The sequence below is a fragment of the Ambystoma mexicanum genome, chromosome 10 (assembly GCF_040938575.1).
Source record: "Ambystoma mexicanum isolate Mex_15411 chromosome 10, UKY_AmexF1_1, whole genome shotgun sequence".
NCBI lineage: Eukaryota > Metazoa > Chordata > Amphibia > Caudata > Ambystomatidae > Ambystoma > Ambystoma mexicanum.
The window spans coordinates 162,922,303-162,994,391 of NC_090932.1; positions in this window are offsets into that span (position 1 = coordinate 162,922,303).

Below are 72,089 nucleotides of genomic sequence, written 5' to 3' on the forward strand. Positions count from 1 at the left end.
CCACTCCAGGGTGCTTGCTTTTGTTATACACATAAACCCTCTATTGAGAAATAGGGTGTGCTCATTGCCATATGTCAATACTCTTGGCCCCTCATCTGTTGCGGCTTTACTCCTAGTACAGGAATCCCTTTTAAGATTGTATCATAATGTGAAGGATGCCGTTTCACAGAAAACTTCTTGAAGAGAATTTGGGACGGATTGGAAAACACAAGTTAAGTCCCTTCTATGATAACCCTCTTTCTGGGACACCTATAAGGGTCCTGGACCTTGAAACTACAGCAGATGAATGCTACACGCTTGAGTGTCTCAACTGACTTATTTCAGTCGTCCTCAGCTGAATGTCAACAGATCTGAGCTTGCAAGGTAAGCCTAAGAGTCCAATTATCATCAAAAACCTCGAACATAGAGCATAAGAGCCCAATTGTCATCATGGAGACTCAGTTTGACACCCAAAATAAGACAAAAAGAACAGGGTGTGAGCAGAAGACAAAAAACTAACAAAAATAAAAGGGTCTAGAAAAAGGTCTTTGAGAAAATTCTTGAGAGGATAGGCTACAATCGCTAAGAATATGGAGGATATCGAATCGATTTCCACCTCTGAAAAAGCAAAATAAATTGACCAAAGCCAAAAATAAAATTGCCAAATTGCGAGTTCAGCCAAAAATCACAAACATTATCCCAATGGCTTGAGAAATACACTTACCAGTACTAACCAATTCAACCAAAGGAGATGTGAATGGGCCAGAAGGTACACGAGCGATTCTCTAATTTAGCACACGGGAGAATTGTGTCACCTTCCCTTGAGGGGCATAATGTCTACTCCTCTAACCATTCTGATTAGACAACAACAAGGAACTGTGTGATTGAGGGGAATCAGACTGAGGAGTTTGGCATAAAGAATTCAAACAAACTACCAGACCATGATACTCGTATCTTTGGACTGGAGAACCTGATACAGTTAAATTGCTCATAAAAACGGTCTATTTTTGCATTGTGATCCCTGACTCTGGTTTAAATAGATTAATTGCATACTTCTCCAGCATGGGGTCTGGCATGGATCACATGCTCATGAATATTCCCCGTCGTCAGGCTGGGAATCCTCGGTAAAGAAAAAATCAGTATCGGTTTCGTTTCTGATCCGTCTTTCTTAGCAGTAACCAATCACTGATCTCTGGGTCATACTGCCCCCAGCAAATGACTGCCCTCTCCCTAAGCCCCGCCTCTGGCAGCCATCCTCAGATTTTTACCGCACGCTCAAGTGTTGGGAGTCCTCGTGTTTAGCTCTCGAGTTTTTTTACTGTGTTTTCACGCTTTTTCAGGAGATTTTCTCATTTTTTCTGTTTAATCGAGCCTGAAGCTCCACCGTTTCTACTTCCGATAACGGGGACCCGTTTGGGAATCCTCTACGCCTCTCAAGGGTAAAGTTTTCGTCGAGTTTATACTTCTTGGAGGATACCTCAACGGACATGGCCCAGGACAAGGGAAGCTCGACGCCCGGATCCAAGCTGTTCAGGTGCTGCCCTGGATGCGGATTACAGAAGGTTTTCAAGGAGGACGAGCATTCGCAATGTCTCTACTGCCTCCATGAGGACAAGACGCACGTGGAGAAAGACTGTGCGTTTTGCAAGAACCTTTCGGAACGGACCAAACAAGATCGTTGTTCCCGCCTCGCCGCTTGGCTGGAGAAGGGCACGGCAGGTGAGAAGGCGAAGAAGAAATCTGAGTGGGCTTCTAAGTCCTGTGAGGGCCCCCGGCGACGGGGGCCCAACAGAAGGCTAAGCACCGCGAGTCTGCGGGCACCGGAGCGCCGAAAGGTCGGGCTCTTCGGTTGCCAAGCAGGGCGCTACTTCCCCGGCATGTTCGACCACGAGCTAGCGCTCTGGTTCGGGGAAGAGGAAGTCCGAGAACCCGGGTAGGCCGCTGGAGCGGACCCGGTCGATCTCGAAGGGGGAGCGAGGCGCTGACCCTCCCCCAAGGCGAAGGCCCAGGACGCACCTAAGGTGGTGAGGGCTTTGATCCACCCGGCAAAGGCCTCTACCGAAGTGGTCGCTGCGACCCTGGTGAAGCCGGCTGAGACTATGCCTGTGGAAACGCCTGCCGGGCCCAGAGTATCCCTGCCACCGCGGAGGGATTCCTCTTTCCAGCACATCGCTAAGACCCCCGTGAAGCCCCCGGCTGAAAAAGAGGGTGGACATTACAGACTCTGAATCAGCCTCTGAGAAGGAACTGGTGGAAACTGAGAAGGGCCTCAACGAAAGGTCATAGGCCTCAACAAGAGGTCCTTAGGCCTCAACGAGAGGTTCATAGGCCTCAACGAGAGGTTCGAGAAGGTTCGATCCCAGGGGGCGGTCCCTGCTGACGTGATCGAAGATAGCGACGACGACGATGAACAGGGCCCAGTGGAACTGCCATCCCGTCGGTCGCAGCCATTGCCCGAGTCCCAGGATAGCTCGGCGGCCATTTTGTTGTCAATCCACTCCTTATGCACCGAGATAAGGACGAGATTACCACGGACCCCGACGGAGGATCCAGAGCCAGGCCCGTCGGGAAGCCCTCCGAACATGCGGAGGAGAGTCCACCCCGCTCCGCCCTTCGTGCCTGCGAGGCCGGTGGACCCCTCATCCCCCTCGCCGGACCCTAGAGAGGATACAGCGACAGATACAGCGACGGGGACGGACGATGACGGCGGCGATGACACACCAGACATCCCGTCGTCACCCCCTCCCCCCCGCGGGCGTCTCCAGCCGACGAAATTGGCTATTTCCACGCCATGATAACCAGGGCATCCGAGCTCTTCCAACTCTGCCCTGAAGAACAGAAAAAGGAGGGGTTTCTGTACCAACGACGAGAGGCCAAGAGGAAGACAGTCCTTGCGGTGCCTTTACTCAACGACATCTGGGAGGAGGGGCTTGCTGTCCTCAAGAACCCTTCCACGACACCAGCCAAGAGGGACAGGTACGAGAAGAAGTACCGAGTCCCCGATGCCGCCCCCTTGTGCCTCAGGGCTCTGCCCACGCCGGACTCTGTCGTCTCTGCAGCGGCTAAGAAGAAGGCAGCAGGTGCGGCAGTTTCAACTTCCACCTCCCCGCCGGACAGCGAGGGCAAGAAGTTGGACTCTATGGGACGACGAGTCATCTCCTCGGCGGCGACGACGATTAAGGCGGCCAATGCCTTAGCGATCGTGACCCGCTACGATAGGGAGCGCTGGTTCAAGATAGCTCCCCTGCTAGACTTCCTGCCTGATGACAAAAGGGCAGAGGCCCTAGAAATTCTGCAGGAAGGCGAGGTGGCGTTGGATCACGCCATAACGGTGGCAACGGACATTGCCGATACCGGATTTCGCCAACTGGGCAACGGAGTTTGCCTCCGACGACGAGGATGGCTCAAGGCGACAGACTTTCGCCAGGACGTCCAGACCAGGGTGTTGGACATGCCGTTCGACGGCAACAACCTTTTTGGCAAGGCGGAGGATGAGTCCCTACAGGCCATCAAGACCGACTCGGAGACGGCTCGGGCCCTGGGGGTGCTTCAACAGATGCAGCGCTTTCGGAGCTCCGGAGGCAGACAGCGTGCCTCCGAAGGATCCAGCGGTGGCTCCTCCACTTACTGCCAGGCGGCCCGCTCCTCTTCTCAGGAGGCCTACAGAGGTCGCGGCAAGCAAGGGGGTTGCCGCCGCCGCCGTCGCCAAGGAGGCCAAGGCGGCAAAGCCGCCTCCAAGCAAGACTGACCCGGCCGGGTTGTCGGGCCCCCACCAAAGCACGCCGGTGGGAGGCCGGCTGACGAAGTTCGTCAGCGTGTGGGAGTCCATCTCCACCGACCGTTGGGTGTTGGACAACCTGGCCAACGGGCACTTGTTGGAATTCCAAAAGAAGTGCCCTTGCATTCCTCCCGTGGCAAGGAAGGAGAATCACGTCCCTCAACTACTGTCGGAGGTAAAGGCGATGCTCAAGAAAGGTGCCATCGAGCTCATCCCCAGAGGGCTCCGGGGCTCTGGAGTGTACTCAAGGTACTTCCTCGTCAAGAAGAAGACAGGCGGTTGGCGCCCCATCCTGGACCTGCGTCGCTTAAACAAGTACATCAAGGCACAGAAATTCAGGATGGTCACCCTCCAGCACGTGCTGGGACAGCTGGAGGAAGGCGACTTCCTATCGTCTTTGGACCTGGAGGATGCTTACTTCCACTACCCTTTTTTAAAAAGGCACAGGAAGTTCCTCAGGTTCGTGGTTCAGGGACGCCACTACCAATTCAGGGCCCTACCCTTCGGATTAAAGTCGGCACCCAGGGTTTTCACCAAGTGCCTGGCACCAGTGGCGGTGTGGCTGCGTCTGCAGGGGATCCACGTTTACCCCTACCTGGACGACTGGCTAATCCGGGCAAGAACAAATGGAAATCCCCGTCGAACACATGGCGAGGACCGTCCAGTTGCTCATGGAGCTGGGGTTCGCCATCAACTAGCCCAAATCCCACCTGATTCCATCGCAGATAGCACTGTTTCTGGGAGCGAAGTTCGATACAGTGGGGAAATTGGCCTCCCCTTCAGAGGAGAGGACCAAGACCATCCTGGGCAAGGTGCGGCGCGTGCTAGCCACGGACGTGGCCAGGGTGAGGTCCATCAAGTCCCTCCTCGGGATGATGTCCTCATGCATCTACCTTGTACCCCTTTGCAGACTTCGGATGCGTCCGCTACAGGAGTTTCTCGACACCCGATGGCTCCAAGCGAGGGGCTGTTTCGAGGACAGGATCCCACTCGACGAGGAGTTCTGTCGGGCGATCTTATGGTGGGGCATCCGTGCTCACCTCACGACAGGCACGGAATTTCAAATCCCAGCGTTTCACGAGACGGTGACAACGGATGCCTCTCTGGAGGGTTGGGGGGCCCACACCGGAGACCTCCACGCAAGAGGCCTTTGGCTCCCGGAGGAGAGGTCTCTCCACATCAACATTTTGGAGCTCTGAGCAGTGTTCTGGGCTCTCAATTTGTTCCCTCCGTCCCTCAAGGGCAAAGTGGTGAGGATCTTCACCGACAACACCACCACAATGTTCTATATACGGAAGCAAGGAGGCACCAGATCCCCAGCCCTATCCAAGGAGGCCCAGGATCTGTGGCACTGGGCGGTCGCCCAGGGGATGTTTCTGGTTCCCTTCCACCTGGCAGGAATAAAAACCACCATCGTGGATTCACTCAGCAGGGAGCTGCGCTCCTGCCACGAGTGGGAACTGCGCCAGGACCAAGTGGATCGACTCTTCCAACGATGGGGCAAACCCCGGATCGACCTGTTCGCGATGGCGACGAACTCCAAGTGCCAGAGGTTCGCCAGCAGGTTCCCACAGCCGAGGAGCATGGGCGATGCTTTCTCGTTCCCTTGGGACGGCCTGTTTCTATACGCGTTCCCTCCGTTGCCGTTGCTGCTCCGCCTCATCAACCAGCTCAAGAAGTCCAGTTGCAGCATGATCCTCGTCGCACCGGCGTGGCCGAGGCAGATCTGGTTCCTGGACCTTCTGGACTTGTCAACGTCCCCACCAGTCAAGCTGCCGGCGGACGCGGATTTTCTCTCCAGAGAAGGAGGCGCCATTCTCCATCACGACCCACAGTCGCTGAACTTGCAGGCCTGGCTCCTGCAGCACTAGAGTTCGGAGGGTACGATATCCCGGCTGATTGCAGAGAAGTTCTTACAAAGGCCAGGGCGTCCTCGACTCTCAAGTGTTACGGTCATAAGTGGAAGAGGTTCTCTGTCTGGTGCCGTGCACAGAATATTAACCCTCTGCGGATTACGGCCCCTGAAGTGCTGTCGTATCTACTGTCGCTGGCCAAAGCTGGACTGGCTCACGCCTCCATAAAAATACATCTGGCTGCCATCTCCGGATACACCAGGACTACGGGACGGGCGTCCTTGTGGTCTCATCGCCTGGTAAAGGAATTAATGAAGGGACTATTCCGATCATTCCCGCCGGTGAAGTCCCCTGCCCTGGCGTGGGAGCTTAATGTGGTGCTGACCAGGCTCATGGTAGCCCCATTCGAGCCTATGCATTTGGCGCCTTTGAAGTTCCTGTCATGGAAGACAGCATTCCTCGTGGCCATCACCTCTGTACGACGAGTGGGAGAGATTCAGGCCCTATCTTGCAAGCCTCCATACTTGACTTTTCATGACACAAGGGTAGTGCTGAGGACGCACCCCTCCTTCATGCCCAAGGTGCCTTCGGACTTCCACCTCAGCGAGCCCTTGGTGTTAACAGTTTTCTTCCCGTCGCCTTCGACGCCGGCCGGGAGGACTTTGCACTCGCTGGATGTAGCTAGAGCGCTGAAGTTCTACGTGGACCGCACAAAGAGTTTTCGGAAGACGTCACAACTGTTTGTGAACTTTGGGTCTGTGAATCAAGGGAAGGCTCTTTCGAAGACTTCCATTTCCAGATGGCTCTCCGGCTGCATCATGCATTGTCACCGGTTGGCAAACCGACCGCTACGCCCGGCTGTTAGAGAGCCCATTTGACCAGAGCGATCGCTGCTACCACGGCGTTCCTGTCTGGTGTGCCCCTGCTGGACATCTGCAGGGCTGCTACGTGGAGGTCGACGCACACCTTCACAAGATTCTACTGCGTCGATGGGGACTCCAGGGAGGAGTCCAGGTTCGGCCAAGCAGTGCTGCGCAACCCCTTCGCTTAAGGTGAGCCTGGTGAGGAGGTAAGAGATGCTTAATGTTGAGTTGTTGCCACCTCCCGTGGTTGTGCATATGTATACTGCTATGTATTCTTTTATTCATGAGCATGTGAATCCATGCCAGACCCCATGCTGGAGAAGGAACAAGTTACTTACCTGTAACTGTTGTTCTCCAGCATGGGTCTGGTATGGATTCACATGCGAACCCTCCCACCTACCCCTCTGCGGCTCTTCACTTGGTCATACTGCCACTTGGCGTGCTACCAAATCTGAGGATGGCTGCCAGAGGCGGGGCTTAGGGAGAGGGCAGTCATTGGCTGGGGGCAGTATGACCCAGAGATTAGTGATTGGTTACTGCTAAGAAAGACAGATCAGAAAGGAAAATGATACTGATTTTTTCTTTACCGAGGATTCACAGCCTGACGACGGGGAATATTCATGAGCATGTGAATCCATGCCAGACCCATGCTGGAGAACAACAGTTACAGGTAAGTAACTTGTTCTTTTCATTCATGATTGGTGGTAAAATTGGCAAAATTGGTGTGGGAACAATCTGATATCATGAGAAGTATAGGTTTTGATGTGATTTGTTTTGCTAATCAAGAACAGATTGACAGTTTCATGCTAAACTGCAATGAGAGTATGGGACATGATATACACAACTCTTGTGGGGGGTTCCTTGAGTAAGGCCTTACCGGTTCAGTAAGGCCTTACCGGTTAACACAGCAATTAATTCTGTCAGGGGCATCCACTACTTAAAGGGTATAATAACTAATTGGGCATGGCTCTTAGAGGCTATATGTAAGCATGGTTATGCCAATAGAAGCTCAGCTGCCAAATGTTTAGCAGTGATTCCCTTAGTTTCCTTTCTTGGAACTGCTGTGGCTTTAGCAACTTGTCAGAACTGATAAATCGAGGATCCTCTGTGGGAGACTAGGATATAGCTATGTTTCAAGTAACCATGTGTTCTTCTACCTTATCTATGAATGATTTTCAGGTCTTTTCACATGCTGCAGACAGGACACCCTTGGGGAGACCGAGCGGAGGACTGGAAATAGACATTGAGAAGAGGGTAAAGTCTGAAGTTTTTATGTTTGACAACAGCTCCTTGGGAATATTTGTGATTGGCCTCAAGCTGCCGGACAATACCTGGGATATACTGGTATTAAATCTATACTGCAATCCAGCTAAAATCCAACTTAGTGCATTCTAAGAGGTGGTGGGTAAAGTTCTGGAAACATGGCTGGGAACCGGCCGTGCAGCCAATATTGAGGTAGGGGGCGATTTTAATTCTAATTGTGCGGCTGATTTTCAATGTTTAAACTAAAGACCCCCAAGTTAATACCAAATCCAGGGCTAAGCTATGGGGTCTAGTGTGGGGTGGTTAAGATGTGGTGTCCTTCCATCTTCTTGCCTGCGGACCTAGAGAGAGAGGAGCTGTTTTTTCCATTTTCCCGGCAACAAGCCTTCTTGTGGATCGATCATATTTTTCTTTCTACTTCTTTATCACCATAGGGCTCCCCAGTAACTATACAGAAGCTCAATATGACTGATCACTTTCCACTAACCTTTTCTGTGATGCTTCCTCTTACCACACTAGTAACCTGTAGATGGCTTCCTCTCCTAGAATCCTGTGACAAGTGATTCAGGGTCAGATGGAATCCTCTCTCCTGAATACATTTACTAACTTGATTAGGGAGTTGCCATTGCAGACTTATAAGGTACATCTTTTTTCTTGTGGGAGGTTCAAAGCCACTGTGGCAGAGTGTCTTAAATGAATCATGCAACGGGTGTTCTTTTTAAGCAGGCAAGCTATCCGCATAGGTTTAACCCTGGAGTGGCGGTTGCAAAGAAAATAAAAGACCTCCATCTCTGTAATTTGCAGATACAAAATGTACTTGAAAAAGAACACAATCAACATAAAATTTAAATTAAACAGAACTATCTAAATAACATCAAAGGGGTGAAGCTGAGTCTTCTTTCTAAAGACAGCTAATTGTCTGTAGAGTACTTAATTAAACAAGATTATAGAGAGGGAGATGGTTGTGGAACCCTGTATAATTAATGAAGAAACATGGGAAACATATTACGCTAGGGTTTTCAGGGAACCTGAAGAAAACGGGATGCTTGATCTTTCAAAAGACTTATCTGATGCAGTGTCTTGGTCCTGCTTTGAACCAGAAGACATTAGTCCTATGATTCTGAAAAGCAGGGGGTCGAGGGCCCCTGGTCCCGATGGTTTGGCACCTATAACCCTGAAGCATGATCCTAATTTGTGGGCCTCCATATTATGCCATCTTTTTAGAGAGATCATGGATACAGGGGTAGGTCTTATCCAGTAAACTATAGACCCATCACCCTTTTAGATGCCACAAGCAAAATCTTTGCTGCCATGGTTTAGCAGGAGCTGGAGTTGTGGGTAAATATGTTTAACATTCTAGCATGTAGCCAAATTGGCTTTCGTAATCAAGTGAATACCACTCTCAATGCAACCATCCTATCCCACATTAGGGCTTTGGTTACTAAGGTTATTCTTGGCACTGTCTATATGGCCTTGTTGGACCTAACAAGCGCATTTAACAGAGGCAATCGATAGAAACTATGGCAGAAACCTCTGGCTGGAGGGATGCCCCCTGTACTAGTAAAGTTGATCTCCTCATTTCATCTTAATACTCGGGTAATGATCAGGATCTCGAACAATGGCTCTCTTTCCAGGCCAATTAAAACATCTGTGGGATTTAGACAGGGATGTCTGGTTGTCTTGTGGCCTCCCTTCTTTTTAACATATATCTTCCAGATCTTGAGCGCATGTGAGACTCCATAAGTTCCTTCCCTATTAGGCTGGGCTCAGCCAAAATGAACTGGTTGGCCTTTGCTGATGATCTATTGTTCTTTGACTTGACTCCTGTGGGACTACAATGAAAAATGACAGCATTTGCGTCATATGCTGATGATAACAACGTTATGGTCAACAGGAGCAAGTCAAGAATTGTCATCTTTTCTCAGAAAAGGAAGCCGAGGGTCATGGGATGGGGAATCGGTAGAGTATGCCTAGAACTTGGCCAATCTATCAGATATCTAGGCTTTAATCTTACTTAGAAGGTCTTTTGAGACTCATGTCCAAAGCCTTTATCACTCAGTTAAAGAGATTACGGCTATCACTGAGTAATTTCACCACTTCCCTTTCAGACGTTTTATTTAGCCAAAATAGTCCCATGTTTGATATATGGGCTAAATGGTACCTGTATGATTCTAGCTCTTTCCTTATTTCCCTTGAGGCTTGTATTTGGAAATTGGGATTAAGTCTTACCCTCTCGATACCCACATTTTTTTATTCGCCACGAGTTTGGCTTTGTATCACTAGCAGTTTGTGTCATATGGCCCAAAATGCACCTATTTTATAAGTTGTTGGTCCCCACACCTCCAAGTCCCTCTTTGAGATGCTTCTGTTAGCGTGGAAAGAGAAATCAATTCCTTTGTTAAATGGGTTTGAGTCCAATATGGTAAATATACTCAAAACTGTGGGTTTAGATGAAAATAAACTTAAGTACAACCCAGAACCGGTTAAGCAGAAGCTGTTTGATCATGATTGGTGAATGACTGTTGATGGGCTAAGCTCTTGCTCCCTTTACAAGGAATATAGTTGCTTTCCAAGGAATATGCATATCATTGGTGCCTTGTTTTAGAGCGTGCTCTGTCTATTTTGAGATTTAAATTCAATCTACTCCCTCCCCTAAAATGTATGGGTCTCAGGACCATGCTGGAGGAGAATGAGAGGACGTGTCAGCTTTGTAAAACAATCAGCATAAGGAGACTATTAAGCATTTGATACTCTGCCGTGAAGCCACACAATATATTAAGTATCATCACTTTAGACAGATTGGAGACTTTGGTTCCTTTGAGAGCAACTTGGTCCTTTGGTCTCACTTAATGGTTGGCAATAGTACTTCAAAATTGATCCACTTGTATTGGATGCTTTTAAAATGCTGTCTATTCATATCTGAATACGAGATAATGAGAGATTTATTTATGAATGAGAGTAAAATTAATTTTTGGTGGATTCAGTGGCATTATGATGATGTATTTCTTTCTTTTCTTTTGTGAATTATGTACTTGTCTGCTTGTACATAATGGAATACATAATGGAAAGGTTTTGTAATTAAAGCAAGTCACTGATAAAAAAGAAATACAAAAAATACTTAGGAACATGGTTAGTGTAGATGACAAACTATGAACAACCCCATTTAATTTAAAATGAAATGGCAAATAATGTGTATGGTGCCTTAATGCCTTTAAGTCTCCCCACATTGACATGATCAAGGTGCAAGTTTACATAAACGCTATATCAGAGACCGAAGTCTTTACTTTGGTTCCGGCTGTGCCCAGTTCCAGAATGTAATGGAGGATAGAATGCATGAAGTTCAAATATCTGTGGACCATTGCAGGGAACACTCTCCAAGCTACAGACTTTGTGGATAACCTTAGGGTGTGTGTTTATAGCATCAAGAGTTGCCAAAACACAGAGGATGGTCACTCATTGTGATTTTGCTGGGTATTTGACTGCTCAGTGGGTCTAGGTTGGTTTATGACCTTGACCGAATGCTCATAAGTGAAAGAAAACTTTATGTGTGACTCTATCTTCATAACTCACATCTTGCATTCTGTAGTGTGATGAATCTGGCGATGTCGTCACTACTTTCCTGGGAAAAATCTCCCCTCGTGTGGCCATTGTGAGGCAGTCGCTTCCTGATCCTCGCCGTGGGGGTGGCTATATGAAGGAGACTTATTCTTCGCTTATGACCAAGAATCCTCCTCCTTCTGCTATTCCTATATACTTTCTGAGTGAGCAGAGTGTTTGGTGTGTTGGAAACTCTGCAACATTCTTTTACTGCAAAAGCAGCTATATGAGCTGAGGATTACTGATTCTGCAGCAGCAAACTCACATTGCGGGGGGAGTCCTTCCTCGCTGCTGCCACCTGGATTCTTTCCACGCTGCTGGCCTTTGGAGGAGGGGCCACCGGCCAGCCTGCCCAGCACACCACTATTAAGACTCACTCCATAAGGAGTGAGCAGAGTGTTTGGTGTTCGGCGTTCAGAGCTTGTGGCGAGCCGGGACATTGTCTGGATTACACCAGCTGCACCGAGCTACCAACATGCAGTAAGGACCTCCTTTCCCCCCTTTACCAGACTTTGACAAATTGTGTTGTTGCTAAATCCAAATCACGACACTAAAACAAAGGTTTCACTGCACATAACTATGACAGGGGTGAGCCTTGCTACAAATCCCATGGGGACCAGAAGTAATACCACAGCTCTTTAAAAATGTATTTTTGATGCTACATTTGCAGAGCATTCAGAACATAGATCCTTTACTCCACGGACTAGCGAAGCAGTCAAGTCTGACAGTCATTAATATCTTCATGCAAAGTGATAAGGAGCCACATTCTCAGATTCTCTCAGCAAACAGTGATTGCAGACCAACAATTCCGGGGCCCCTGCTGATAGGAAATCCATGTGGGGGTGAAAATGTCAAGCACCACTTTCAACGGCGCTCCGAAATCTTGCCCTCGTAAAACAGTGCAATTAGGCAAGAAGAAAGGTGTTTTGCACTCACAATCACAAACTAAATTCACAGACTTCAACCTATCTGGTAAAGAAATTATTCCCTCTAACACTTCCCCGGAAAAGGATCTAACTCAGCCTGGCTTCAATTTCCAATTAATGGCTGAACTATCAGCCTCCATCCCTTGTATTGGCTCGAACTTACTCGAGACTCTCACTTCTTCACTAAACCCGGCCTGGGTCCCGAGCAGGAGGGCGCACCCCTTCCTGCTGTTATCAACACGAACATTCTGGGACGGGCAGGGAGTACGGTTGAAGGACTTTCCTCCACAGACATTAGGGCGCCTGACCAAGTGCACACTGGGGTCGTAATACTGGCCTAGGACTAGTCTCTCTTGCCAGCTGCCGACTGCATTGATGCGCAACACCCACATACTGTGGCTGTCACTGTGGAGATCCACCGAGCCACTTTGCTGGACTGATTGGATTTGTCTATTCACTCAGGAGCCTCTCTGGGAACTAATGCTGACATTAGTGACTCAGTTGCAGGGGGCGGTCTCTGAAACTCCCCGAATCTGTCGAACATTTCGCAGCAGAGCATCCAAAGTGTCCAGAGTGATGACTTGGCAACCATTTTTGGAGTTTTGGAGGACTCCAGAACTGTGACATTATAAAACATCTGAGACAGCAGGACCTGATTCTGAGTAAACACTCTGAGCTCTTTAACCTATTGCAGTCTACATTAAATGAACGCTCTGGCTGCCTGCAGAACATTGTTGTAAACACTGCTGCGACTACCTTATTAACCTCCTCTGTTGAGAAGACTGCCATTCCGACGTCTACTATCAACATAGAGAAAATGGTACTGCCAGAGCGAAAAAAAAGCGAAGTCATTTGTCAAGCTAAGAAGTACCCAGAGAAGGCTTGCCCCATTAAGAAACCTGCGACTATTGCCAACCCGGTCAAGTGTGAGAACACTTCAGATCCTACTGTCGTTGCTAAGGAAATAGATCTAAGCAAAGGGACTAACATAACATGTTTCTTTGGGTCTCAGCCTCTGGCTGTATCCAAGCATATGATTGAAACTAGACAAATTGGGGCAGAAGTGGATGAGAGAAAGGCAATCCTTCATCCCAACTTAAAAGATCCTGTCATCTTGCTTGCAAAGCATGCCCGGGACAGTCGTCAAAAACCATGAACAACTGCGTTGTGCATAAATTGCTGCTTATCGAAACCAAGACGGATGGCTGCCCAACCACGGCCAGCATGAATTTGTCTTTTGACCGTCCTCCAGTCCTCCAGTACTGAACTCCATGATAAACATCCCATTGTAGGGACGCAAGGTGAGGGTTCTATATCAATCAAACAAAAGGATGCACTGTCTGAGCATGCAAGACAGCGGGAGTCAATCCCTGTTTGCAATCTGAGCTAGCTGTTGCATCTTCCATCCGTCACTACTGAGCCTCCTCTGGGGACCAAAGAACGCTGGAACTGTTTGTTAGGCAGAAACCTGTGCAGTTCCCTCCCTTAGGGACCACTGCAAAAGGCTTAAGACAACAGGTGTTGGCAGTAAACCCAATTGGTAGCAGTCTGTACCACCCAGATTTACCTGGTAGCTGTGGCTGAGCAGTCAGACTTCTCTCAAGAAGATTTAGACAGTATATAGAGTATACAAGATAGGTACCAAAATACAGTAGCACAAGCAAACACTGACCAGAGCTTTGGTATCAAGTATATAATTATTTATTTAAAGACACACTTAGAAACAATCTAGCACTATTATTGTACGCAAGTTAAAAAACACAGTCACTATTAATATATATACATCCCTTATTCCTTATTAGACAAGTCTTAGTTAACACCACTTATTTCCAGACAGAGGTGAGCGCTTAACTAAAGATGGCACTCCAATAAGTTAAGAAAAAGGGAGGGAAAAGGCAGAAATTAGGAACAGCACACAACACAATACTTTAGAAGCACTCAGCAAGGCAGGAAAGTCAAAGTCTACTTATGAGCAAAAAAGTTCAGCAGCCAGGCTCCCTCTTGGAGAGAGTAGAACACCAATGCGCCCAAGATCACACAGTTTAAAAGGCTTGGAAAGTCTTACAGAGAGTTTAAAAAGGAATCAGTTCAGCTCAGAAAAGTTCAGTTAGCCAGCCTAGGGCCAACCCAAGTGGTAAGATGAGGATTTACGAGACACCCCACACAGACTGTTGCGAGGGAGGCCAGGCGGACACAGTACCTTGAAAGTGGAGAGAATCCTCCAGCGGGGGCAGTTGTTCCTGGCAGTGGATGCAAGTCGCGGCGTCTTCCAGAGGAAGAGAAGATCTCGACGTGGAGGAAAGCTGAAGGTCGTTGCACTGCCAGGGAAGAAACCAGCCGCAGAGTTCGCTGGTTAAAAGGTACTACCCTTTTATTCGCAGTAGTGGTAAAACGTGGTATCCCGGTTGCCGGGGTGCTTGGCACAGGCAAGACGGCCACGAGATGATCCGGCAAGGCGAAAAGGCGGGCAAACTGGTTATCCCCACCTGTCAAAGGAAGAAGACTCTTCGGGATGAAGATCTCCTCTGTCGTTGGAAGAAGTGGTGAGTCGGTTCAGCAGGACTCCACCGGTGGTGTCGTCATTGCAGGTCGGCTCAGCTTCTCCCTCTTTGGATTCTTTGGTCCTGTGGCGACGTCTGAAGTCCCAGTCCCCAAAGCCCTGCTTTTATGCAGAAAACCCCCATTCATCAGTCCTAGCTGTCACTCAAACATGCTAAGTGGTGAGCCGGGCGGCTCACCACTGGGCCAATCACACAAGGGTGTGACTTGAGTTGCCGAGGCAACTCAGTCCAGGGTGCCTAAACCCCCCTCCCACACATCCTGTATACCCAGACAGAGTGGCACCACATTTGGAGGCTTCTGTGGAGAAGCCCGCCAAAAAGTGGAACAAAGGGCTCGACTTGGGTTGGAGTTACAGAGGGGAACACAAACACCATTTTAAAACCGAGTCCTGGCAAAAAGACCAACCGTGGAATAAATATTAAATAAATAACCCGGCGGTATATTTAACATTGCACCAAGAAGTGGTGCGTTTAAAATGAATGGGAAAATCCCATAGTAAATATTCTTAAGGAATATTTTGCGTTGTAACCACTGCCACCAGCCAGAAACTCGACGAGGGGGGACTGCACAGTGCCCCCTCGATAAACAGACCCAGGGGCAATCTAATTACCCCTACCACTACTTCCACAATATGATGGTTTGTACTGGTTCTGTTCCCAATTTAAGACTAGTAAAGTCAATGGTGACTTTACATGCCCTGGGAGACAATAGTCAGTCCCAGGGTATGGAGTCTATGTTTGGGGGTCACTATGACACCCCTGTGTTACTGCACTGAGGGTGCTGTGTAACACACTTACCAAAAACCACATGAAACCCTATGGAGTAAAAGAACCCATAGCCCATAAAACACATCACAAAGTCAAAGGATATCTCAAATCATGTCTAAGAGTGGGAGAAAAAGAGTCTCACTCTTAGCAGGAGAAAAAATAAACCCCAAAAATCCAGCAACGCTGCTGGGGGACTCACTAAGTTTGGGAAATTAGCCTTAACAGAGAATTCTCCCTAACACTGTTTCATTCCGTCTTTCAACTTCGCACTATCATGAGTAACGATATAAGAGCAGTCTTTCAAAGCGAAGAGGAAAAATATGCTACTTCTTTTATCTATTTATCTACTGAGGAGCTTTCAGAGTACGTAGCTACTTTTTCAGAATTCTTTTTTGAAATAAGATATGACTGCTTCGTTGTATCTCGTGGAAGGCTTCCCGGAATTCTTAACATGAGCAGCATTTCAGGGGGACGGATAAACAAATCTAAAGTCTCCTTTGAAGGAGACAGAGAGCTGCCCACACCTCCCTCTGTACCATCAGCCATAGTTGTCGTGCCTACCCCTGCCCAGAATGGTGGGCCCGGAAGGGGGCCTACTGTGGTAGATGAGGAAGTACATTGGGAATGGCTGGCTGGGCTGATTAAACGGAGGAACCAACAGAGCTCCTAGCTTGGACGTCCTATTCCTCAACTGGAACACCAAGGGGCACCAACACTGGTATGCCCATGACGGTCTTCTTGATCACATTAACTGTTTTTGTTTATTTGCACTACAAGAAACGTGGCTGTTTGAGACTTTGGTGCTGGATGGGTGGACTATTCAGATCATGGTGGTCAAAGGACCGAAGGTGGGAGCAAAAAAAACGTTCTCCCTCATAGAAATCCAAAGTGACACCACCAACATCTTGGAGGGCAAGATAACATAATATGATGGAACATGCCCTCATAATTTGACGTTGATAAATGTCTACGACCCGCCTTACATTGCACAACACAGGTCCGGCCATTCATCAGAACCTGGAGAACTGGCTGAATCCCACTGGCGATTTGAATGCCAGAATCCCACAGAATTGTAGCACCAACACTTTGGCCAATAGTACTCCCACCACAGGTCCGGTTCCTGAGTCTCGGCTAGACTGCTCATGCTCTCGGGAAATGAACTGGGCAACATTGCTCTACTCAAAGGGCTTTGTCAAGGTCAACGGAGCACGACCGTCAGACTGCCCGCCTCATTTTACTCGCTCCTCACAAAAAAGCTCCTGCATAATTGATTCGTTTTTGAAGCTAACATGCATTAACTAATAATAGATCTTTGTATATGCCAACGCACAGAGAGTGATCATCTGCCAATTGTTGTGACCCTCATGATTACAGAAGGAGCATTAGTTGAGCATGCCACAGGAACGATAACAGTGAATAAAACACTTAACCGTTTGTCGTGGACCCCAACCAAAATAGAAACTGTAACCATGGTTGCAACAAGGGTACTTGGAGACTTTATTCTTCATGCTTTTTCTCCCAGTGCCACCCTTGATTTGCAACAAGGATCTGAAGAAATTGAGAAATAGTAGCCATTATCAACGAGAGTATCTTTCCTATTAAGACTGGAAATAATTGCAAACCGAGCCGCCTTCTCTCTGTCCACAAAAATGGCTTTCATAAAATCATTAGGGACAAAATGAGACAGACACGTAAAGAATTGCGCATGCTTTCTAAAGGAGTGCCCAGTGAAGCCACCGAGAAGGATAGTAGGAGCTACGGACAAGGAAGACCCCACCAAAGAGTCGGAAAACTGCCCAGCCTGGCAAGTGTAGGGGTCCACTTGTCGAGCGAAGAAAGTGAACTACAGACCTCCCATTTTGCACTAACAGTGATCCTGATCGATCACCAACAACCATCGCGGATGCACGCAACAAGAGCGTGCATAGACAGTGGAGCTGTTGGGAATTACATAGACCAAGATCTCGCAGCAAAGATGGGACTTCCTTTATGTCCAAAGATAACCACAGACACTGTAACCACAGTCGATGGCACGGAAATAGCCTCCGGTCCAGTATCCCAATGCACTGCAACATTAACCCTTCTGTGCCAGGATGGGCATCAAGAATCTATCGCTTTCGACCTCATCAAGGAACCTCAGTTTCGACTGATCTTAGGGATGCCCTGGTTGGTAGCTCATAATCCTCGAATAGATTGGCGAGCAAAGGAGCTGGCCTTCTCCCAGACCTGTGCTCAAACGTGTTATCGTCAAGAGAAACAATCAATCGACGCCAGAATCTCTACGCTGGGAACAGTGGCGGCCGGGACCCTACCAAGAGAGTACCAGGATTTTCAAGACGTGTTTCAGAAGGAACAAGCTAATACCCTACCTCCACACAGACCATACGATTGCCAGATTGACCTGATGCCCGGCACCCAGATCCCTTGTGGACGAATCTACGCACTCACAGAACCAGAAAACCAGCTCCTGAAGTCCTATCTTGACCAATACCTGGCAAACGGTTAATCCGTCCCTCAAAGTCCCCGGCGGCCAGTCGTCTGTTCTTCGCACCGAAAAAGGAACGGGACCTAAGAACGTGCATCGACTATCGCGCATTGAGATTACCGTCAAAAACCGTTAACCCCTGCCATTGATTCCTGAACTGCTTGACCAAGTCAAAGACGCCCAAATCTACACAAAACTAGATCTAAGAGGAGCATATCACCTTGTCCGAGTTAAAAAGGGCGATGAATGGAAAACAGCCTTAGGTACCAAGTATGGCCTGTACGAATATTAAGTAATGCCCTTTGGCCTTTGCAACACGCCAGCTGCGTTTCAATATTTCATGAACAATGTTTTAAGGGAATTAATTGATGTCTGTGCTTTAGTATACATTGACGACATCCTAGTGTACTCCGCATCAAAACAAGACCACGTCAAACATGTTCGATCCGTACTGGCAAAACTCTGCCAGCATCAGCTCTATGCGAAGCTTGAAAAGTGTGCATTCCATGTTTCCGAGGTGGAGTTCCTTGGTTTCATTCTTAGTCCGAAGGGTATCCGTATGGATGTACACAAGGTAGATGCGATCCTAAACTGGCCATCACCAAACTCGTTCAAGGGAGTACAGAGCATGTTAGGTTTTGTAAGCTTCTCCCGCCGGTTCATCCCGGAATTCTCACAGATAGTACATCCCATCACATTGTTACTAAAAAAGAGCAATAAAAAATGTCAATGGACAGAGGAAGCAGAAAGAGCTTTCCAGGAACTTAAGGCTCGATTCACTTCGGCCCCAATTCAACGCCATCCTCGCCCAGAACTCCCATACGTGGTGGAAACGGACGCATCAAACATGGCCATGGGACCCGTCCTCTCGCAAAAGGATCCTGAAATGGGTCAGTTACACCCGGTTGCCTTCTGGTCATGTAAATTTACACCCCCCAAGCTCAATTACGCCATCACAGATAAAGCGCTTCTAGCCATCAAGTCTGCCTTTAAGACCTGGCGCCATTACCTTCTGGGTGCAAGAGACACCATCACTGTCATAACAGATCACCGAAATCTCCAGTATCTAAAAACTGCTAAAGGGCAATCTTCACGACAGTTATGTTGGGCCCTATTCTTCGCTGTATATGTGATTACATTTCGACTTGGAGTAAAAAACGGGAAGACCGATGCCCTTTCCCGTAGGGGTATTGAAGAACAGGACTACAAACCACCGGACCCGATACCTATTATCCCATGTGATAAACTCCTGGGAATTACAGCAACCATCACTCAGAAAGAACTGCACGAAAAAATCCAAAACTTGATGAGTCCTAAGCAATCACAAGAGTGGTGCACAGAAGGGGAACATTACACGATAAGGGACCAATTGCCCCACTTTAGAAATCGCTTGTTCTTACCAAATCAGGAACTACAAGAACAAGTCATGTCCAGCTATCATGATTCCTTAATCGAAGGCCACCCGGGGATCGCAAAAACTTAGCCAAAGTAAAACGGAATTATTGGTGGCCCACGTGGCGTAAAGACATTGGGCCTCATTCCGACCCAGGCGGTAAGTTACCGCCTGGGTCGTACCTTTACCACTATGGCGTAAACTACGTTTACGCCATGGTGGTTGGCGGACTTACCGCCCCATTCCGAGGTTGGCGGGGCGGTAAGTCCCCAATCCCCATTTACCCTTCCCCATTCCCATTTTTGCCCCATAGGGCATAATGGGAGTGGGGAAGGCGTTAATTACGCCACCGTAAATTACGGTGGCGTAATTAACAACAAGGTCCCTTAGCGCCATGGATTTTAACACCTGCCAAAAGCAGGTGTTAAATCCTCCATGGCGCTAAGGGACCTCGGAATCAGGCGGTAAGGGTCGGCGCTGTTTACGCTGCCGTAAACCCCTTACCGCCTGGGTCGGAATGAGGCCCATTGTTCAATTTATCCAATCTTGTGGAGTATGCCTCAAAACAAATCATCCAAACAGAAACCGGCAGGACTCTTGCAACCGTTGGATATCCCACCAGCACCCTGGCACACGTTATCCCTAGACTTTATTACTGACCTACCATCCAGTCAGGGATTTAATACCATTCTAGTAGTTGTGGACCTGTTTTCAAAAATGGCACACTTCATCCCTCTAAAGGGGCTCCCAAACGCTTCCACTCTAGCAAAAGTATTTCTGGAATGCATCGTACGGCTCCATGGTTTCCCCTCGGTACTGGTTTCGGATCGTGGTTCTCAGTCCGTGTCCAATTTCTGGAGGAAGTGCTGCTCTTTGGCTCACATTGACATCCTACTATCCACCAGTCACCATCCCCAAACGGATGTTCAAACTGAGCTAACGAATCAGACGCTCGAACAGTATCTACGCTGTATGCTCCATCAAGCTGAGGAGAGCTGGGCAGATATATTATGGATTGCTGAATATGCCTATAACAACTCCCTACACACCAGTACTGGGCAAACACCCTTCTACACCATATATGGTCGACACCCACGCTCTTCCGAGTTGGACACCCCTACGACCTTAGAAATGCCAGCAATTAAAACCTTACATACAACCATTTCACAAACCTTCAAAAGGGCAGCAGAACACCTACTCTGAGCTAAGGATCGTCAGAAGAAATTTGCAGACCAACACTGAATCAAAGCCCCTAACTACCAAGTGGGAGACAGTCTGGCTGGCTTCCAAGCATGTACCCATTAAAGGGACCCGAACCTTCCGTCCAAGATACCTAGGCCGATACTGTTAGGCAGAATCCTGTGCAGTGGTCCTGTGGCGACGTCTGAAGTCCCAGTCCCCAAAGCCCTGCTTTTATGCAGAAAACCCCCATTCATCAGTCCTAGCTGTCACTCAAACATGCTAAGTGGTGAGCCGGGCGGCTCACCACTGGGCCAATCACACAAGGGTGTGACTTGAGTTGCCGAGGCAACTCAGTCCAGGGTGCCTAAACCCCCCTCCCACACATCCTGTATACCCAGACAGAGTGGCACCACATTTGGAGGCTTCTGTGGAGAAGCCCGCCAAAAAGTGGAACAAAGGGCTCGACTTGGGTTGGAGTTACAGAGGGGAACACAAACACCATTTTAAAACCGAGTCCTGGCAAAAAGACCAACCGTGGAATAAATATTAAATAAATAACCCGGCGGTATATTTAACATTGCACCAAGAAGTGGTGCGTTTAAAATGAATGGGAAAATCCCATAGTAAATATTCTTAAGGAATATTTTGCGTTGTAACCACTGCCACCAGCCAGAAACTCGACGAGGGGGGACTGCACAGTGCCCCCTCGATAAACAGACCCAGGGGCAATCTAATTACCCCTACCACTACTTCCACAATATGATGGTTTGTACTGGTTCTGTTCCCAATTTAAGACTAGTAAAGTCAATGGTGACTTTACATGCCCTGGGAGACAATAGTCAGTCCCAGGGTATGGAGTCTATGTTTGGGGGTCACTATGACACCCCTGTGTTACTGCACTGAGGGTGCTGTGTAACACACTTACCAAAAACCACATGAAACCCTATGGAGTAAAAGAACCCATAGCCCATAAAACACATCACAAAGTCAAAGGATATCTCAAATCATGTCTAAGAGTGGGAGAAAAAGAGTCTCACTCTTAGCAGGAGAAAAAATAAACCCCAAAAATCCAGCAACGCTTCTGGGGGACTCACTAAGTTTGGGAAATTAGCCTTAACAGAGAATTCTCCCTAACACTGTTTCATTCCGTCTTTCAACTTCGCACTATCATGAGTAACGATATAAGAGCAGTCTTTCAAAGCGAAGAGGAAAAATATGCTACTTCTTTTATCTATTTATCTACTGAGGAGCTTTCAGAGTACGTAGCTACTTTTTCAGAATTCTTTTTTGAAATAAGATATGACTGCTTCGTTGTATCTCGTGGAAGGCTTCCCGGAATTCTTAACATGAGCAGCATTTCAGGGGGACGGATAAACAAATCTAAAGTCTCCTTTGAAGGAGACAGAGAGCTGCCCACACCTCCCTCTGTACCATCAGCCATAGTTGTCGTGCCTACCCCTGCCCAGAATGGTGGGCCCGGAAGGGGGCCTACTGTGGTAGATGAGGAAGTACATTGGGAATGGCTGGCTGGGCTGATTAAACGGAGGAACCAACAGAGCTCCTAGCTTGGACGTCCTATTCCTCAACTGGAACACCAAGGGGCACCAACACTGGTATGCCCATGACGGTCTTCTTGATCACATTAACTGTTTTTGTTTATTTGCACTACAAGAAACGTGGCTGTTTGAGACTTTGGTGCTGGATGGGTGGACTATTCAGATCATGGTGGTCAAAGGACCGAAGGTGGGAGCAAAAAAAACGTTCTCCCTCATAGAAATCCAAAGTGACACCACCAACATCTTGGAGGGCAAGATAACATAATATGATGGAACATGCCCTCATAATTTGACGTTGATAAATGTCTACGACCCGCCTTACATTGCACAACACAGGTCCGGCCATTCATCAGAACCTGGAGAACTGGCTGAATCCCACTGGCGATTTGAATGCCAGAATCCCACAGAATTGTAGCACCAACACTTTGGCCAATAGTACTCCCACCACAGGTCCGGTTCCTGAGTCTCGGCTAGACTGCTCATGCTCTCGGGAAATGAACTGGGCAACATTGCTCTACTCAAAGGGCTTTGTCAAGGTCAACGGAGCACGACCGTCAGACTGCCCGCCTCATTTTACTCGCTCCTCACAAAAAAGCTCCTGCATAATTGATTCGTTTTTGAAGCTAACATGCATTAACTAATAATAGATCTTTGTATATGCCAACGCACAGAGAGTGATCATCTGCCAATTGTTGTGACCCTCATGATTACAGAAGGAGCATTAGTTGAGCATGCCACAGGAACGATAACAGTGAATAAAACACTTAACCGTTTGTCGTGGACCCCAACCAAAATAGAAACTGTAACCATGGTTGCAACAAGGGTACTTGGAGACTTTATTCTTCATGCTTTTTCTCCCAGTGCCACCCTTGATTTGCAACAAGGATCTGAAGAAATTGAGAAATAGTAGCCATTATCAACGAGAGTATCTTTCCTATTAAGACTGGAAATAATTGCAAACCGAGCCGCCTTCTCTCTGTCCACAAAAATGGCTTTCATAAAATCATTAGGGACAAAATGAGACAGACACGTAAAGAATTGCGCATGCTTTCTAAAGGAGTGCCCAGTGAAGCCACCGAGAAGGATAGTAGGAGCTACGGACAAGGAAGACCCCACCAAAGAGTCGGAAAACTGCCCAGCCTGGCAAGTGTAGGGGTCCACTTGTCGAGCGAAGAAAGTGAACTACAGACCTCCCATTTTGCACTAACAGTGATCCTGATCGATCACCAACAACCATCGCGGATGCACGCAACAAGAGCGTGCATAGACAGTGGAGCTGTTGGGAATTACATAGACCAAGATCTCGCAGCAAAGATGGGACTTCCTTTATGTCCAAAGATAACCACAGACACTGTAACCACAGTCGATGGCACGGAAATAGCCTCCGGTCCAGTATCCCAATGCACTGCAACATTAACCCTTCTGTGCCAGGATGGGCATCAAGAATCTATCGCTTTCGACCTCATCAAGGAACCTCAGTTTCGACTGATCTTAGGGATGCCCTGGTTGGTAGCTCATAATCCTCGAATAGATTGGCGAGCAAAGGAGCTGGCCTTCTCCCAGACCTGTGCTCAAACGTGTTATCGTCAAGAGAAACAATCAATCGACGCCAGAATCTCTACGCTGGGAACAGTGGCGGCCGGGACCCTACCAAGAGAGTACCAGGATTTTCAAGACGTGTTTCAGAAGGAACAAGCTAATACCCTACCTCCACACAGACCATACGATTGCCAGATTGACCTGATGCCCGGCACCCAGATCCCTTGTGGACGAATCTACGCACTCACAGAACCAGAAAACCAGCTCCTGAAGTCCTATCTTGACCAATACCTGGCAAACGGTTAATCCGTCCCTCAAAGTCCCCGGCGGCCAGTCGTCTGTTCTTCGCACCGAAAAAGGAACGGGACCTAAGAACGTGCATCGACTATCGCGCATTGAGATTACCGTCAAAAACCGTTAACCCCTGCCATTGATTCCTGAACTGCTTGACCAAGTCAAAGACGCCCAAATCTACACAAAACTAGATCTAAGAGGAGCATATCACCTTGTCCGAGTTAAAAAGGGCGATGAATGGAAAACAGCCTTAGGTACCAAGTATGGCCTGTACGAATATTAAGTAATGCCCTTTGGCCTTTGCAACACGCCAGCTGCGTTTCAATATTTCATGAACAATGTTTTAAGGGAATTAATTGATGTCTGTGCTTTAGTATACATTGACGACATCCTAGTGTACTCCGCATCAAAACAAGACCACGTCAAACATGTTCGATGGGTACTGGCAAAACTCTGCCAGCATCAGCTCTATGCGAAGCTTGAAAAGTGTGCATTCCATGTTTCCGAGGTGGAGTTCCTTGGTTTCATTCTTAGTCCGAAGGGTATCCGTATGGATGTACACAAGGTAGATGCGATCCTAAACTGGCCATCACCAAACTCGTTCAAGGGAGTACAGAGCATGTTAGGTTTTGTAAGCTTCTCCCGCCGGTTCATCCCGGAATTCTCACAGATAGTACATCCCATCACATTGTTACTAAAAAAGAGCAATAAAAAATGTCAATGGACAGAGGAAGCAGAAAGAGCTTTCCAGGAACTTAAGGCTCGATTCACTTCGGCCCCAATTCAACGCCATCCTCGCCCAGAACTCCCATACGTGGTGGAAACGGACGCATCAAACATGGCCATGGGACCCGTCCTCTCGCAAAAGGATCCTGAAATGGGTCAGTTACACCCGGTTGCCTTCTGGTCATGTAAATTTACACCCCCCAAGCTCAATTACGCCATCACAGATAAAGCGCTTCTAGCCATCAAGTCTGCCTTTAAGACCTGGCGCCATTACCTTCTGGGTGCAAGAGACACCATCACTGTCATAACAGATCACCGAAATCTCCAGTATCTAAAAACTGCTAAAGGGCAATCTTCACGACAGTTATGTTGGGCCCTATTCTTCGCTGTATATGTGATTACATTTCGACTTGGAGTAAAAAACGGGAAGACCGATGCCCTTTCCCGTAGGGGTATTGAAGAACAGGACTACAAACCACCGGACCCGATACCTATTATCCCATGTGATAAACTCCTGGGAATTACAGCAACCATCACTCAGAAAGAACTGCACGAAAAAATCCAAAACTTGATGAGTCCTAAGCAATCACAAGAGTGGTGCACAGAAGGGGAACATTACACGATAAGGGACCAATTGCCCCACTTTAGAAATCGCTTGTTCTTACCAAATCAGGAACTACAAGAACAAGTCATGTCCAGCTATCATGATTCCTTAATCGAAGGCCACCCGGGGATCGCAAAAACTTAGCCAAAGTAAAACGGAATTATTGGTGGCCCACGTGGCGTAAAGACATTGGGCCTCATTCCGACCCAGGCGGTAAGTTACCGCCTGGGTCGTACCTTTACCACTATGGCGTAAACTACGTTTACGCCATGGTGGTTGGCGGACTTACCGCCCCATTCCGAGGTTGGCGGGGCGGTAAGTCCCCAATCCCCATTTACCCTTCCCCATTCCCATTTTTGCCCCATAGGGCATAATGGGAGTGGGGAAGGCGTTAATTACGCCACCGTAAATTACGGTGGCGTAATTAACAACAAGGTCCCTTAGCGCCATGGATTTTAACACCTGCCAAAAGCAGGTGTTAAATCCTCCATGGCGCTAAGGGACCTCGGAATCAGGCGGTAAGGGTCGGCGCTGTTTACGCTGCCGTAAACCCCTTACCGCCTGGGTCGGAATGAGGCCCATTGTTCAATTTATCCAATCTTGTGGAGTATGCCTCAAAACAAATCATCCAAACAGAAACCGGCAGGACTCTTGCAACCGTTGGATATCCCACCAGCACCCTGGCACACGTTATCCCTAGACTTTATTACTGACCTACCATCCAGTCAGGGATTTAATACCATTCTAGTAGTTGTGGACCTGTTTTCAAAAATGGCACACTTCATCCCTCTAAAGGGGCTCCCAAACGCTTCCACTCTAGCAAAAGTATTTCTGGAATGCATCGTACGGCTCCATGGTTTCCCCTCGGTACTGGTTTCGGATCGTGGTTCTCAGTCCGTGTCCAATTTCTGGAGGAAGTGCTGCTCTTTGGCTCACATTGACATCCTACTATCCACCAGTCACCATCCCCAAACGGATGTTCAAACTGAGCTAACGAATCAGACGCTCGAACAGTATCTACGCTGTATGCTCCATCAAGCTGAGGAGAGCTGGGCAGATATATTATGGATTGCTGAATATGCCTATAACAACTCCCTACACACCAGTACTGGGCAAACACCCTTCTACACCATATATGGTCGACACCCACGCTCTTCCGAGTTGGACACCCCTACGACCTTAGAAATGCCAGCAATTAAAACCTTACATACAACCATTTCACAAACCTTCAAAAGGGCAGCAGAACACCTACTCTGAGCTAAGGATCGTCAGAAGAAATTTGCAGACCAACACTGAATCAAAGCCCCTAACTACCAAGTGGGAGACAGTCTGGCTGGCTTCCAAGCATGTACCCATTAAAAGGACCCGAACCTTCCGTCCAAGATACCTAGGCCGATACTGTTAGGCAGAATCCTGTGCAGTGCCCTTAGGGACCACTACACACAATTAAGACTACAGGTGGCAATACAAGTTTTACCTTTTGTACAAGCCTGTACTACTAAATTATAGTGGTAGCAGTAGCAGAGCAGCCAGGCTTATCTCAAGAGTATATGAGCAGTAGCAGAGATTACACAAAGGGACCACAATTACTGTGACTCAGGGTTTCAGGTAAAAAATATAAGTACATTTATTTTTAAACCATTTGTTATAAACACAACACTTTTATTAAACTCAAAACCACACGTTAAATATACTACAACTAACCACTTCACTTTGTACAGTATGTCTCAAGGTAAGTACCCTGTGTTTAAATGAACCGGTGTTATGAACAAAACACGCTACAGCGGATACGGTTGCGATCACTTTTTGACAGTTCAGTCTACTCAATAAACGCGTAACTGTGACATGAAATGCTACCGGGGCAAAAACACACTTAGCACCTGAGATACCCAGAGGGAGTTGGAGGCAAAAATCACAGGCAATATTTAGGTTAGGCAGACAGTATCGAGAAACACTCAGAAACAGGAGTTCAAAAGTCAAAGGGTCAGAGCCAGGTTTAAGCGACACTGGAGACCTGTTGCCGAAGATCACACCGTTAGACAGTTCACGATTCAGCATAGCCCAAAGTACTTGAATATTGTCAATGTTCGGAAGCAAAAGTTATAAGACAGAGGGAAGACAAGGATGATCCTTGAGGATGAAGAAAAGGGATGCACCCAGTTTCCTCGAGTAGAACACATTACCTTGTTTCCACGATGCAGCTGGAGCCCTGGCAGTTGTTCCTGTTGGTTTCCCGCAGACCCACGATTTTTGCAGCTTTGTTGTGAAGGAGGACGTCTGAAGGGGGTCTGCACCACACAGGGATGAAGCAGGCAGCAGCGACAACGAATAAAAGATGCGCTCCTTAAAAACAGGAGAGGCTCCGCAGGTGGCTATCCGGACCACTACAACAGTGTGTAGCGATTTCGACCACGGCGGAGATCTCTGGCTAAAGATGATGAGCTGGTTATCCCCATCAGGCTCAAGGGAGGAAGACCCCGGACTGGATCTCCTCTTAGTCGTCGAAGGGTAGATAGCTCAGGACTGCAGCAGGGCTTCACCGGGATGGGGTAGTTGCAGCAGCTGTCGTTCTCTCCGCTTCTCTTTGGTTCCTTGTAGTTCCAGAGTCGACTCTTACTTCTAGCCCAAGAGACCTGCCTTTTATGCGCAAAACCCCCATTCACACAGCCTGGCTGTCAATCACACAGCAGGGGTTTTGTCCAGCCGGGACAACCACCTCAGCCAATCATGGCAAAGTGCGACTTGGGTTTCCTAGGATACCCTGTGCAGGGGGTGACTACACCCCTCCCTCACATTCAGCCCACCTAGACACCCAGGCGCCTTGAGGATGGCTTCTCTGCAGAAGCCTGCCAAAAAGACGGTGAACAAAGAAGGCGAACCTCGTTTGTTGTGCAAAGTAAAACACAAGAAGGACTTTAACAAAAAGAAATGGCGAATAAACCCAACCAGAGCCAAAAGAAAGACGATTTGGTCAAGCGGGTTTATGTTTGAGGCTAATATAATAGCCAAGAACAGTACCACGTTTATCTAATATAATCGCGGTAGAAAAGTTAGGGTAGATACCACTGCCACCAGCCAAGTCTAAATGTTAAAAGAGCGAAACAGTGCTCTAGGAGGTACAGACAGAAAAGGGGTACAGATTCGCCCTTTCCAGTACTCCATGTAAGATGGGGTGTACTGGGTCTGTGGTAAAAAATGACTGGCAACTTTACCTTTCTCTAGGGGGCAGTAGTCAGCCCCAGTGAAATGGAGTCAGGGGGAAGTCTTAAAGACATCCCTGGGTTACTACACTGAGGGTGCAGTGTAACCCATACAAGAACAGGGGCACCTGGAGTGGTGTGCTCCAGTGCCCAAGATCACACAATGAGTAAAAACACATAGGCCAAAACACATGTAAGAGTTGAAAAAGATGTACACTCTTACCAGGTAGAAAATAATAAACTCCAGAAATCCAGAAAAGCTGCTGGGGGACTCACTAGATGAGGGAAATTAGCCCTAGAAGGATAATTCTCCCTAACACATACACTATCACCTCCGTGATAAATCCAGTAGCTGTCAAACTAGCCTTACCAGCTAATATGCTAATTAATCCTGTGTTCCACGTGTCTCTCTTAAAGCCTGTTCAACCTGGGACCCGTGTGACACCAGCACCAAAGCCAATAGAGATCGCAGGAGAGCCAGAATTCGAGGTCAAGGACATCCTGGATTCCAAGTATTTCAGATCCAAACTATACTATCTAATGGACTGGAAAGGGTACGGTCCCCAGGACAGAACATGGGAACCCTGTGAATACATCCACGCACCTCGTCTGCTTAGGCGGTTCCGCCAAAACCACCCAAACAAGCCGGGACCTGAGGGGAAAGCCTCCTTGAGAGTTGCCTTGGGGGGGAGTGCTGTCACGATTCCCGCTCCCAGCCCCCCGGCATATCAGGCTGGAGCCAGGTCACGGCCACCTAGTCGGCACATAAGGGCCTCTCCATCTCCCCAGACACCTACTTGGACTCAGACTTGGCGCCTTTGGCACCAAGCTCACACACAGTCCTGAGATCCACTTAGTATTGGACTTGCAAGGTATTATGGGGCAGTGGATGCCCCCAGGTAATTCAGTTCCTTGAACTGGATGAGTGGTCTAGTCTTTCGGGTGTGGCTCAGCCCAGGGATACCTGGGATACCTACAGACTATTTAAACCACACCCGGCATGAGAAACATGCTTTGCGTTTCTCTGCACCTGCAGCGTGACACTCACCGTGCTCGGATCTCCTGAAGAGGCCCACTTCTTTCTTCAGCGACAACGCACCTGCAAGAATAAGAACTTTGTTGCCAATACTCCCCTCGAAGAGCATCCAACTTCTGTCCAGCTCTTCCCAGTCTTGCGGATTCCTACGGCAGAGACATCTCCATCTCGGCACGCCGCGCCCTACCAAAGGGGAGAGGAATAGAAGAAAAGACGTTAGTAAGCATTCTGCAATTCTTAGCTCTCTCGAATTTGCAAATAGAGTTTAATCCTTACCTGAACTTCCGTCGATCCGACAACTTCTGCTCCGGAGCATCCCGCCGATCTGAAAAAGGGGAAAAGACACATCAGGTTAGCGCAAAACATTTAAGAGGCACCGCACATCGCGCTTTCTCACCACAGCTCATCTCCTCAGCTCGCTTCCATGCTGGGTTACTGCGGCACCTAAAAGGACACGGAAAAGACGAACATTGGTTAGTGCTAAGGAAGCCAATAAGCATCACGCTCTGCATTCCTACTTACTTCAGCAGCGCATAACCATCCTCGAGACCTTCATCACCAAAGGAAAGAAAGACACAGTATTGAAGAGACTAGAGCCATCAGAACTTTTGGTAAGACTCATTCCAATTACTGGTCGGGCTGAAGCCGCAGTAAGCCCCGTCTGCCGGGCCCGTGCCAGTGAAGCAACTAGGCACCCTCCAGCCCGCATCACCCAATGCACCCCTGCATCGAAGGCAGGACAGAGAGCGCCCTCATCAAAAAACAAGGCCCAGTGCTTGGTTCAGCAAGTCCAGGGAAGGGTTCGAAGTGTTCGGAAGTCCGGACCGGCTGAGTGGCATCCCCGTGGATATCAGGTGAGCTTTACATAGAGAGCGCATAATGCTTCTCCAGCATGGGGTCTGGCATGGATTCACATGCTCATGAATATTCCCCGTCGTCAGGCTGGGAATCCTCGGTAAAGAAAAAATCAGTATCATTTTCGTTTCTGATCTGTCTTTCTTAGTAGTAACCAATCACTGGTCTCTGGGTCATACTACCCGCAGCCTGTGACTGCCCTCTCCCCAAGCCCCTCCCCAGGCAGCCATCCTCAGATTTCTTACTGCACGCTCAAGTGTTGGGAGTCCTCGAGCTATAGCTCTCGAGCTTTTACTGCATTTTCGCGCTTTTTTCAAAGAGATTTTCTCATTTTTCGGTTAAATCGATCCTCAAGCTCCACTGTTCTACTTACGATCAACAGGGACCCGTTTCGGAATTTTCTACGCCCCTCAAGGGTGAAGTTTCCGTCGAGTTACGCTTCTTGGAGGATTCCAGAGGATCTGAGGCCTACCATGGACATGGCCCAGTACAAGGGAAGCTCGACGCCCAGATCCAAGCTGTTCAGGAACTGCCCTGGATGCGGGTTACAGAATATTTTCAAGGAGCACGAGCATTTGAGATGTCTCTACTGCCCTCATGAGGACACGACGCACGTGGAGAAGGACTGTGCGTTCTGCAAGAACCTATTGGAACGGACCATGAGGGATCGTCCTTCCCGCCTCGCCAGCTGGCTGGAGAAGGGCCCAGCAGGTGAGAAGAAGAAAAGGTCAGAGCGGTCTTCTAAGTCCTGTGAGGACGCCCCAGCGACGGGGGCCTAACAGAAGGCTAAGCACTGCGAGTCCGTGGGCACCGGGAGCGCCGAATGGTCAGACTCTTCGGCTGCCAGGCAGGGCGCGCCTTCCCCGGCACCATCGACCACGAGCCAACGCTCTGGTTCGGGGAAGAGGAAATCCGAGAACCCGTGTAAGCTTCTGGAGAAGCCCTGGTCGATCTCGAAGGATTGAGCTGAGGGGGAGCGAGGTGGTGACCCTCCCCCCAAGGTGAAGGCCTCAAGAGCGCCAAAGGTGGCGAAGGCCTCGATTCACCCGGCTAAGGCCTCTATCGAGGGAGTCGCGGCGGCCCTGGCGAAGCCTGGGGAGTTTACACCAGTGGAGGCGATCTCGGGGCCCAGAGTTTCCCTGGCACCGCAGAGGGAATCCTCTTTCCAGCTCATCGACAAGACCCCCGTGAAGACCCCGGTGGAAAAAGGGGGGGGTGGTGGCCATCACGGACACAGCCTCTGAGGAGGAGCTGGTGGAAACCGTGAAGAACCTCAATGAGAGGTTCGAGAAGGTACAATCCCACGGGAGGGATCCCGAAGAGGTGGTCGAAGAAAGCGACGGTGGCGCCGACGAGGCCCCAGTGGAGGAGCAGCCATCCCTCCTGTTGCAGCCATTGCCCGAGCCTCAGGACAACTTGGCGGCCATTGTGATGGCAATCCAAACCTTATGCACGGAGATAAGGATGAGATTACCACGAACCCCGGCGGACGATCCAGAACCGGGCCCGTCGGGAAGCCCTCCGAACAAGCGGAGGAGAGTTCATCCCTCCCTGCCCATCATGCCCCCACGACCGGTAGAGCTCTCATCCCCCTCACCGGACTCCAGGGATCACGCGGTGACGGATGACGACGGTGGGGACGACGGGACGGACCTTCCATCACCACTCCCTCGGGCTTCCCCGCCCGACGAAATTGGCCCCTTTCACGCCATGATCGCCAGGGCATCCGAGCTCTTCCAGCTCTGCCCAACGGGAACAGAAGAAGGAGGGTTTCCTCTATCAACGGCGATAGGCCAAGAGAAAGACGGTCCTCGCGGTACCGTTACTCGACGATATCTGGGGCAAGGGACTTGTGATCCTGAAGAACCCGTACACGACGCCTGCCAAGAGGGACAGGTACGAGAAGAAGTACCGGGTCCCCAACGCTGCCCCTTTGTGCCTCAGGGCTCAACCTATGCTGGATTTGGTCGTCTCAGCGGCGGCCAAGAAGAAGGCGGCGGGGGCGACAGCCTCAACCTCTACTTCCCCACCTGACGGCGAGGGTAAGAAATTGGACGCCATTGGGCGACGGGTCATCTCGTCGTCGTCGGGGACGACAATTAAGGCGGCCAACGCCTTACCGATTGTGGCCCGTTACGACAGGGAGCTATGGTACAAGATAGCCCCCCTACTGGACTTCCTACCAGAGGACAAGAGGGCAGAGGCCCTGGAGATTCTGCAGGAAGGTGAGGTGGCGTCGGACCACGTCATAACGGTGGCAACAGACATTGCTGACACCGGGTTTCGCCAGTTAGGCAATGCTGTTTGCCTTTGACGACGAGGCTGGCTCAAGGCGAGAGACTTCTGTCAGGACGTGCAGACCAGGGTTTTGGACATGCCGTTCGACGGCAACAACCTGTTTGGGAAAACAGTGGATGAGTCGCTGCAGGCCATCAAGGCCGACACAGAGACGGCCTGAGGCCTGGGAGTCCTTCAGCAACGACGGCCCTTTCGGAGCGCCGGAGGCAGACGGGGGGCCTCCAAGGGATCAGGCGGTGGCTCCTCTACATACCGCCAGGCGGCCCGCTTCTCGTCCCAGGAGGCTTACAGAGGTCACGGCAAGCAAGGAGGATCTCAGTGTTGTCGTCAAGGAGGACAAGGCGGCAAGGCCGCCTCCAAGCAAGATTGAACCGGCCGTACCGTCAGCCCCCACCGAAGCACCCTGGTGGGAGGCCTGCTGGCGAAGTTCGTCAGCGTGTGGGAGTCCATCTCCACCGACCGTTGGGTGCTGGATGCCCTGGCCCACGGGCACACTCTCGAATTCCAAAAGAAGTGTCCCCGCAGTCCTTCCGTGGCCAGGAAGGAAAATCACGTCCCTCAATTGCTGTTGGAGGTAAAGGCGATGCTCAAGAAAGGTGCCATCGAGCTCGTGCCCAAGAGGCTCCGGGGCTCCGGAGTATACTCAAGATACTTCCTCGTTAGAAATAAGACAGGCGGTTGGCACCCCATCCTGGACCTACGTCGGTTGAACAAATAAATCAAGGCACAGAAGTTCAGGATGGTCATTCTCCAGCACGTGCTGGGACAGCTGGAGGAGGGCGACTTCCTATCGTCGTTGGACTTGGAGGATGCTTACTTCCACATCCCCATCCTAAAAGGACACCGAAAGTTCCTCAGATTCGTAGTCCAAGGACGCCACTACCAATTCAGAGCTCTGCCATTCGGACTGAAGTCGGCACCCAGGGTGTTCACCAAGTGCCTAGCACCAGTGGCGGCGTGGCTGCGCCTGCAGGGGATCCACGTCTACCCCTACCTGGACGACTGGTTCATCCGTGCAAGGACAAGAGAACTCGCTGTTGAGCACACAGCGAGGACCGTCCGCTTACTCACGGAGCTGGGTTTCTTCTTCAAATACCCGAAATCCCATTTTATTCCGTCGCAGGTGGCACTGTTTCTGGGAGCGAAGCTCGATACAGTGGAACGATTGGCGTCTCCGTCAGAGGAAAGGACGAAGGCCATTTTAGGCAAGGTGCAGCGCCTGCTAGCCACAGACGTGGCAGGGTGAGATCCATCAAGTCCCTCCTCGGAATGATGTCCTCATGCATCTATCTAGTGCGCCTGTGCAGGCTACGGATGCGTCCTCTACAGGAGTTCCTCGACGCCAGCTGGATGCAAGCGGCGGGCAGCTTCGAAGACAAGATCCCGCTCAACAAGGTTTTCCGTCGGGCGATTCAGTGGTGGGGCACCCGTGCACACCTCACGGCGGGCACGGACTTCCAGACCCCGGCACATCAGACGCCTCCCTGGAGGGATAGGGTGCGCACACCGGAGATCTCCACGCAAGAGGCCTTTGGCTCCAGAAGGAGAGGTCCCTCCACATCAACATCTTGGAGCTCCGCGCCATGTTCTGGGCGCTCAAGTCGTTCCTCCCGTCCCTCAAGGGCAAGGTTGTGAGGATCTTCACCGACCACACCACCACGATGTTCTACATCCGGAAGCAGGGAGCCACCAGATCCCCAGCCCTATGCAAGGAGGCCCAAGATCTGGGGCACTGGGCCGTCGCCCAGGGGATGTTTCTGGTTCCTTTCCATCTGGCAGGAATAAAAAACACCATCGCTGACTCACTCAGCAGGGAGCTGCGCTCGTGCCACGAGTGGGAACTACGCCAGGATCAAGTGGATCGGCTCTTCCAACGATGGGGCAAACCCCAGATCGACCTGTTCGCGACGGCGACAAACTCCAAGTGCCAGAGGTTCGCCAGCAGGTTTCCCCAGCCGAGGAGCATGGGCGATGCTTTCTCATTCCCCTGTCCACAGCTGGGCTGCTTCGAAACATTTTTCAGCACAGGGCATCCTGCGTCGATGATGTCGTTCTGTTGTCCCTCGAGGGCCTCAACGTCACCGGATGTTATATATAGGACGCACAGCACCCGTAGCCTCAGTTCAGTTTTTTCCGCAACGTGTTTGCTTCGGAATCTCGGTGCGCGTGATTCTTCTCTTCAAATAGCGATGTCTTCGTCTTCTTCTACCACCCCAAAGTCGGGATTTAAAAAGTGTTGGGACTGCGGGTCGAAGATGTCCATCACAGACCCGCACGACATCTGCCTCTGGTGCCTCGGCAAAAGCCACGCCACCGACGACTGCGAGGAGTGCCAGTCCCTGACGGCTAAGGCCTTGCAGGAACGTAAGAAGAAATTGAAGGTAGGTAGGGTGTCTAAGCCCCATAAGTCGAAGTCCGCTGGGCTTTCGACCGATGACTCGAGGGGCGACTCTCCGCGTCTGCGAAAGTCCAGGGGGTCTCGTTCTAGGTTTGGTTCCTGCCATTCCTCTTCCTCATCGAGGTATTCTAGGAAGCGCCGTCACCGGTCGGCTTCCCCTTCTTCATCGGAGGAGGACTCAGGCAGACGGTTGACTTGTCCCACCAAGTTTTCGTCGCCGGCCGAATGGGATTCATTCCGCCGGCAGATGTTAAAGATTTTCGAGTCGCAAGGCACAGTTCCGTCCGTGCCTTCGAAAGAAGCCGGCAAGGAACGGGCTCTGTCCACCACTCGCACGCCTTTGGGCTCGGGCGGTCGGCACGATCATCGGGAGCCGTCGAGGTCCCGTTCGGGCAAGGGAGATTGCCATAGCCGTGCCAGGTCCAGGCCCCATTCCTCGATGCCATTGAAACCGTCGGAACCTGTGAAGCCTTGAAGAAGTCGTCGACGCCATCGGCGCCGTGTCCGTCGAGGGACACTCTCGGGGCTCCGCCCTCGAAGAAGTTGTCGACACCTTCAGCGATTCGGTCGACATCGACGCAGTTTCCCTCGGCGCCCTCGACGCCGTTTGTGGAGGATTTGCCGGCGGTGCCCCGGAGGGCTGTGGAACCTCCTAGGAAGGCTCTCTGTAAGTCTGTGAGGCCTGTTTATGAGCCCTATTCTGTTCCTACTCCTAGATTGGAGTTTTTCCAACCTTTGCAGGATATTTCAGAGGTTGCGGGATTGTCTGATGTGGAGATGGTTGTGCCTCCTGATGTCCCTGGTGATCTTTTGTCTGGGCATAGAAAGCTGGAGGAACTCTGTCAGTCATTGCATGACGCTAGTGGCCTAGACACCTCTCTGGAGGTGGAGTTTGGCCGTCCTGAGCCTGGGGTGCATGCGGATTCCTCCTATCGGCGTCTCATGTCAAGGGTGAGTGAATACTTGGGGTGGTCTGCTCCACCTGTTGTTTTTACTCAGGATGATTTGACGGACATCCTGGATCAAGGTCCACCAACTGACCCGGTGTTGCCATTTCACATGGCTTTACAAAGGAGGGTGGCGGCGGCTTGGACTGCTCCGGAGTGTCTACCGGCAGTTAGTAAGTCGCTTCCGAAAAAATACCGCCCATCCAGTGGTAACCCCTGCTACTTATCGACGCACCCTACTCCGGAGAGTTTGGTGGTGCAGGCGGCTAGGCCTCCTCAAAGCAGGCTGCGTACCCTACCATCCCTCCTGATAGGGACGATAAGCGCTTTAATGGTTGGGCAAAAGGTTTTTTCGGCTGGGGGTATAGCATTGAAGTCTGTCAACTCCACCTGTGCCTTTGCGAGATTCACTCACACTCTGTGGAACTGTGCATCTTTGGCGGCTGATCATATTCCTGAAGGGGAGGAACGGGATGCTTTCCTAGCCCTCGTGCAAGATGGCAAGGATGCCATGTGTGAGGCCGTTCAGTCGGGTTTGGACACGGCAGACTGTGTCAACCGGTCCATGGCTGCAGGCACCGTGATACACAGGTTTGCGTGGTTGCGGAAGTCGGGGTTTGCTCCTCATTTACATCCCGCTTCTGAACATGCCCTTTGATGGTGTTCATCTGTTTGGCAGCAGGCTGACGAGAGCCTTGAGCAGTTGCAGACCTCCAAAGCTGCAGCAAAGCCTTTGAGCGCTGCAGTTCGTCAACCTCTGCCTTTTCGTCCTAGCGGACAGCAATGCAGGGGAAGTTCCTTTCGGTACTACTCTTCCTTTGGTAGATTGAGAGGAGCTGCCAGTCAAAGGGGCCACCGTAGGAGTACCAGAGGTGGAAGGCAAGGTACTCGGGGTGCCAAAGCTGCTTGGGCAGTTGCCTCTTTGGCCTCAGTCACTGCCACAGCCACGTCCGCTCGGTCATGAGGCCATGTCCCATGGTTCGCCGGTTGAGGGCAGAATGGCGGGCCATTACTTGAGATGTGTGGGTTCTGGAGATCATAACTCACGGCTACTGTCTTCCCTTCCGGCAAAGGCCTCACGACAATCCACTGGGGAAGCACTCTTTTTGAAGCGTCCGGATCTGCTCCTTGAGCAGGAAATCCTATCCCTGCTGGAGAAAGGCGCCATAGAACTGGTGCCTGTAGCGGAGAGGAACAAGGGATGGTATTCCCCTTATTTTTTGATCCCGAAAAAAGATGGGGGATTGAGACCCATCATGGACTTGCGTTTGGTTGCACAAGCTCCTCAGGAAGGACAAGTTCAAGATGGTAACTCTTTCTCAAGTCCTCCAGGCCCTTCAACTTCAGGATTGGTTTGTGTCTCTAGACCTCAAGGATGCTTACTTTCATGTGCCGATTCATCCCAAGCACAGGAAGTACCTGAGGTTCGTGGTTGGTGACTCACATTTTCAGTTTCGGGTCCTGCCGTTCGGATTGACCTCTGTCCGAGGGGCTTCACCAAGCTGATAGTGATGGTGGCAGCGTATCTCAGGAAAGGGGGGATTCACCTCTACCCCGGACGATTGGTTGATCAGGGCGCGCTCTCCCGAGCAAGCCCTGGATCATCTGTCCCTCACATGCCACTCCCTTCACAGGCTGGGCTTCTCTCTCAATTTAAAGAAGTCACATTTGGCACCTACCCAGCGGCTCCAATACATCGGAGCAGTGCTCGACACATCCCTGGGGCAGTGTTAGCCTCCCCAGGTGAGGGCTCATCACATTCTGCAGATGGCGAAAAATTTCCAACGTGCCCAGAGTCTCCCAGCATTTGATTTCTTGAGGTTGCTCGGCCTCATGTCATCCTGCATTTTCCTGGTGCCAGAGGCCAGGCTGCGGATGAGATCCCTGCAGTGGGCTCTCAAGATGCAGTGGTCGCAATTTTCTGGCAGGATGTCGGATCCCGTTCAGATTCCGACCTCGCTCGCCCAGGATCTTCTATGGTGGGCTGACGAAGGCAATCAGATGAAGGGAGCACCATTTTGGCAACCATGGCCAGAGGTGACGATCATGACGGACGCATCCCTCACAGGTTGGGGCGCTCATGCCAATGAGTTGACAACCAGCGGACGTTGGTCTCTGTCAGAGTCCAGACTCCACATCAATCTGTTAGAGCTGAGGGCCGTCAGCCTAGCCCTGAAGGCTTTTCTGCCATCTGTGCAGGGGAAGAATGTCCTGATTATGACAGACAATACAGTGGCCATGCACTACCTCAACAAAAAAGAGGGGGCAGGGTCGCTCCCGTTGTGCAGGGAGGCGATGCAGCTCTGGTTCTGGGCAATCCAGCAGGAAGTTTCGATCTTGGCAGTCCATCTGGCCGGAGACGAAAACGCAGCGGCGGACGCTCTGAGCAGGCAGAGCACGGCCTCTCACAAGTGGGAACTGGCTCAGGAAGTTCTTATGGAGATCTTCGCCCTTTGGGGAACCCCACAAGTGGATCTCTTCGCCACCAGTGTCAACCGAAAGTGCGAGAGATTCTGCTTGCAGGAATTTCCTCCAAGAGGAGCATTAGGGGATGTGTTCGTGGTGGAGTGGTCCTTCCCACTGCTGTACGCATTTCCTCTAGTCCCTATCATTCCGCAAGTGTTGCGGAGGTTACCAAGGTTCGGTTCCCGAATGATCCTCATTGCTCCGGCTTGGGCGGGGAGAGCGTGGTACACGGACCTTCTAGACTTGTCCATCTGCCCTCCACGCCGTCTTCCCTACTGAGACGATCTGCTCTCACGGGAGGGGGGTCAGGTTCTCCATCCAGAGGTCAAATCTCTCAGCCTTCATGCCAGAAGGCCCGCAACTAAATCCCTGTACCGTTGCCATTGGAGAAAGTTCTGTGACTGGTGCAGGGTACAAAATGTGGATCCTTTCCAATGTTCCATTCCTTTGGTTTTGTCTTTTTTGCTTTCTTTAGCCCACAAGGGACTGCAAGTGGGTACCATTAGAGGTTACCTGGCGGCGCTGTCTATATTTAAGCGCTCGTCTGAGGAATGTTCTTATTTTAAGATCCCTTTGATTTCTCAGTTTCTAAAAGGGCTAACTAATGTGTTTCCACCGTCGCCTTTCCAGGTGCCGGGATGGGATTTGAATTTAGTTTTAAAGTTCCTAATGGGAGCTCAGTTTGAGCCCTTACGTTCTTGTCCGTTGCGACTGTTGTCCTTCAAAACTGTGTTTTTAGTTGCGGTTACTTCCGCACGCAGAGTGAGTGAGTTGCAGGCACTTTCAGCCAAGCCACCCTTTACTGTTTTCCATAAGGATAGGGTTGTCCTACGGGTGCGGCCTTCTTTTCTTCCGAAGGTTGTGTCGGAATTCCATTTGAGCCATAAGGTGGTTCTTCCGGCGTTTTATCCTCCTCCACATCCTGGTAAGGAAGAGGAGAGGTTGTATAGGTTGGATCCTAGGAGAGCTTTGAGTTTCTATCTCTCACGGATGTCCCGGGTCAGAGTGGACGATCAGCTCTTTGTTGATTATGCTGGAAGGCGCTTGGGTCAGACTGTTTCCAAACAGAACTTGTCCAGATGGATCATTTTGACGATCTCTGAGTGTTTGGCGTGAAAGGACCCTTCAGTAGGCTTACGGGCTCTCTCTACTAGGGGTGTGGCTGCCTCCACTGCTCTACAGAGAGGCGTTCCTATTCACAATATTTGTGAAGCAGCCACATGGGCCTCTGTCCATACTTTTGTGAGACACTATTCCCTGGACTCCATCCATAGGCAGGATTTGGCCTTTGGTAAGGCAGTCCTTTATTCAGCCATTTGATTGGGCATTCTAAAATTCTAAATTCTAAATTGTACATTCTTTTCCCACCTCTATAAGTTGGTCCTGCTTTGGGAGTCTGTCATAGATGTGGAATACGTCAGAGGACAAAATCCCCTCGAAGAACAAGTTACTTACCATGTCTTGTAACGTTTTTTCGATGGGATGTTCCTCCGACGTATTCCACATCGCCCTCCCAGCCTGCCCCTCTTCTAAGAATTTCTTATGCGATTGCAGCTTACTTTTCCACAAAGCTTTCTGCAGTCATACTGGCAGGAGATTGGTGCAGTGTGTCCTGTATATAACATCCGGTGAAGCCGACCCTCAACGGAGGCCCTCGAGGGACAACGGATCAACGTCATCAACAAAGGATGCCCTCTGCCGAAAAAATTTCCGAAGCAGCACAGCTGTGGACATTACCTGTCATAGATGTGGAATACGTCGGAGGAACATCCCATTGTAAGAACGTTACCAAACATGGTAAGTAACTTGTTCTACTCTTACGTCCTGTCCTCTTTCCTCCATACTGCGTAGAAAAACCGTCTTCCCCTTTAAATTTAGAGCCGTGCAGGGGTGCAGTCTGGGGAGCAAGCGCTACCCTGACTCCACCCATCGGTGCCACTCCTCAGTCCCCTTTTCTGCTTCGACGGGAGCGGGCCGACTTCACCAGCGCTCCTGGGTTTGGCTCTGCCATGTAATACCACGTGCTCTTCCCCGGACTCTTCTTCTATCTTTGTGTCTTTTATCTGTCTTCTAGGAACTTGGTACTCCAGGGTCACGCTCCTCCCTGGCGCATGTCGACTTTGGGTGGCTTCAGCAGGTGTCCAGCCTGCGAGGGGCTCTTCCCCACGTCCGACCTCCACGCTCTTTACCTCCGCTGCCTTTGTCCCAATCACGGCTGGGAAGGTGGTATCGCGTGCAACGCATTGACTCCATAAGCACTCAAGAAATGGCTGGCTATGTGGAGGGAGCTCTTCAAAAAATCACTTCCAGAGGACCTGAAGAATTTCATCAAGCAGAGATCGAGGCCCAAGGGAGTGCCACTATTTTCCATCGCACCCCTCAAGTGCGACTCCTTCCAGGGGAAACGCTCGAGTGGGAGGAACCCATTGGTTTCTGGTACCAACACACACACCAAGGCTAGTCCAGCTAATGGCCATACGGCTGAGGGGTCCGGAATCAGTGCTGGGGATCCGCAAGGTTCTTTTACCGGGAATACTCCCCAGGGGCTATGCCCTAGCACCGGCCCAATGTCCGAGGGGGCACTTTCAAGCAGCACTACAGGCGACTCTGCCGAGGGCAGTACGCCTTCCAGGCCCAGGCTTGAGGTGCCGGGTAGGTCTCTTGCTCCACCACCACATGGATTGCTGGAAGCTGTGCCCAGTGAGCCATGCACCACGTGTTTCGCACGTGGCATGCAGCTCGACAAAATGGCTGCCAGGCCAGAAAACACTTGTTTGATGCCACTCCTAGGAACAGAGCAGGCGGGTGAATGAGTTTCAAGGTGGGACTGGCGTCAACCAGGTATGTGGCCTACAGCCTATCCATCAATGGCGCACGGCAGAGTTCCCCTTCTACCTAGGTAGACGGTGCCCCGGCCTCAGCAGCCTCCAGCCACTCCGTCAATATCGCCTGCCACTTCTTCAGCCTTCGAAGACAGGTTCTTCTAAAGGTTTCTGGCTCTAATGCGTACCCCCAAATAGGGGCCACCCTACGGGATGCAGTCAGGGACTTGCTCCCTCCGATCACCCCACCAGCACCTATAGTCATTCCTCCCATGGCTCCGGTTCCACAGTCACCGGTGCAGCACTTGCTGCCCCTGCTGGTCCCGCCTCTACCGGCTCCCGTGCCAGTTCAGACGGTTCGACAACAACCTCTGCAGCAGCCTCCGACTCCAGTCTCCACACTGCAGGCCCTCGGCGCCAAGCACTCCTCTAACCGCTCAGGACCAGCCGGACATCATGGTGGACACAGACAAAGAGGAGGACCCTGACACGCTGTCAGCGAAGTTCTTCCACGACAGGCTTGCAGGTTTGGCAGAATATTTGGGCCTTCTTCAAATCGAGGTTGAGCAGCCCGAGGAGGGGTTATTGGCAGAAGTCCTCACCCTACGATCCCCTACAAAGACGGGTATCCCAATGCAGAAAGACTTCATGACCTTGGCCAAAAAGGGGTGGCTCAAGCCGCACTCGACACAACCTGTCAATAAATGCCTCAATGCCAAGTATAGACAGGTGGAGGGGGATCCACTCTTGCTGTCGGTGCACCCTCAACCGCACACTTCGTTGATCGCTGCAGCGACACTTTACTCAAAGCCTCTGTCGTCCTCGGCCACCTCCTCCTCGGCGCTGCTAGGCAAGGAGGAGAAGATCTTGGAGGAGTACGGGAATAAGCTGTACTCCGCCTCCTTGCACCTGTGCCAATCCAACGCGGATGTCATGCTCGCTGCCGCTAACCAGAGGTTTTGGCAGAAAATAGCAGAGTTCCTTCCAAAACCTCCGGTGCAGAGCCAAGCATGTTTCATGGCGGGTCTAGGAGAAGCCAAGCTGGTTGCGCAGAACATACTGAAGTCCGCCGTGGCCCATATCAATATCTCTGGCCGGGCCATCTGCATTGCCACGGACATGAGAAGGGTGGCCTGGCTTCAGGATTCTAAATTTAACCGTGAGGTCCATGAACGCATATTGGACCTTCCATTCGAGGGTAGTGACCTCTTCCACTCTACCACCGACAAGGAATTGGATGAAAAGAAAAACAGCTCATAGACAGCAAAGTCTTTATTCTGACGAAGGCTACGCTCAAGGCGTACGCCCTGTCGCATTAACGCTCAGACAAGGGGAGTTGGTTTGGCGGATTCCGGGGCTTTCAGGAGAGGAGGTTGAGACAACCTGACTGCTCACCAAGTAAGCACCGGGGCAAGCAACAAAAAAGGGGGGGGGGGGGCAAGGGCTTCTTCTAGTCCCCCTTCTGAGCACCAGACTCAGAAAGAAAAAAGGCATGACGGATCCCTCCGGGTCCACGTGTCTCCAGTGGGGGCCAGGCTTGCCTTTCACGTGCAATTTTGGCACCAGAACTTCACAGACCCCTGGATCCTCTCTGGTATCCTTGGGGTACCGCCTACCAGTCCCTTCTCCTCCTCTTCCTCCTCCTCCTTCCTCCCCTCCACTCCCACAGATAGGGACAGCAACTCTGTTAGCAGAGATCCGGTCGCTCGTCGAGAGCCAGGCAGTGGAACAAGTCCCAGCCTCCAGGAGAGGATGGGGCTTTAATTCCAGGATTTTCACCATTCAAAAGAACAACAAGGCTGGCTTGAGAGTTGTGTTGGGCCTATCCACCCTCAACCTCTCCCTCCATCTTCATAAATACAAGATGGTAATGCCAGCTCTCATTGCGGAGACAATAGACCGGGCAGATGGATGTGCTCCTTGGATCTGAAGGACGCCTATCTGCACGTCCTATCTGGCAAACACATCGCTCCTTCCTACGCTTCAGGATCATGGGCTGCCATTTCCAGTACAAGGCACTACCCTTTGGCCTCAATTCAGCCCCCCAGGGTATTCACCAGACTCATGAATGTGGTGGCAGCTCCACTCAGGGCCCAAGGCCACCATGTCTCTCAGTACCTGGACGAATGGCTTGTCAGGACGAGATCTCTGGAGGGGTTACCCACACCTCCTCCACACTTATGAACACACTTCACAACCTGGGGTTTACTATCAACCCCAAGAAGTCACAGCTGCAGCCCACACAGAACCTCACCTTTCTGGGCCTCATCTGGGACACTAACTCTGAGAAGGTCTTTCCCTTGGAGGACAAGATCACAGCTATCAAGAGGGCCACTACACACTTCCTTTCCAGAGCAATGTCCTCGGCCTGGTGGTACCAGCACTTACTGGGTATCATGGCATCGGTGCTACTGGCTGTGCCCCACACCAGGCTCCGGATGAGGAGGTTACAGCTGCACTTCTCAGCCTCATGGAATCTGGAGAAGGGCTTCTAAGCGGAGCTCACCAGCATACTTCCTTTTCTGCACTCAGACCTCACATGGTGGTCCAGCGACTGAAACCTGCGGATGGGCAAGCCTTTCCGGCAGCTGACCCCACAGGTCACCATCAATACAGACCCCTTCCTGGAGGGCTGGGGTGCCACTCTGGACAACCTCCGCCTCCACGCAGACTGGGCCCAACAGGAACAGGGGTCATATATCAATTGGCTGGAGCTCAAGGCCATATGGCTAGCCCTCAGAGCCTTCCTTCTGCTCATTGGAGAAAGCACAGTCCCTATCCAGACCGACAACTCCACCAGCATGTACTATGTCAACAAGCAGGGGGGTACCAGGTTCCCTCCACTGTGCAGCCTAGCAGTCAGCATTTGGGAATGGGCCCTGGAGAACATCTTCCTCACAGCCGTTCACCTCCTGGGGGAGGCCAACTTGGAAGTGGACAGACTCCGCAAACTAGGAGCGGACAATTACGAATGGCAATTGAACGACCAGGTGCTGCAGGCGGTCTTCGACACATGGGGCCACCCGCAGGTGGATCTCTTTGCCTCATGGAAGAACAGGAAGTGCCATCTGTGATGCTGGAAATGCATCAGAGGGACAGGGCCTCCGAATCCTTGTCCTTTATTGCTTTATCATGTGTGTTTTGTGTGGTTTTCTGCACAGGAGTCCATGTGGGACTCCTGGCAGTGGAGCTCTTCCTCTTTTGGTTTGGTGTACAGACCCTTGGGATACCTTTATGGCACCTATGGGTGGGGGTACAACCCTGTGCCCCTAGTGTGTTTTTGAGCACCTGTGTGTGACCCACAGAGCAGGGTATGGGCTGGTAGCAGCTTCATGATGAATTTGACAGGTGCTTTGAATATCCTCCATTTTGGGGATACCCAGGCCCTGCCATTGGAATCGGTTGATTCCTGATAGGAGACAAGATGGCCCCTGTGGCCTCTTGCTTTCTATTGCCTGTTACCTTGTTTTTCCCCAAAGTCCTTGGAAGCCCTAACTCTGTCCCTTCCCCTGACTGGCTGTTGGGTGGAAGTTCCATATGTGACATTCCCAGTGACTGTATGTTGCGGGTACACCGTTGGGGTGGGACCTGGGTGAGTGGAGTGGACGACCAATATGCACTTCTTGTTATGGGTGTCTAGTTTCTGATATGTGACACAAAGACTGAGATAGCCCTTCCCGAAACTGGTATGAATGCAGCTTGGAGTGCTGAATGGCTGGATACTTGTTCCAATACACATTCCTTGTTGTGAGTGTCTGAGAGGGAGGAGAACGGCCTGAATGCACTATGCTCATGGTTGGCTTCCTGACTGCTGAATGCCCTTCTGAATGATTGGTTTCCTGAGTGTGACCCAGCAGAGTGAATGGGAGATCAACAGTATATCTGGGGGCTCTCACTGGTAGAAATCATTCAGAAGCTGAAGTCGAAACTGATGCTTGATCTCAAAAGCCGAGCCCGCATAAGAAGGTTGACTGCTGCTACCTTCAACGCAATCTGAAAGCCGCTGTGATGTCGAGACAGATCCGAAAGAGGATCTGGCTAGGAGACCTCTCCCTGAGTTACGAGGGAACATCGTGCACCGCTAACCTTTGCCGAAGCTCCATGGAAGTCAGACCCTCGACAGGCTTCCGACCGGAGACTGGGACCACCGAGGAGAACGAGAAGCACCGGACATTCTGTCCACCGTCGTCGACCGGGGCTCGCAGGTTCACTTTAACTGCTGGAGGCCCGTCGAAGCCGTGTTGCACAGAAGTGGGGACTTGCCGAGGAGCATCCACTTGCGGGTTTCCCTCCACCTGAATACCGTAGAGACACCGGACAACTCAATGCCCTTGCTGGGCCAAAGTTCTTCATAGACTCTTTGCGGTAACGAACTATCGACGCCGAGGTGCCCCGCAAGCCTCATCTTTGCAAGACGTCCACGACCGATCGTCGACTAGCACAGCCAGGACCGAAGCTGCTGCCTCAACGCCGTTGTTCACCATTTCTTCCAGGGATCTTGACGATCCGTGGCTCCTGCCTTTAAAGGGAGCCGCTCAAAAAGGATCCGTCGGCGACCCGACGTCGAACTCTGCTATTCCAGGTACATTGTTGTGGTAGAACTATTTTAGAAGGAAATAAGACTCATAGAAACAATATATGGACTGGGCTTGTATTATATCTTTATTTACAGGTTGCCCAGGTGGGGTGATCCTCATACAGATGTGTGCCTGGTGGTAGGAGCCCGGTATTCTGCCTATTGTGTTAACCAATCTGCTTTTCTCCTATGTCTATTGTTGGTTCACTTTATTAACTGATTTGTATGACATTTAAACTTAGTACAGTTAATGCATTTTAAAGGAATCAAAGTATAATTTTGGTACCACATAGAAACTGTAGATATTTGCCATTGTAGATTATCCTGAGCACAAAGTGTGTTATTGTGATTGCAGCTCGACAAAATGGCTGCCAGGCCAGAAAACACTTGTTTGATGCCACTCCTAGGAACAGAGCAGGCGGGTGAATGAGTTTCAAGGTGGGACTGGCGTCAACCAGGTATGTGGCCTACAGCCTATCCATCAATGGCGCACGGCAGAGTTCCCCTTCTACCTAGGTAGACGGTGCCCCGGCCTCAGCAGCCTCCAGCCACTCCGTCAATATCGCCTGCCACTTCTTCAGCCTTCGAAGACAGGTTCTTCTAAAGGTTTCTGGCTCTAATGCGTACCCCCAAATAGGGGCCACCCTACGGGATGCAGTCAGGGACTTGCTCCCTCCGATCACCCCACCAGCACCTATAGTCATTCCTCCCATGGCTCCGGTTCCACAGTCACCGGTGCAGCACTTGCTGCCCCTGCTGGTCCCGCCTCTACCGGCTCCCGTGCCAGTTCAGACGGTTCGACAACAACCTCTGCAGCAGCCTCCGACTCCAGTCTCCACACTGCAGGCCCTCGGCGCCAAGCACTCCTCTAACCGCTCAGGACCAGCCGGACATCATGGTGGACACAGACAAAGAGGAGGACCCTGACACGCTGTCAGCGAAGTTCTTCCACGACAGGCTTGCAGGTTTGGCAGAATATTTGGGCCTTCTTCAAATCGAGGTTGAGCAGCCCGAGGAGGGGTTATTGGCAGAAGTCCTCACCCTACGATCCCCTACAAAGACGGGTATCCCAATGCAGAAAGACTTCATGACCTTGGCCAAAAAGGGGTGGCTCAAGCCGCACTCGACACAACCTGTCAATAAATGCCTCAATGCCAAGTATAGACAGGTGGAGGGGGATCCACTCTTGCTGTCGGTGCACCCTCAACCGCACACTTCGTTGATCGCTGCAGCGACACTTTACTCAAAGCCTCTGTCGTCCTCGGCCACCTCCTCCTCGGCGCTGCTAGGCAAGGAGGAGAAGATCTTGGAGGAGTACGGGAATAAGCTGTACTCCGCCTCCTTGCACCTGTGCCAATCCAACGCGGATGTCATGCTCGCTGCCGCTAACCAGAGGTTTTGGCAGAAAATAGCAGAGTTCCTTCCAAAACCTCCGGTGCAGAGCCAAGCATGTTTCAAGGCGGGTCTAGGAGAAGCCAAGCTGGTTGCGCAGAACATACTGAAGTCCGCCGTGGCCCATATCAATATCTCTGGCCGGGCCATCTGCATTGCCACGGACATGAGAAGGGTGGCCTGGCTTCAGGATTCTAAATTTAACCGTGAGGTCCATGAACGCATATTGGACCTTCCATTCGAGGGTAGTGACCTCTTCCACTCTACCACCGACAAGGAATTGGATGAAAAGAAAAACAGCTCATAGACAGCAAAGTCTTTATTCTGACGAAGGCTACGCTCAAGGCGTACGCCCTGTCGCATTAACGCTCAGACAAGGGGAGTTGGTTTGGCGGATTCCGGGGCTTTCAGGAGAGGAGGTTGAGACAACCTGACTGCTCACCAAGTAAGCACCGGGGCAAGCAACAAAAAAGGGGGGGGGGGGCAAGGGCTTCTTCTAGTCCCCCTTCTGAGCACCAGACTCAGAAAGAAAAAAGGCATGACGGATCCCTCCGGGTCCACGTGTCTCCAGTGGGGGCCAGGCTTGCCTTTCACGTGCAATTTTGGCACCAGAACTTCACAGACCCCTGGATCCTCTCTGGTATCCTTGGGGTACCGCCTACCAGTCCCTTCTCCTCCTCTTCCTCCTCCTCCTTCCTCCCCTCCACTCCCACAGATAGGGACAGCAACTCTGTTAGCAGAGATCCGGTCGCTCGTCGAGAGCCAGGCAGTGGAACAAGTCCCAGCCTCCAGGAGAGGATGGGGCTTTAATTCCAGGATTTTCACCATTCAAAAGAACAACAAGGCTGGCTTGAGAGTTGTGTTGGGCCTATCCACCCTCAACCTCTCCCTCCATCTTCATAAATACAAGATGGTAATGCCAGCTCTCATTGCGGAGACAATAGACCGGGCAGATGGATGTGCTCCTTGGATCTGAAGGACGCCTATCTGCACGTCCTATCTGGCAAACACATCGCTCCTTCCTACGCTTCAGGATCATGGGCTGCCATTTCCAGTACAAGGCACTACCCTTTGGCCTCAATTCAGCCCCCCAGGGTATTCACCAGACTCATGAATGTGGTGGCAGCTCCACTCAGGGCCCAAGGCCACCATGTCTCTCAGTACCTGGACGAATGGCTTGTCAGGACGAGATCTCTGGAGGGGTTACCCACACCTCCTCCACACTTATGAACACACTTCACAACCTGGGGTTTACTATCAACCCCAAGAAGTCACAGCTGCAGCCCACACAGAACCTCACCTTTCTGGGCCTCATCTGGGACACTAACTCTGAGAAGGTCTTTCCCTTGGAGGACAAGATCACAGCTATCAAGAGGGCCACTACACACTTCCTTTCCAGAGCAATGTCCTCGGCCTGGTGGTACCAGCACTTACTGGGTATCATGGCATCGGTGCTACTGGCTGTGCCCCACACCAGGCTCCGGATGAGGAGGTTACAGCTGCACTTCTCAGCCTCATGGAATCTGGAGAAGGGCTTCTAAGCGGAGCTCACCAGCATACTTCCTTTTCTGCACTCAGACCTCACATGGTGGTCCAGCGACTGAAACCTGCGGATGGGCAAGCCTTTCCGGCAGCTGACCCCACAGGTCACCATCAATACAGACCCCTTCCTGGAGGGCTGGGGTGCCACTCTGGACAACCTCCGCCTCCACGCAGACTGGGCCCAACAGGAACAGGGGTCATATATCAATTGGCTGGAGCTCAAGGCCATATGGCTAGCCCTCAGAGCCTTCCTTCTGCTCATTGGAGAAAGCACAGTCCCTATCCAGACCGACAACTCCACCAGCATGTACTATGTCAACAAGCAGGGGGGTACCAGGTTCCCTCCACTGTGCAGCCTAGCAGTCAGCATTTGGGAATGGGCCCTGGAGAACATCTTCCTCACAGCCGTTCACCTCCTGGGGGAGGCCAACTTGGAAGTGGACAGACTCCGCAAACTAGGAGCGGACAATTACGAATGGCAATTGAACGACCAGGTGCTGCAGGCGGTCTTCGACACATGGGGCCACCCGCAGGTGGATCTCTTTGCCTCATGGAAGAACAGGAAGTGCCATCTGTGATGCTGGAAATGCATCAGAGGGACAGGGCCTCCGAATCCTTGTCCTTTATTGCTTTATCATGTGTGTTTTGTGTGGTTTTCTGCACAGGAGTCCATGTGGGACTCCTGGCAGTGGAGCTCTTCCTCTTTTGGTTTGGTGTACAGACCCTTGGGATACCTTTATGGCACCTATGGGTGGGGGTACAACCCTGTGCCCCTAGTGTGTTTTTGAGCACCTGTGTGTGACCCACAGAGCAGGGTATGGGCTGGTAGCAGCTTCATGATGAATTTGACAGGTGCTTTGAATATCCTCCATTTTGGGGATACCCAGGCCCTGCCATTGGAATCGGTTGATTCCTGATAGGAGACAAGATGGCCCCTGTGGCCTCTTGCTTTCTATTGCCTGTTACCTTGTTTTTCCCCAAAGTCCTTGGAAGCCCTAACTCTGTCCCTTCCCCTGACTGGCTGTTGGGTGGAAGTTCCATATGTGACATTCCCAGTGACTGTATGTTGCGGGTACACCGTTGGGGTGGGACCTGGGTGAGTGGAGTGGACGACCAATATGCACTTCTTGTTATGGGTGTCTAGTTTCTGATATGTGACACAAAGACTGAGATAGCCCTTCCCGAAACTGGTATGAATGCAGCTTGGAGTGCTGAATGGCTGGATACTTGTTCCAATACACATTCCTTGTTGTGAGTGTCTGAGAGGGAGGAGAACGGCCTGAATGCACTATGCTCATGGTTGGCTTCCTGACTGCTGAATGCCCTTCTGAATGATTGGTTTCCTGAGTGTGACCCAGCAGAGTGAATGGGAGATCAACAGTATATCTGGGGGCTCTCACTGGTAGAAATCATTCAGAAGCTGAAGTCGAAACTGATGCTTGATCTCAAAAGCCGAGCCCGCATAAGAAGGTTGACTGCTGCTACCTTCAACGCAATCTGAAAGCCGCTGTGATGTCGAGACAGATCCGAAAGAGGATCTGGCTAGGAGACCTCTCCCTGAGTTACGAGGGAACATCGTGCACCGCTAACCTTTGCCGAAGCTCCATGGAAGTCAGACCCTCGACAGGCTTCCGACCGGAGACTGGGACCACCGAGGAGAACGAGAAGCACCGGACATTCTGTCCACCGTCGTCGACCGGGGCTCGCAGGTTCACTTTAACTGCTGGAGGCCCGTCGAAGCCGTGTTGCACAGAAGTGGGGACTTGCCGAGGAGCATCCACTTGCGGGTTTCCCTCCACCTGAATACCGTAGAGACACCGGACAACTCAATGCCCTTGCTGGGCCAAAGTTCTTCATAGACTCTTTGCGGTAACGAACTATCGACGCCGAGGTGCCCCGCAAGCCTCATCTTTGCAAGACGTCCACGACCGATCGTCGACTAGCACAGCCAGGACCGAAGCTGCTGCCTCAACGCCGTTGTTCACCATTTCTTCCAGGGATCTTGACGATCCGTGGCTCCTGCCTTTAAAGGGAGCCGCTCAAAAAGGATCCGTCGGCGACCCGACGTCGAACTCTGCTATTCCAGGTACATTGTTGTGGTAGAACTATTTTAGAAGGAAATAAGACTCATAGAAACAATATATGGACTGGGCTTGTATTATATCTTTATTTACAGGTTGCCCAGGTGGGGTGATCCTCATACAGATGTGTGCCTGGTGGTAGGAGCCCGGTATTCTGCCTATTGTGTTAACCAATCTGCTTTTCTCCTATGTCTATTGTTGGTTCACTTTATTAACTGATTTGTATGACATTTAAACTTAGTACAGTTAATGCATTTTAAAGGAATCAAAGTATAATTTTGGTACCACATAGAAACTGTAGATATTTGCCATTGTAGATTATCCTGAGCACAAAGTGTGTTATTGTGATTGTGTATATAACCTTGAACCTTATTTATATAAAGAACTGTGTTATCACTAACATAGTGTGTGGACATTCCTTTGTGGGTGCTTGGGGACTACACTGTACTTCAGAAACAGCCCGCATCACCTCCTGAGAGCTAGAGAGAAAATAGAGAATCTTGGCTGGGGTCCTCTGGGCCTCTCCTCTACCATTATAGAGAGCAGGCGTACAGACACCCCCCTCCAGTCTTTAAAACATCGGTTTGCATCCTGGCAGGGGCAGGGCCCCAGCTCCTTGGGTGATGCACTACAGATGCAATGGGAAGGCATGACAGCCTATGCCTTTCCTCCCACACCTGTGATCCCCAGGGTCATCCGCAGGATAAAGGAAGCTTGTCACCTCAGCATCATTTTGATAGCTCCCTGGTTGCCAGCGCGACTGTGGTTCTCCGAGCTGCTCAGTCTCACGAACAGACCACCCATTCACTTTCCGCTGGGCCCAGCACATCTCCTTTCCCAGCAGGAGGGCAGGGTTTTCCACCCTGCTCCTCAGAAGTTAGCCCTACCAGCATGTTTCCTGAGCAGATCACTCTCAAGATCCTGAACCTATATCAGGCCAACCTGGATATCGTTCACAGCGCCAGGAGCAAGGCTACCAGGTGCCAATACAAAAGTAAATGGAGTTTCTCCAGCATGGGGTCTGGCATGGATTCACATGCTCATGAATATTCCCCGTCGTCAGGCCGGGAATCCTCGGTATAGAAAAAAATCAGTATCAGTTTCGTTTCTGATCTGTCTTTCTTAGTAGTAACCAATCACTGGTCTCTGGGTCATACTGCCCCCAGCCAATGACTGCCCTCTCCCTAAGCCCCGCCTCTGGCAGCCACCTCAGATTTTGACCGCACGTTCAAGTGTTGGGAGTCCTCGTGCTGTAGCTCTCGAGCTTTTGCTGCATTTTTGCGCTTTTTTCAGGAGATTTTTCTCATTTTTCGGTTAAATAGAGACTCAAGTCCACCGTTTCTACATCCGATCAACGGGGATCCGTTTCGGAGTTTTCTACACCCCTCAAGGGTGAAGATTTTGTCGAGTTACGCTTTTGGAGGATTCCAGAAGTTCCAAGGCCTACCCCGGACATGGCCCAGGAGAAAGGAAGCTCGACGCCCGGGAAGCTTTTCAGGACCTGCCCTGGATGCCAGCTTCAGAATGTTTTCAAGGAGGACAAGCATTCGTTATGCCTCTACTGTCTCCATGAGGACAAGATGCACATGGAGAACGACTGTGCGTTTTGTGGGAACATGTCGGAGCGGGCCATGAAGGATCGCCACCTCCGTCTCGCCAACTGGCTGGAAGGGAAGAGCCAGTCAGGTGAGAAGAAGAAAAAGAAGTCTGAGTGGGTCTTCTAAGTCCTGTGAGGGTGCCCCGGCGACGGGGGCCCAACAAAAGGCTAAGCACCGCGAGTCCGCGGGCACCAGGAGCGCCGAACGTTCGGGCTCCTTGGCTGCCAGGCAGGGCGCATCATCCCCGGCGCCATCAACCGCGAGCCAACGCTCTGGCTCGGGTAAGAGGAAGTCCGAGAACCCGGCGAAGCTTCTGTAGAGGCCCCGGTCGATCTCGAAGATTCCGGCAGAGGAGGAGCAAGGCTCGGACCCTCCCCCCAAGGTGAAGGCCCCAGGCGTACAGAAGGTGACGATGGCCTTAATTCACCCTGCTAAGACCTCGATTGAGGATGTCGCCACGGCCCTAGCTCAGCCTGTGGAGGCTACACCAGTGGAGGCGACCTCAGGACCCAGAGTCTCCCTGCCACCGCGGAGGGAGTCGTCTTTCAGGCCCATTGAGAAGACCCCCACAAAGTCCTTGTTGGAAAAGGTGGGGGAGGGGCTGGTGGCCATCGTGGATACGGACACGACCTCTGAAGAAGAGCTCATCGAAGTTGTGGAAGAGGCCCAGGCCATCGGGAGGGATCCCGACGAGGGCGACGACGAGAGCGACGGTGTCGCTGATGAGGCTCCTCAAGAGCACTCGCGCCCATCGTTTCCAGCGCCGCAGGACACTTCGGCGGCCATTTTGTCAGCGATTCAGTCCTTATGCTCGGAGATAAGGACAAGGTTGCCCTTCCCCCCAACGGAGGTACCTGAGCCAGACCCGACGGGGCAACCGGAGCCAGGACCTTCGGAAAGTCCACCGCATAAGAGGAGGAGGACGCATCCTACGCCACCTCTCCCACCTCTGCGGCCTGCTCTGCCTTCCCCCCGGTCTACTACCCACGGGGATGATACAGGCACGGACACGGCTACGACAGATACAGATGACGACGGAGGCAACGACGGGACGTGTCCCCCGTCGCCCCCTGCTCAGGCGTCCCTGCCCGACGAGATTGGATCCTTTCATGCCATGATTTCCAGGGCATCCGAGCTCTTCCAGCTCTGCCCAGAAGAGAAGAAGGAGGAAGGGTTCCTTTACCAACGGCACGAGGCTAAAAGGAAGACGGTCCTCGCCGTACCACTTCTTGATGACATCTGGGATGAGGGGATCGCCCTCCTCAAGAACCCGGCCACGGCGCCGGCAAAGAGGGACCGGTACGAGAAGAAGTACCGGGTCCACGACGCTGCCCCCTTGTGCCTTCGGGCGCAACCTACCCCGGATTCGGTCGTCTCGGCGGCAACAAAGAAGAAAGCTGGGGGGGCATCGGCCTCAACATCGACTTCCCCGCCGGACGGCGAGGGCAGGAAGCTGGACACGATGGGACGACGGATCATCTCATCCGCAGCGACGACTATCAAGGCGGCCAACGCCCTGGCTATTGTAGCCCGCTACAACAGGGAGTTGTGGTTCAAAATTGCCCCTCTGTTGGACTTCCTTCCGGATGCCAAAAGGGCTGAGTCCCTTGAAATCCTACAGGAGGGTGAGGTTGCTTCGGACCACGCCATCATGGTGGCAACGGACATCGCTGACACCGGTTTCCGTCAGTTGGGCAACAGCGTTTGCTTGAGACGACGAGGATGGCTCAAGGCCATGGATTTCCGCCAGGACGTACAAACCAAGGTTTTAGATATGCCCTTCGACGGGAACAACCTGTTTGGGAAGGCGGTTGATGAGTCCCTTCAGGCCATCAAGACAGACACAGAGACTGCTCGGGCACTGGGAGTGTTCCAGCAACGACGGCCGTCCTTTCGGAGCTCCGGAGGCAGACAAGGTGCCTCCAAGGGACCCGGCAGTGGCTCCTCCACATACCGTCAAGCGGCAAGATCTTCGTCCCAGGAAGCTTACTGGGGACGCAGCAAGTCAGGTGGTGCCCGTCGTCATCGACAGGGAGGTCAAGGAGGCAAGGCGGCCTCCAAACAAGATTGAATCGACTGTGGGGTCGGGCCCCCGCCGAAGCACCCCGGTGGGAGGCCGGCTGGTGAGGTTCTTCAGCGTGTGGGAGTCCATCTCCACCGACCGTTGGGTGCTGGACGCCCTGGCCCAAGGGCATGCCCTCGAGTTTCAGAAGAAGTGCCCTCGCGTTCCACCCGTGGCCAGGAAGGAAAATCACGTCCCTCAACTACTGTTGGAAGTAAGGGCAATGCTCAAGAATGGTGCCATCAAGCTTGTCCCAAAGAGGCTTCGGGGCTCCGTAGTTTACTCAAGGTACTTCCTCGTAAAAAAGAAGACAGGAGGATGGCGCCCCATCCTGGACCTGCGACGACTGAACAAGTACACCAAGGCACAGAAGTTCCGTATGGTCACCCTCTAGCACATGCTGGGACAGCTGGAGAAGGGCGATTTCCTGTCGTCGTTGGACTTGAAAGATGTGTACTTCCACATCCCCATTCTAAAAAGACACCGAAAGTTCCTCAGGTTCGTGGTCCAAGGGCGGCACTACCAGTTCAAGGCCCTCCCGTTCGGATTGAAGTCGGCACCCAGGGTGTTCACCAAGTGCCTCGCACCGGTGGCGGCGCGGCTGCACCTACAGGGGATCCACGTCTACCCCTACCTGGACGACTGGCTCATCCGGGCAAGGACAAGGGAGCTCGCCGTGGAGCGCACTGCGAAGACCGTCCAGCTACTCACGGACCTGGGATTCTCCATCAACTTTCCAAAATCCCACCTGGTTCCGTCGCAAGTCACCCTGTTTCTGGGAGCCAAGCTCGACACAGTGGCGCGGCAGGCCTCGCCGTCGGAGGAAAGGACCAGGACCATTCTGGGCAAGGTGCAGCGTCTGCTGGCCATGGACATGGCCAGGGTAAGATCTATCAAATCCCTCCTCAGGATGATGTCCTCCTGCATTTATCTGGTGCGCCTTTGCAGGCGTTGGATGCGCCCCTTACAAGAGTTCCTCGACGGCCGCTGGGTCCAGTCAACGGGCAGCTTCGAGGACAGGATCCCTCTCAACAAGAAGTTCCGTCAGGCGATCCCGTGGTGGGGTACCCGCTCCCATCTGTCGGCGGGCACGGACTTTCAGACCCCAGCTCACCAGGTGACGGTGACGATGGACACCTCCCTGGAAGGTTGGGGAGCGCACTCCGGAGATCTTCACGCGAGAGGCCTTTGGCTCCCGGACGAGAAGTCACTCTATATCAACATCTTAGAGCTCTGCGCACTGTTCTGGGCCCTCAGGTCCTTTCTTCCGTCCCTCAAGGGCAAGGTGGTGAGGATCTTCACCGACAACACCACCACGATGTTCTACATCCGGAAGCAGGGCGGAACCAGGTCCCCGGCCCTATCCAAGGAAGCCCAAGATCTGTGGCATTGGGCCGTCGCCCAAGGGATGTTTCTGGTGCCTCTTCATCTGGCAGGAATAAAAAACACAATCGCCGACTCACTCAGCAGGGAGCTGCGCTTGTGCCACGAGTGGGAACTAGGCCAGGATCAAGTGGATCGACTCTTCCGACGATGGGGCGAACCCCAAATCGATCTCTTCGCGACAGCGACAAATTCCAAGTGCCGGAGGTTCGCCAGCAGGTTCCCCCAGCCGAGGAGCATTGGCAATGCTTTCTCGTTCCCCTGGGACGGCCTATTTCTCTATGCGTTCCCTCCGCAGCCGTTGCTGCTCCGGCTCATCAACCAGCTCAAGAGGTCCCGGTGCAGGATGATCCTCGTTGCACCGGCGTGGCCGAGACAGATCTCGTTCCCGGACCTTCTGGACTTGTCAACGTCCACACCAGTCAAGCTGCCGACAGACGCAGACCTTCTCTCCAGAGAAGGAGGCGCCATTCTTCACCACAACCCGGAGTCGCTGAACTTGCAGGCCTGGCTCCTGCAGCACTAGAGTTTGGAGGGTACGACATCCCGGCCGACTGCAGAGAGGTTCTTGCAAAGGCCAGGGCGTCCTCAACTCTCAAGTGCTACGGACATAAATGGAAGAGGTTCTCTGTCTGGTGCCGTGCACAGAAGATTAACCCTCTGCGGATTACAGCCCCTCAAGTACTGCCGTACCTACTGTCGCTGGCAAAAGCTGGACTGGCTCACGCCTCCATCAAAATACATCTGGCTGCAATCTCCCGATATACCAGGACTACGGGACGGGCGTCCTTGTGGTCTCATCGCCTGGTGAAGGAATTCATGAAGGGACTATTCCGATCATTCCCGCCGGTGAAGGCTCCTGCCCCAGTGTGGGAGCTTAATGTGGTGCTGACCAGTCTCATGGGGGCCCCATTCGAGCCTATGCATTCGGCGCCTTTGAAGTTCCTGTCATGGAAGACAGCTTTCCTCGTTGCCATCACCTCCGCACGACGAGTGGGAGAGATCCAGGCCCTATCTTGCAAGCCTCCATACTTGACTTTTCATGACACGAGGGTGGTGCTGAGGACACACCCCTCCTTTATGCCCAAGGTGCCGTCGGACTTCCACCTCAACGAGCCCTTGGTGTTGCCAGTTTTGTTCCCGTCGCCTTCGTCGCCGGCCGAGAGGACTTTTCACTCGCTGGATGTAGCTAGAGCGCTGAAGTTCTACGTGGACCGCACGAAGAGTTTTCGGAAGCCGTCACAGCTGTTTGTGAACTTTGGGACTGTGAATCAAGGGAAGGCTCTCTCGAAGACTTCCATTTCCAGATGGCTCTCCGGCTGCATCATGCACTGTCACCGGTTGGCAAACCGACCGCTGCCCGGCCGTCCGAGAGCCCATTCGACCAGAGCGATCGCTGCTACCACAGCGTTCCTGTCTGGTGTGCCCCTGCTGGACATCTGCAGGGCTGCGACGTGGAGGTCGACGCACACCTTCACAAGATTCTACTGCGTCGATCGGGACTCCAGGGAGGAGTCCAGGGTCGGCCAAGCAGTGCTGCGCAACCTGTTCGCCTAAGGTGAGCCTGGTGAGGAGGTAAGAGATGCTTAATGTTGAGTTGTTGTGTTGCTTAATGTTGAGCCTGTTGCCACCTCCCGTGGTTGTGCATGTGTGTACTGCTATGTATTCTCTTATTCATGAGCATGTGAATCCATGCTAGACCCCATGCTGGAGAAGGAACAAGTTACTTACCTGTAACTGTTGTTCTCCAGCATGGGTCTGGCATGGATTCACATGCAAACCCTCCCACCTACACCTCTGCGGCTCTTCACTTGGTCATACTGCCACTTTACGTGCTACCAAATCTGAGGATGGCTGCCAGAGGCGGGGCTTAGGGAAAGGGCAGTCATTGGCTGGGGGCAGTATGACCCAGAGACCAGTGATTGGTTACTACTAAGAAAGACAGATCAGAAACGAAACTGATACTGATTTTTTTTCTATACCGAGGATTCCCGGCCTGACGACGGGGAATATTCATGAGCATGTGAATCCATGCCAGACCCATGCTGGAGAACAACAGTTACAGGTAAGTAACTTGTTCCATATTCTGTCACTGGGCGAACTCGAAGCAGAGACCCCTTACGTGCACGCTGGACGATGTGCTCTCCTTCTCGGCGCACCTTACGCACTCAGTTGTGCTGGTGGACACATGTTGCACCTATCTGGCAGCCATAGGTGCCTACCAAAATTCTGAGGAGGAGGCATGCTCCTCTTCCAACCCGATAATCAAGAAGCATTTGCCGGGCTGGGGGGGGCTTGGAAGCCATGTGAGAGGACGCGCTCTTGGAAGAGCTCCCGGAGATCCTACACTCATCCTGTGCAAAAGTGCATAAGCACTAACTCCTAGAAGCCAGAAACATGGGCACCCGTCCATGAATGTAAGCTGCACAGCTGCTGACAAGCTGGAACCTTCGTAAGCCCGGCAACAGCAGATAGATGTGACCGAGGTCCCCGGAGTCGCGGCCCTGACTGAGCGAAAATGGCGGCCATGCCGAACAAAGGAGGAGACACATACAGGATGACGGAGGCACCCCCGAAGTGATCGGCGGTTGCGCGGGCTGTGTGGGGGGCGATGCGCCTCTGGGAGAACATCGGCGCGTCTCTGTGGGCACCGATTATTCAGCACGGGCTCGGGAGACGGTCAGAGGCGGTCAGCGGCCGGCACTAGGACCCGCACGGGCTGGCAGGCGAAACGGACCTCGCGACTTGAGCACCGAAGCGCCGTATGCATGTCACGCAGAAGTTCCGGGGCGAAGGGCTCACATATTGACGTTGCTGGCTGAGTTGTGCTCTTAGCAGCGCTGGCCTTTTGGGTAGCTGGCAGCCAACAGGAGACGCTCGAACTACGGCTGGTCCCCGGCACCACGCTGCGCCGCAGAGATGCATTGTTGCGGGTAGCTGACTTAACGCCCGCGTGTCCCGACACGCGATCAACGCTCCCACTATTGTGGGAAAGGAGGGCAGGAAGCCGCATTGATGCATTGTTGCGGGCAGCTGATCACACCCCTGCGAGTCTAGACACGCAATCAGCGTCCTCGCTACAGTGGGAAAGGAGGGCAGGAGAGCCCTGCATACTGGCAGGAGACGAAGAACTGAGCAGGGCAACACCACTGAAGGGGGTATAACAGTGAAATAAGAGACTTTGGGGGCACTTGCATACTTTGAATGTATGGGTGCTGCGCAACACGACATAAGAGACTGTGCCCCAGGACAAGGCGCTGAGTCCGGTAAAGCGGCTGGCGCAGACCATTGCGGTGCACTTTTGAGCGCAATTAAGGGGCACACTAAGTGGTACCTGCACAACCCTGAACATACCGGGGGCGTTACCAGAGGTACAAATACAACGGTGTCGCGCCGGACTTGGCGGTGATCCGAATTGGCGACTCAGCCAGTGAACTGCGGCGGGAGCCCAGGAGTCCTCTGGTGGGGGGCCCGGATGAGTGGTGGAAGAGGCTGCTGCAGAGGGACATTTGAGGCGTGAGGAAGAACACGCTCCATTGCGGGCAGAAAGTAGGCCTCTCTCCCCCTTGGTAGTGGTAAAGTGGGAGTGGCGGACCCACGGCATACAGTGGCTGCGGGATGTCGAGTAAGCCCCTCAGACAGAGAGTGAAGCAGCCTACGTTGGACGAGTTCACCAGGACACCGACGGGCCCAGAGAGTGCTCGGAGCAAGGAAAAGCCACCCGCAGGCGGCATGGCTGCCGCTAGTCCAAATCAGGATGTGTTAGCTGCGATCGCTGAACTGAAAGCGGATTTGAAAGCCGCTTCGGAGGCCAAGCTTGAAATAGTGGTGGCGGACCTGAAAACAGTGCTCGACCTCAAAGTGGGAGAAGTTCGGGAGGAGGTGAATCTACTTCGACAGGACGTAAGGACCCTGTCGGAGCGCACGGAGAGCCTGGAGAAAGAGGGGAGTGCGAACACGGCGGATTGCGCCTCACACAAGGCCGACCTGCATGTCTTGGCGCAGAGAGTGCGCAACTTGGAGAATAGAGCTGAAGAGGCAGAAGGGCGCGCCCGGAGAAACAACATCTGTATTGTGGGCATCTCGGAAGGATTGGAGGGCCGTAACCCCACGGAGTTCATCGAGAATATGTTGCTCCAAGAGATCACCGGGGGTGTGCTGTCACAGGGATTTGCAGTGGAGCGAGCACATAGGGCATTGGCTAGGAGGCCTCCACCGGGCAGTACGCCCAGGCCAATGATAGCCAAGATCCTTAATTACCGAGACCGGGAGAGGATTTTGGAGCATTTTCGTAAAGGGGGAACCATTAAGAGAGGGGAGGCAACTATAACGGCCTACCCAGACTACACCATGATGGTGCAGAGGAGTCGGATGAACTTCGGGGTGGTTAAGAGAAGACTGAGAGAGGTGGGGAAGAAATATATGCTCCTTTATCCGGCCAAATTGAAGGTGTTTCACAACAACAGATCCTTGTTTTTTGAGACGCCTGAGGAAGCCATGGGGTGGCTGGACATGCAGGGCAGCCCCCAGGAGCCGGATGTCCAAGCGGAAGAAAGTGTAATAAGAGATAAGTGATCAACGATGGGAGAGGGTGCGGCTAGAGACTATGGGACCTGACTATAGTTATTGTTACGGCCTAAGAAATTTGGGCCCGGAACTGGATGGTTAATGCACTGTTTGCACTGTAATTGTTGTTTTATGAAGGAGCCTTTCAGGGCTAGTCCATACACCCCCGTTTAGTGTTTTTTAGTTAAGTGGCCGTTAGGGCGACTTTACCCTACTGGGCTCTGTGCGTATCAGCCAGAACTAGATGTGGGGGGGCCTGAGATCCAGGGATGGAGCTGGGCAACAGTTGGGGAGGGAGTTGGGGGGGAGGGGCAGGAGGGGGGAGAGGAGGGGTGGGGACAGTTGGGGTGTATATAGTGTTGGGAAGTTTGAGTTTGATCGCGAGCCCTATGGGAGTATTTTTGACGAGATATCTGGACAGCATGGATGAGCGGGGGTGGTTGTGGGAGAGAGAGCAGGATACCAATGAACTATGGGGGAGCTTAAATTACTGACATGGAACGTCAGGGGGCTTAATAGTTATCTGAAACGAAACAAAGTCATGCTATACTTGAGAAGACAGAATATAGACATCGCATTATTACAAGAAACGCATTTGACCCGGGATAAACTAGAGCTGGTGAAGAAAAAGTGGAGAGGAACGGTGGTGGGATCCACTCACTCAGCTTATGCTAGGGGTGTGCTGGTCTGGGTGGCGCCGCACGTCCCGTTCCAGCTGAGGCAGGAAATGTTGGATACTGAGGGGCGTCTGGTTATGGTGAGAGGGGTGGTTGAGAACAAAGAGATGTGTATAGTGAATACGTATGCCCCTAACCAGGGCACGGCGGAGTACTTCCGGACCATGTGTACCAACTTGAGCTGGTGTGTTGGGAGTGCGGTGATATGGGGAGGGGATTTTAACTGTGTGTTGGACCCGGGGATGGACAGATCCGACGATAAGGTGGTTAGGCCCGCCCCGGCAGCCCGGGCATTGCAGACGTTGCTACGTGACTTCGAGCTCGAGGATGTGTGGAGAACCAAGCACCCCGACGAGAGACAGTACTCACACTACTCGGCCCCACAGCAGTTGCACACTAGACTCGACTACATTTTTGCCACATCGGATGTATTGGTAGAGGTTTCTAGTGTGGAATACAAAGCGAGGGTCCTATCAGACCACTCGCTTATGGTGGTAGAATTGCAATATGGCCACCCCAGGGCACGGATCCCGACGTGGCGTCTGCGCGCAGAGGCGCTTAAAGACCCGGTTTTTAGGGAAGATGTGCGGGAAGAAATAGTTAGTTATTTCGAGACAAACGCTGGCAGCGTTGACTCGGCGGGGACTCTGTGGGAGGCTTTTAAGGTGGTGGTACGGGGGGTGGCAATTGCCAAATCAAAAGGCTTGCAGAATGGGGTCCTGGCTGATCTACAGAGAGTAGAAAGCGAGCTGGAACAGGCATTGAAGAGCGAGCACATAGACAACAAGCTAGTGCTTAAACTGCAGCAGCAGTGTACGGAACATTGGGGGAGGCTCTGTAATCTAAATTACAAAAAGTATATCGAGAGACAACACGCGGGAGGAGATAAAACGGGCCGTCTTCTGGCATGGCTATATAAAAGAGAAACCCTGAGACCCCCGATTAGGACGATAACTAGAGAGGATGGGGAGCTGATAGATACCCAAGAGGGCGTAAACGAGGAATTTGCGAACTATTACAGGGAATTATACGGGGATCTAGGAGGTGGTGGCCGGGAGGAAATGTTAGAGACCCTGCAGGACATCGGGCTGCCCAAGATAAGCATGGAAGAGAGAGAGGAACTAGATGCCCCAATAACATTGGAAGAGTTGGAGGCGGTCGTCCGGCAGTTACCCACTAGCAAGACCCCGGGAACGGAAGTGCTCCCCCCAATGCTTGACATGCTTAATGAGGCGTTTGAGATGGGGAGGCTGCCGGAGTCGCTCAGAGAGGCGGTCATTATACCGCTCCCTAAGCCCAATAAACCTGGGCATAGTTGTGGATCGTATAGGCCATTGTCTATGTTGAATCAGGACAGCAAGATACTAACGGCTGTCCTGGCAAATAGACTGCGGAGAGTGATAGGCAAGTTGATCCACCCGGATCAAACGGGGTATGTCCCGGATAGAAATATCACCCAAAACCACAGGCGACTCCATCGAGTGATCGAATTGGGATGCAATAATGAGGGGGAGATGGCGATAGTGTCGTTGGACGCTGTGAAAGCCTTCGATTCGGTTAGATGAGAGTGGCTGCTGGCGGCCTTGGGAGAATACGGACTGGGACCGGGATACATTAGATAGGCGGAGTTGCTGTACAGTGCTCCATTGGCTAGAGTGCGGACGGGTACAATCATATCTGAGAGATGGCAACTTAGCAGAGGCACTAGACAAGGGTGCCCTTGGTCCCCGATGCTATACATTTTGGCTCTGGAACCTCTGGCACTGTACCTGAGGCAGCAGTATGATATAGTGGGTATTGAGGTAGGGGGGGAAAGGCACCTGATATCCCTGTATGCGGACAACTTGTTATTGTACCTGAGTCATCCGGAGGAGAATTTACAGTATATCCTGGATGTGATGGGGAGGTATGCGAGGTTGTCAGGCATAGCGGTCAACCCCCAGAAATCGAGCATCTTCCCGTTGGGCAGCTATAGGGATGTTCCCATAGAAAGGTTGCCAGTGTTGCAGGTGCCCTGGTCAGTTAATACATTTCGTTACCTGGGGATAGATGTTTGCCACACGGTGGAGGAAGAACATAGGTGTAACACTGAGATGGCTGTCGAGAAAATACGGGCATGCATGAGTTTTTGGGAGAAGTTGCCTTTGGCGATGATGGGGCGTGGAGCGATGCTTAAAATGGTGGTTCTGCCTAGGCTGCTACATTACTTTAGCAACATCCCATACATGATCCCTAAGAGTTTTTTTGCTAAAATAAATGGGGTTTGCAGAGAGTTCTTGTGGCATGGTACTCGAAACAGAGTAGCGCTTTGGAAGTTACAGAACTTTCATGAAAAAGGGGGAGTCAGACTCCCAAACTTCGAGGCTTATTACATAGCGAGCCAATTACAGTACGTGACCAAATGGCTTTCCGACGAAGAAACCATTGTGCCCCGTTTTATCTAAAGGAAGTCATCTGGTTGCCCGAGGCTGTCACAAAGAAGTATCCGGAGATGGTGAGGCTGGGGTGGAAGATGTGGAGACGAGCATGCAAAATGATGGGGGACCCACTCCCGTGCTCTCCGCAGGTGCCACTAGTTGCCCTGGCGGGGGAAGATGGACAACTCAGGGGGATTATCAGGACCTACTGGCAATCTGTGGGGCTGGTGACATTGGGTGACATGTGGCAGGAGGGCGCCATCAAGGGGTTTGTAGAATTTAGCGAGGAGGTGGGATTACATGGGGGCCAATATGTCACATATCACAGATTGGGGAGGAGAATTCGGGAACTATGGCCTGAGACTACCTTGGCAGATGAACCGGATGTTACTATGGGAGTGATATATGATACAACGGAGGGGGGACATGAAATCTCTAGGCTATATGAGATGGTGATGTCGAAGGTTGGAAAAGAATTGACATATCTACGATCGGAGTGGGAGAGTGAGGTGGGGACCCAGATGGGAGATGGGATGTGGGAGCGGGCTCTAGGATATCACAAGAGGGTGTCTAGAAATGCTAGATTACAGCAAATACAGTTGTATGTCACGCACAGGGCATATATGACCCCGTTGAGGATATCCAAATTCCGGAATGCCGGCAGACAGGCGTGCCCTAAGTGTGACGAAGAGAATGCGGACATGACGCATATGTTCTGGGCGTGCCCAGTGATTGAGGGGTTCTGGAGGGAGGTGGCGCGCAAGTTGAGAGAGAGAGGGGTCACGCTTGCTGTAGACACCGCCTGGGCATGTTTGTTGGGTGGGTTTCCCAGACCTCGGAAGCAGAAACATGTGGGCAAACTAAAAGACTTAGCGTATGTGCTAGCCAAACGAAGAATAGCCATGGGCTGGAAAAAATGTCACAAGCCACGGGTTGAGGTGTGGTGGAGTGACCTGCAGAAATGGGCGGAGGCTGAAACAACGGTGTGGCAGGAGGCGAGTTGTATGTCTTGGGAGGAGGAATTGGGCTCCCTGATGGCATGGAAGACACTGATATCCTGCATATTTGGGACAGGGGTGGATTCGGAAGAATCGGATGATAACGATGCCCATTCATGTGTGACAGATACAGAAAACGACATGGAAACAGGCTTGCGAAGGGGGGGGATCAGGGGAGCAGTGCGCACTAATGGTTGAATGTTAAATGTGATATTGCTAATTGCACTGCGGTTTGGTTTGTATTGTTGGTTGTTTTGAAAAATTAATAAAAATTCATTTTTAAAAAAAAAAGCATTTGCCGGGCTTATGCAGGCTCTAACCGCCCATCAAGAAGCCACACACTGTGTAGGACCTCAATGTGGTGCTGGTCGCTTTGGCACACAAACCTTTCGAGCCAATGGCGTCTGCGGACACCAGACTGGTCACCATTAAGACAGCATGGCTAGTGGGACTCAGAGTCAGCGAAATACAGGCTCTGGTGGCCTCATAGCCCAACCATTTTACACAGGGATAAGGTGGTCCTGCGTACTGACCCGGCATTCCTCCCTAAGGTACCCTCCACGTTCCATCTGAACGAGGAAATAGTCTTGCCCACATTTTTTGCTGACCCAAAGGAGGAGGCTCAGAGAGTCTTGCACTATCTGGATGTCAGGCGTGCTCTGAAATTCTATCTGGGCACGACCAAGGGCTTCCACAAGTCAGACGCTCTTTGTAATATTTGGAGGATCCAGGCCAGGCTATCAAGCATTTCAAGGCTTCTTTCGCTTGATGGATGGTTGCGGCCATCATGGAGGCCTATGAGAGGTAGCATAAACCGCTGCAAGCTCACATGCATGCTCACGCCGTCAGGGCGAAGGCCACGGCCATCGCCTTCCAACAGCAGGTCCTGTGGCACGTTATAAGCAGGGCGGCCACCAGGGCCACCCCTTCGGCTTTCAGTAAGCATTACTGTTTGGACGCCAGCTCTAAGTCAGACGCGGCCTTCGGACTGGCGGCTCTGAGGAACTTAGTTGCTTAAGGAGGGTCTCCTCTCCACCTTAGAGTTACATTTAGTTGTAATACCCCATGCAGTATGGAGGAAAGGGAACGGGACGTAAGAGTAATAAGTTACTCACTGTAGTGACTAAGGACTCAGACCCCTTTCCTCCATACGTCCCTCCATCCTCCCCCCTAATAATACTGGTGTCATTAGGCAATGTTAAATATTGGGGACTGAGGAGTGACGCCGGTGAGGAGTCAGGGTAGCGCATGCTCCCAAGGCCGCACCCCCGTGTGCCTCTAAATTTAGGAAGAGGAAGAAGGTTTTTCTGGTGAAAAAGTTTGTCTCCCATCCTTAGGAAGGGACGCCCATGCAGTATGGAGGAAAGGGGACTAACAACGTTAGTCAATACGGTGAGTAACTTATAATAACTGCCGAAATCTGGTCAGGGAGATCCCAGAGTGACTTGTTCACAACAAATTTCATCACTCATAAAAATAAGCTGAAGGCAACACTATAGTTCGTTGCTCGGGAGCAGCTAATCATCATTCTCGCTCCCAAATCCAATTCTGAAGAATTCATCTCCTATGTCATCGACAGACCACTTATTCCTTCCTACCTTCGGAGTTTCATAGGAAAGTACCTTGTGTCGGTTTACTTGTGCATGAAATGTAATGCAGTCAAAACCATCCAGGTAACCGGAAGATGTGCCAAGATTCCTAGGCATTTCTGTTTCTGTCGTCTCTGTAGGGAGTTGACACTTGAAACGGCTCGACATCGGCTCTGTGGGTGCTCGGCTACTGCTGATTTGCACATATTATCCATAAGAGCCATTGGCCTTGATTCCTCCATTTCGGAAAAACTTCTCTGGGAAACCTTTATGAATGGCTGCAGTTAAGGCTGCTTAATCTACTTAACCCTTCCTTGGCGAAAGATCATTGAGATCTTACAACTCTTAACCGAGTGAATGTGTACTTTTGATGCCATCGTGGGACTCTGGCTACTCAGTGCGTAATTTCAAACGGTCTGTTTTCCTCATGCTTGACAGAAATACGTTCTTTGTTTTTATTTTAATAATGTATAAAAGTTATTAATTTAACTGTAAATACCGAAAATAATATACAAAAATATATACTTTTTCAACCTTGCCCTTCCTAATCGCTAAAAAGTACTTGCATGAGGATGAAGATGTCCTGTCCTCATGAAGATTATCCTGTAAGTACTGGCACAAGGGAGAAACGCAGAGGAAGGAAGATTACCTTCAGGAACCACTCTAATTCTAGTGGTTGCTGGTTTCCTATTGGTTTCCTCCTGGTAGAAATAGAGGAAGTAAACCAGGAAGGGTTGTCAGTCAGTCTGGAGCCAGGAGGAAATGCTGCTGATGCTGGAGGGGAGGCTCTGAATCGGAAAGCAGGAGGACCCTTGAAGTACCAACAGGGGTCCTTACATACATTTATGCATTGTGCATATAGTTTTATAACACAATAAAACCTTACACAAATTAAGAAGAAACAATTTCCTAAACAAACCAATATCAATAAAATCCATTCTTACTTTTTAAGTAAAAATTGTATCATTTAAAATGAACTAACAATTCATCCAAATTCATATAGTTCATTCAATTAAATTTACAGCAGTTAAAATATTGATGTAGGGCTTTACCCAATAGGAACGGCATTGATGACCAGATCTGTTTCCGTAGTCCAATCCCCGGGCTCATTGAGGCACTATCAATGTATTTCCCAAGGCAGCTCAGACCCAAGTCCTTCAAGGTGTTAAAAATTTTATAACAGGTGCTCAAGAGGTGTGGCTTGGAGCCGTGGCTCGAGGCATGGCTTTGTAGGAGCTCCCGGCACGGAGCCTGCCACCGACTGAATTTACGCAGGCAAATCTACCTGATTGATCTCGCCAGAAGGGGAAACGAGAAAACAAAGCATGGTGCACATCTTTGATGTCCCCAATCACACTAAACAGAGGAGGGGAAGCGGCCTGGGAGGATCAGTGAAAACGCAAAACCCGGCCGCAACAATCCTGAACTCTAAAAGGGCTGCGGTATGAGCAAGGCGTGAACGTATGTAGTAGATACCATACCCCACAGCAGCCCTAATTGGAGCCGTATGATTTAGTTGCAAGCCTGCCGAAGTCCCTATTGCAGTGAGCCTGACAGCCCACCGCAGGAACTTGGAGGAGGCATCCGCTGTGCAGGAACCTCAACGCCGGGACTGGGCTGCACCAGCAGCGCCCACGGAGGTGCCGGAGGAACACCATAACCACTGGTGCCTTTGTTCTTTTTTTCTCCTTCCCCTCCCCCTCCCAGTGCACCCAAACAGGAGGAGTGTGGCGTTGGGAGGACATTGAGAAACCCTGATAGCAAGGAAGCCCACACCATCAACCAATCTCATATGTGGTGCAACCCACTGTAATAAGGAAGTTGCGCGTGCAACAAGCCACTCTGGGATTAAAGGAAAAGGTGGGAGCATAAGGTAACACAGCCCTCATTGGGTGCAGTCCCTCACACACCACGTAGCACAATCCACAGCTTGTCGGCACCTGAGAGGGAGACAACTGCACAGCCCCGACTCTTACCGCATCACTGATTTTGAAGCCTCACCTACAGCTGGGACCCCGGGAGTTCCTGGACTGTGAATACAAGGCCTAATGAGAGGAACATAGGGAGTGCCCATCCCAAAAACAGTTGACTGGTGGCCTGTGGAGGTGGACAGGGGGTCAAGGGCCAGCACATAACCCGCTGACCTCCACGGGAGACCTCATTGTAGGCCCACCATGTGGCAGCACCTCCCGGCACCATAGAATACAGAAGCAACCTCCTCAAACCAGCGAACGCAAACAACCTAAGTGGCAGGTATACCCAAGAAAGTTACCAAAACCGGACCTGAACTTAACATCTGCAGGGGCTACCTATACTACAAACTTTGACTCTACACAATAATGAAAGTCAATAGGGCATGCTACCACCGCAGAGCCACTGGACTAAAGCACCTGGGAGGAAAATGCCGAAAAGCACTCAGAATTCAAAGCAGACTGACATCTCCACGCTACTGGGACACTCTAACGCCGAAAAAGCAAAAGGGGGAGAATACAGAAACACAACTCGCCGAGGAAGATCTTGCGTCCAGTGATTACCCACCCACACAGTCAGTGACTAAATCAGACCTCCAGGAACTGTTGGCAGTCATGACAAGAGAATACCAGAAGGGCACAGAGGAAGTTGTGAGTAAGATAACCACATTAGACAAAGGCATCAAGGAGGTTGAAAGCAGAATGGCAGAGATTGAGAACACTCTCTGTGAGCAAACATTTGAGATCGGAGAGGGAACGGACAGGATAACAGCCCTTGAAGCATGTTGCGATGTACTGGAATTAAAACAAGAAGATGCGAAAAACTGCTCCAGACGCAACAACATCTGACTACGCGGCATACCCAACTCGGTCACTGATGCAGAATTGGAAAACTTAACAAAGGACCTATTCCGCTTCATCCTAACACTCCCAGATAGCGCCCCGCTGGAGATCGACAAAGTACATAGAACCAGATTCAAACAAGCTTTCTCCACTCCCCTGGATGTGCTGGCGAGGGTGCATTTTTACAGGGCGAAGGAGGAGATAATGCAGGAGGCAAGGAACTCTAAACACATTCAATTCAGGGATGCAATCATCATGCTCTATCAAGACTTGGCAAATAGCATGCTACTGAAGAAGGCGGCCCTGAAGCAACTCACAGAATGGGAAAGGAAAGTCCCCTACCGCTGGGGTTTCCCTACCTCACTGAACGTTACCTGGGAGGGCAAACAATGTCAAATTCACAACCTGAAAGAGGCAGAAAAACATTTGGGTCCTGAGGAGGAGAGTGAGGACGTTGAGAGAGGTGCAATGCAGCGCAAGCCCACAGGGAGAGGCCCCACAGCAACCTGGTCTCGGGTGGACCAAAGGCGCAGGATTAGGGGCCCACCCAAAAAGAGCAAGAAATCGAATAAAGACTGAGCAGGTGGATCTCCCCAACGATAATCTACGGCTTTCCACGAGGCCTCTGATCCGAAACCATGAGACAGGCTGTAATGACTACCTAACAATAAGCATGGAACTGCTGACTGGTACCTCGGCCGTACCCCGCCAGTTCTCTCTGTGTTCATTGGGGTTCTAGCCCCGGCCCAGAGTTGAGTGCAGGGGCAAGAGGAGCCGCTCAGCAACACCTAAGTTTCTTAAGCTAAAATCAGTCGTATTATAAGCATTATGTTTTGCCAAAAGTTTACAAGGGGCCCCGTTGGCTCCTAAATATGGCTGGTGGTGAGTTTGAGCCGATACCCCGTTGGTTGAGGACTGAACTCAACATCGCGAGTTACACGTAAAGGGAGGGGAGAGCGGGTGGCCAAGGGGGTGGGGGGAGTCTGAAACTGAGAACGAGAACAAGGGTGAACAAATGCAACAAAACATCAACTACCCAAGAAAACACCAGGGCAACTAATTGGGGCAAATGAAGGCATTCCATAGGGGATGCTGACACAGAGGGACAACAATGGGGCGAAATCCCCAACAGGGATCATGACAGCTGACATGGGCAGAGAATTACGATTAGTAACATGGAATGTGCAGGGCCTCAACTTCCCGGGAAAGAGAAAGTCTGTAGAGCGAAGACTGCCCAGTTGTCTGCAGACATTGTGTGCCTAGAGGAAACTCATCTCTTGGAGGCGGATGAGAAGCAAATTAACTTTAATAGATTCACGAAGCGTTAATTCGCCACAGCATGTGAGAAATAGAGAGGCGTTGCCCTCCTGTTTAGCAGGGAGGTTTCCCCTTGCACAAGTTCCTGTAAAATGGGATCCCATGGGTAGATTACTGCTGATAAAGGGGTTTCTTCTTGAGCAGCCACTAACAGTAGCTTCGAAGGGTTTGTGTCCTCCGACGTATTCCTTATCTTGATAGATTTACTTCCAGCTTGCTGGCCTCGGAAAATGTTTTCAGTAGAGGGCGCTGTGCGTCGACATCCCTCGAGTCGGTGTCCCTCGACAGCCTCTGTATCTGCGCCAACGTCATCAGGTGTATAAATAGACTTGCGCAGTGTCCGTTGCTCAGTTCCGTTTTTCTGCGCTTCGTGGGCCTCCGAATCGTGTTGCTCAGTTTGTTCTTCGAGTACATTCTACTTATTCCTAGAGTATATCTTACTCTTCTCGATGGCTTCCTCATCTGAACGTCGACCCCACGGTCCGGCTTCAAAAAGTGTCGAGATTGTGGAAAGAATATGTTGTTGACGGATCCTCACAGGATCCGTTTGTGGTGCCTGGGATCGGAGCACCATTGTTCAGAATGCCAGGACTGCATGTCCATGACGGCGAAAGCCTTGAAGGAGCGTAAGGGGAAGCTCGAAAGAGGTAAGACTGTCAAAACCTCTACTACTTCGAAAGTTTCCTCGGCAGAATCGAGGCAACCGTCTCCTCACCGTCACAGATAACATTCTCATTCGAGGTCTCAAAGCAGTTCCCATCACTCTTCGAGATTCAAACATTCTAAAAAGAGACGTTGAAGATCTCCCTCTTCCTCTTCTTCTGTTTCCCCGGAAAGGGTCGCCTGCCCCACAAAACACAGCTCTCCAGCTAAGTGGGAGGAATTCCGTAAAAAGATGCTTAGCGTCTTCGAGAAAGCGGCCTCAACCCCCTCGGAGACGGCTAAAGGTGATACCCTGGGTGAAAGACCCGAAAAAACAAAATGCCATGAGTCGTTGTACCCGGCGAAAGAAACTGCCCGAGAGCATCACGAACCCTCGAGCAAAGGCAGTAAGACCGCGTAATCGACGCCATCGGCGAAGGTCCCTTCGACTCATAAATCTGCGTCATCAACGCCATTATCGAAGGGCCCATGGACGCATAGATCGGTCGAATCGACGCCGTCTTCGACGCTGATGTCGACGCCGATAAACGATAAACATACGGCTGTCACTACTTCGCAGTCAGTAGTCATACCGAGGGCTTCCACCATGACCTCGAGAATGTTGTCGATCACCTCGACGACTCCGTGTAGGATTCCGATCCTCTCGAGGTCTTCGAGGTCTCTTCATACCTTTTCGACACCTTTTTCGGTTCCTTCGAAGCCTTTGACTTCCGCGTCGACGATGTCGACGTTTTCTCAACCGGTTACTACAAGCTTAGCCCCTTCTGCTTTAGAAATGGGTTTTAAGCCTTTTCCAAGGTCAGATTATTTCAGAGCCTTGTCCTCTATGAGGAAGGGGAGGATTCTGATCAGGAAAGACCTTTTGGGTTGCAGAAAACTACAACCCCTGTACCAGAGGAGTTTATCTCTGAAGAAAATAGGTTGAAGGACCTTCAAGAATCCTTGCATGATGCAAGTGGGTTAGATACTTCCCCAGAAGTAGAATTTGACAAACCAGACCCAGGGGAACATGCTGAGACCCCTTAT